This window comes from Nicotiana tabacum, chromosome 13 (assembly GCF_000715075.1).
Source record: "Nicotiana tabacum cultivar K326 chromosome 13, ASM71507v2, whole genome shotgun sequence".
Classification (NCBI taxonomy): domain Eukaryota; kingdom Viridiplantae; phylum Streptophyta; class Magnoliopsida; order Solanales; family Solanaceae; genus Nicotiana; species Nicotiana tabacum.
This window is the reverse complement of record NC_134092.1, coordinates 19,307,512-19,379,600: the sequence shown is the minus strand read 5'-3', so window position 1 is coordinate 19,379,600 and position 72,089 is coordinate 19,307,512. Positions and strand designations below refer to the sequence as shown.

The window sequence follows — 72,089 nt, the reverse complement described above, 5'->3', positions numbered from 1 at the left end:
CTAGATATATACCTAATCCAATATAAGTTCTATGTGGAATCGACCCCGACTCACGTTAGGTATTATAATTGAATCTATCGCTTCACAATCCCAATCAGTATTGTGAATTTGGGCGACATCAATTTTTGGCGTCGTTGCCGGGGAGCTAAGAGAAACAAATTTAGCTATATATTTGGTTTTGTGTGTGACTTGTCTTCTTTTCCTTCCGAGTTACTAACCTTTTTATGAATCGATTGTAGGTACAAAAATGGCTCTCAACAATGATCCTCTCGGAAACTTGCCTTTGTGGGAGGGTGTGGATGATGACCAAGGTGTTGAGGTTGCTCTTGAACCTCAAGCAAATAGGCGAGGTCGGCCACCTCTTGACAATATTCTCCACCTCCACCAAGAGAGGCTCCACATCGGGTGTTTCCAGACGAAGGATACACAAGTGCCATAGTCCCACCCCGCATTAGGGCGGGCAACATCCAAATCACCAATGTTATGCTTACATTGCTAGGGCAATGGGGATTCTTCACCGGGGCTCCGAGTCAAAATACATACAAGCACCTAAAAGGGTTTGTGGATACTTGTTGGGGGAGTAAACATACCAACGTCTCCGAGGATGCTCTAAGGTTAAGGCCATTTCCCTTTTCTCCACAGGGAAAGGCCTTGGATTGGTTAGAAATATTTCCAAACTATTTCATCCATACATAGGATGAATTGGCGGAAAAATTCATTGCCGAGTTCTTTTCTCCCTGTGCAATATAGCATATAGCTATTCAAGCAAGAACCCAATGAGCCTTTGCACGAGATTTGGGAGAGGAACCGTACCATGGTAAAAGAGTGCCCGAATAATGATATGACTGAGGCTATGATTCAACAAACCTTCTACCGGGGGATCAACCAATCAATGCGTGGTCAACTAACTTACCGGTGGGAATTTCATGACAACGCCATATGCCGAAGCTTGTGAAATCTTGGATGAAATGGCAGATACTTCATCGGCATGGCAAAGTAGAGCTAATGCTCCTCAAGGTGATCCAAATGTGATTCACCTACACAAGGAATTGCATGATCATAGGCAAGCAATTGCCGAGTTGACGACCACAATGAATCAATTAGCCAAAGCTCAATTTCAACAAGTTCAAGGTCCTAAGAAAGTGAATGCAATGGAAGGTGTGAGTATGATGGTGAACAAAAGAAGGAAAAAGGGTCAACAAGTACAAAACCATGTGGAACACTTTGTGCAAGATGATAGTGGGCTTAACCAAGATGAATTATACAATGAGAAAGAGGAAGAAGTGTAATATGTGAACAACTATCAAGGGCAAAGAAACAATTCTCAAGTCCCGAGTCAACAACAATGACGTTCTAAAGGAAACCAAGGAAATTGGAACAAGCAAAACCACCAAGGCAATTGGAGTGGTGGTAGCAATAATAAAGGTAATTGTAACAATACCAATTATCAAGGCAATTGGAATAATCAAGGCAACCAAGGCAATTGGGGTGGCAACAATCCAGGATACTTTGGAGGCAACAACCAAGGGGGTTGGAATAATAACCAAAGGAGTCGGGGTTGGGCTTTCAAATGCCCCTGATGTATCAACAACCAAGCAACCCGCCTTCTTATCCATCCCATGGTTCTAACTCTTCCAATAATGAGATGGGACAAATTAAAAATATGTTCAAATAGATGATGGATAAAAATGCCGACTCCGATGCTCAACTAGCCTCTCACAACAGTTCAATCCGAAATTCGAAGGTTCAATTAGGGCAAATCTCGCAAGCTTTAAACACTCGCCCTAAGGGAGAACTACCTAGTGACACGATGGTGAACTCAAATGGTGGGAACAACATGGGACATACCATGTTCGTAATCACACAGAGTGGAAAAGGTGGGGAGGCAACAACCTCAAATCAAAGAAGAGTTGTGGATGATGATGTAGTGATTCAATAAGATGAAATTACAAGAAATGTGATTCAAGCTAACGAAGAAGTGAGAATTGAGATTGATGAAAATGTGGAGGAGACCCAAGAAGAAGTAAACTCGTCTAGGGAACACGTGATTGACATACCGGAACTGATAGTGCCAAAGGCCAAGGCACCAATGCCAAGGCCTCCTCCTCCATACCCTCAAAAGCTCACCAAGAAAAATAGCGAGAACCAATTCAAGAAGTTTATTGACATGATGAAGAGCTTATCCATTAATGTTCCATTGGTTGAGGAATTGGAAAAAATGCCCGGCTATGAAAAGTTCATGAAGGATTTTGTGACAAAGAAGAGATCAATGAATTGCGAGACTATCAAGATGACGCATCAAGTGAGTGCTATTGTGCACTCAATGGCTCCAAAATTGGAAGATCATAGCGCTTTCACAATCCCTTGCACTATTGGTAGCGCAGACTTTGCCAAAGCTCTATGTGATCTAGGGGTGAGTATCAACTTGATGCCCTACTCGGTGTTTAAAACTTTGGGAATTAGGCAACCAAGACCCACATCTATGAGGCTACAAATGGAGGATCGTACTATAAAGAGACCATTGGTATTATTGATGATGTGTTGGTTCGTGTTGATAAGTTCATCCTTCCGGCGGGCTTTGTGATTCTTGATTGCGAAGTGGACTATGAGGTGCCAATTATCTTAGGTAGACCTTTTTTTGCTATGGGGAAGGCTCTTGTTGATGTGGAATCCGGTGAGCTCACCTTCCGGGTGGGAAATGAAAAGGTGGTTTTCCATGTGTGCAAATCTATGAGGCAACCAAATAGCAATGAAGTTTGTTCGTTTGTGAACTTAGTGACGGAAATGATTATTGATGATACTAGTGCCGTGATGAATGTTGATGATACTTTGCAAGCCGTATTGCTTAATCATGATGATGATAAGAAGGAAGGCTATGTGGAATATGTAAATGCATTGCAAGGAATGGGGTCGTACACTTATGAACCCCGAAAATTGTCCTTAGATCTTGAGAACCGGAAGACTCCTCCAACAAAGCCCTCAATCGAGGAGCCTCCCACTTTGGAGTTAAAGCCATTGCCTCCACATCTCAAGTATGAGTTTCTTGGCCCATGTTCTACTTTACCGGTTATTCTTTCCTCTTGCTTGACTAACGTGTAGGTAGATTCTACTTTGGCGGTGCTCCAAAATAGGAAGAAAGCTATAGGATGGACATTGGCAGATATTCGGGGTATAAGCCCCACATTTTGCATCCACAAGATTATTTTGGAGGAGGATGTCAAACCCTCTGTTGAACATAAAAGAAGATTAAATGAAGCAATGCTCTGGTGAAGAAGGAGATCATAAAATGGTTGGATGCCGGGGTTGTTTACCCCATTTTCGATAGCTAGTGGATCTCTTCGGTGCAATGTGTCCCAAAGAAAGGAGGTATGGTTGTGGTAACAAATGACAAGAACGAATTGATCCCAACAAGAACGGTCACCGGGTGGCGAGTGTGTATGGACTATCGGAAGCTCAACAAAGTCACTCGGAAAGATCATTTCCCACTTCCATTCCTTGATCAAATGATTGATAGGTTGGTCGGTCAAGCTTTGTATTGTTTCCTGGATGGATATTTTGGCTACAATCAAATTCTTATTGCTCCGAAGGACCAAGAGAAGACTACTTTCACTTGTCGCTATGGTACTTTCACATTCTCACGGATGCTATTTGGGTTATGCAATGCACCGACAACTTTTCAACAGTGTATGATGGAAATCCTCACCGACATGGTGGATGACTTTCTTGAGGTCTCCATGGATGACTTTTCCGTGGTCGGGAACTCTTTTGATGATTGCTTGAACAACTTGGATAAGGTCTTGGCAAGATGTGAGGAAACAAACTTGTTTTTGAATTGGGAGAAGTGTCACTTCATGATCGAGGAAGGCATTGTCCTCAGCCACAAAATTTCAAAGCATGGTATTGAGGTCGACAAGGACAAAATAGAGGTGATCTCTAAACTCCCACCCCTACATCCGTGAAGGGAGTGAGGAGTTTCTTGGGTCATGCGGGGTTCTATCGTCGGTTCATCAAGGAATTTTCTAAGGTAGTAAATCCCTTGTGTAAAATTTTGGAGAAGGATGCCAAGTTCCATTTCAACGAGGATTGTATGAAGGCATTCGAATTGCTCAAGTTCAAATTGACTACTACTCCTATTATCATCACACTGGATTGGAGCTTTCCTTTTGAGCTCATGTGTGATACAAGTGATGTGGCAGTGGAGCAGTGTTGGGGCAACGTATCAAAAAAATCTTCCATCAGGTCTACTATGCTAGTAAGACCATGAATGATGCCCAAGTAAACTACACAGTGACCCAAAAAGAGCTCCTTGCTATGGAGAAGTTCCGCCTGTACTTGATGGGTACAAAGGTGATTGTCCACATTGATCATGCGGCGCTTCGATATTTGATGAGAAAGAAATATTCAAAGGCAAGGTTAATGTTGTGGGTGCTTCTATTGCAAGAGTTTGATCTAGAGATTCAACACCGCAAGGGTAGTGAAAACAAAGTGGTGGACCATTTGTCTCATTTGGAGGAGGAGGGGAGGCCACATGACGGCCTTGAGATAAATGATTCCTTCCCTGACGAGCAGCTTCTAGCCATTTCAATGACCGAGATGCCATGGTTCGCCGACTTAGCCAATTATCCTGTGAGTGGTATTGTACCGAATAAGTTCTCTTCAAACCAAAGGAAGAAGCTCAAACGGGATTACCTTGACTATTATTGGGATGAGCCGTATCTCTTCTGGATTTGTATCGATGGTGTGATTCGACGATGTGTACTGGAGGAGAAACAAGTGGAAATTCTTGAGGCTTGCCACTCTTCACCATATGGTGGTCACCATGGGGGAGCTAGAACGGTAACAAAAGTGTTGAGTTGTGGATTCTATTGGCCTACCCTTTATAAGGACGCTAGCGATCTCGTCAAGCGTTGTCATGAATGTCAAAGGGTCGGTGGGATTTCAAAGAAAAATGAGATGCCCCTCACCACCATCTTGGAGATTGACAATTTTGATGTGTGGGGCATTGATTTCATGGGGTACGTTCATGAGCTCTTGTGGGAACACTTACATTTTGGTAGCGGTGGATTATGTTTCAAAGTGGGTTGAAGTCATGGATTTACCTAACAATGAAGCACGAAGTGTGGTGGCATTTTTGTAAAAGAACATCTTTACGAGATTCGGTACTCCAAGGGACATTATTTGTGATGGGGATCGCACTTTTGCAACAAAGATTTTGGTACCTTACTCACAAAGTATGGTATCACTCACAAAGTGTCGACCCCCTATCATCCTCAAGCAAGCGGGCAAGTGGAAGTCTCCAACCGGGAGATCAAGAGTATTTTGTCAAAGACAGTGAATGCCAACCAGACAGATTGGTCAAAGAAACTTGATGATGCTCTTTGGGCTTATAGTACGGCTTACAAAACACCGATTGGTATGTCTCTGTACCGGTTAGTGTTCGGGAAAGCTTGTCACCTTCCGGTGGAACATGAGCACAAAGCTATGTGGGCATTGAAGAAGCTTAATCTTGAATGGGATGTCGCCGCCAACTTGAGGGTGGCACAATTGAATGAGCTTGATGAATTCTGGTACCATGCATATTCAAGTTCGTCCTTATATAAGGACAAGATGAAGTACCTCCGTGACAAGTACATCCGGAACAAGGAGTTCAAAGAAGGCGATCTTGTGTTATTGTTCAATTCTCGGTTACGAATGTTTCCAGGAAAGTTGAAGTCTAAGTGGAGTGGTCCATTTAAGGTTGTGCATGTGACACCCTTCGGTGCATTGGACTTGAAAAATAAAAATCATGAAGAGTTTAGATTCAATGGTCACCGAGTGAAGCATAATCTTGGCAAAGTTGATGATGGCCACGTCGTGGCATTAATTCATTTCACGTGATTGATGGTAATCTGCGTTGTGTCGTGACGTTAAATCAGGCGCTTCTTGGGAGTTAATCCATGTTTCATTTCATTTTTCATTTTCCTCTTTGTTATATAGGTTTTGTTTTGAGCTAACTGGTTTCGGAAGTGAATTGCAGGAATGGGTGTGCATTGCAGGGATCGTATTCGAAAAATTTGGCCAAGTGTTGAACAAAGTGCGGACCGCACAATAATGAATGCAACCGCAGAAAGGAGTCTGCGGCCGCACAATTCTTTGTGTGGCCGCACAACTGGATACCCAAAAATATGAACTCTCTGAAGTTTTGAGTTGCAGATAATAGGCCATTCTGCGGCTGCACACAAAAATATGCGGACCGCACAAATTTCTATGGCCGCATTCACTTTTGTGCGGACCGCAGAATCTCAGCAAATGTCCAGGTAAAGAGTGCGGACCGCACTCAAAATTGTGCGGCCGCACTCAGCTCAACTTTTGACCGACTTGGTCAACCTATAAATAGGTCCTCTGTGCACTATTCACAACTTTACACACTTTGAGTTCTTGAGACGTAATAAAACACAGTGCACCACAAAATAGCTCACACTCCATACTCATTTCATCAAGTTTAGATTCTCACTTGCATCCTTCATCAGTTGTATGTTCAGTCCATGTTAGAGGGTTCATTGGGGACTGGTTAGATTTTTATATTTTTCGTAATTTTTGTTCTTGATTAGTATAGTTATTTGTAGGCCTAAAATGTCAAATGTTATTCATGTGTGCTTAAAATCATGTGGGTTATATCATGTGTGTTCATTGGGGACTGGGTAGATCATTAATCATGTTTATTTGCAAATATCATCTCTAAATTATGCAAAAATAGCAAAACCTAAAGTTAGTGCCGCTTAATTTCAAATTGTGCGGACGCACACAAAATGGTGCCGTCCGCAGATCTTAAATTAGGGAAAATGTGTTGCATGAAAAGTGCGGACCGCACTCAAAATTATGCGGTCCGCAGAAAAATGTGTGCAACCGTACTTTGGAACTTCAGAGAACCAGTGTTCTGAACTTGGGGAATGTGCAGACACACTCAAAATTATGTGGTCCGCATTTCAGGATGTGCGACCGCACTTTGAAATTGTGCGGTCCGCACATGGCAGTCTACAGTCGCACTCAAAATTGTGCAGTACGCACTGTCTCTTATGTAGACTGTTTTCCTGCAACTGTAATGCAACTGTTTACACTGTTTTGAACTTTAACTGACTTATATGCCTTGTATTGCAGACAACGGTTCAGTTACGAAGTAGAGGCGATACATCTAAAGGGAGAGGTGAACCCTCCCGAGGCCAAGGAAAGGGCACTCACCCACTAGGAGTGCAGTCAAAAGCCATCGCTAAAAAGCCGACTACTGGGAGAGGTAGGGCCACAAAGCACTCAGAATCTAGTTCATATGCCCCGTCTAGGGAAGCCTACGAAGGCCATTCAGTGAAGGTACAACCTGAGGCCCAGTCCCAACCACCACAAACCACTGGGAGATATCAATTGCGCAACGAACCCTCCACTACAGCAAGTTCTTCTAAGGGTTTCGATGCCGATATCCAGGGTTCACAACCCTCCTCTACACCTACTCCTCATACACCAGTTGTAGTAGATGATGATGACGATGTCTCGGATGATGGTAAAGGAGGTGACACTCGAGTGAGCGGCCTATAGAGGTCGAATAATAAGAATGCGTGGGAGGATAGATTTGTGAGTTTGACGGCCTTCACAAGGTTCAGAGAGTGGTGGCCCCAGAGACCACTCACACTTGAGCGATAGTTTTTAGTGAAGGATTTGGATAAATACAATCCAAATGTCCTTAGACAGTTCCGGGAATGTAAGGGGTGGAAGTGTTTCATCAAAAGTGTCATAGATGCAAATGAGCACTTGGTACGGGAGTTCTATGCCAATGTGGCTCACAACAAGAAGGGTACCAAAATAACCAAAGTGAGAAATTTGAAAGTCAGATTCGACCCCAACACTCTAAAGACTTACCTGGGCTTTGAGGAGGTAGAGGCAATCCAGTACCTAGAAAATCTTGCTATGGGTGATGTAGCTCGCCCCTGGTTAGCAGAGATTTTGGGTGCTCTAGGACCACCACCACCGTGGATCACAGCAGGGATTCCTATCACATGGGCCACCCTATATTTTGAAGCAAAAGGGTGGCCAACATTTGTATACAGTCGTATTAATCCAAGCTTGAATGAGAACAATCTTCCAATTCCCCGCACAGTTCTGGTGGCATCTATTATGGCCGGGTACCCAATCAATGTGGGTGCCATCATGTCGGCCAACATGACAGTGGCTGTCCGAAAAGGTGAAAGCTCCTACCCATATCCCAACACCCTCACAGAATATTTCAACGATGCAAAGGTGGAGACAAGGACTTTTGATACAAAAGTGAGGGCCAAAAAGCCCTTCTCATGGTACTCCCTGCAAGGTGCGGACAACCCAAAGTTCAAGGGTAAGGCCACTACCACCGTTAGTCAGTCTGATGAGCCATTGGTGGCGGTTACAGAGTCTGCTGCTGAGCCATCTACAGCTCCCATGCCTTCCACAGCAGTCGGGCCTCCCACCGGGACAACTGACATGCCACCACCTTCATCTTCTAGACCATCAGCATCAATACCAGTGCCGACCTCATCCACTTATCCACTCACTACGCTGCGAGTCTCTCATACACTGGCGAGTCTCAATAACTAGATGCAGGCAGCCACTTCTAAGCTATCTGATATATTCAGTGCTATTATAGCACAGTCTTCTACCCCAGTAGTACCACAGGTCCCTCCGTTAGTGGAGGAAACATTAAAGAAGATTCTGGAGAACCAGAAGACCATTATGGATACACTGGTGGCTCATGGGGGAGCTATTGAGGAGTTAGGCAAGCAGGTAAAGAAGATGAGGAAATCCCAGGCTTCAAAGAAATCAGTGGAGAGATTGAGAAAGTAGGTGACAAAGATTGCAGCAGCGGGTGATTTTCCATTTGACCTACTGATGGAGACAGATCCATCAGTACTAGCAGACCCAGCAGCACCATCAGCAGAGGCACCAGCTGGCCAGTCTGACGAGCCAGACCCTTCTGCCCATACTACCGATGAGATGCTTCAGATGTTAGCTAACCCCGTTGTTCCCCAGCCAGATGATGATGAGATCCAGTTGGAGGAGCCCGAGGGTGGTGATGCTGCCAGTCACCCTGAGACCACGTAGGGAGTTTTCTTTACTCTCTACCCTCCCTTATTCTGTTTTTGCTAAGCATTGAGGACAATGCTTATTTTTATTCAGGGGGTGGTCTATTTTGGTTTGATTTGATGACATTTGATGGCATTGGCCTGTAATAACTTTAATACTCTTTTTCTTTTATCTTTATCTTCTCTTTCATTATGTATATATTCCTTCCTCTCTTTTGATGTATATATTTTATTCCCCTAGGTTTGTATATTCATTTGCCTTACTTTCAGTAGTTTATTTTATAGCTTCTTCATTTTGTTTTCTTAATAGTATAGCTTTTTATTTACTTTAATAGCTTCTTTTTTATTTGTTAGCTTCTTTTTATGTTTAAGTGAGCAATAATCCTTTGGTTTTCTTAAGGCCACGGTTCTTTCCAAAGGTGGATTTTGTGTGAAACTGGGTGGCTCTTCCCAACGATGGATGGCGTTACAAACTTCTTAAGTGATGGAGTCCGTTTTCTATGTTTAGGTAGAAATAATAGTATTAATGAATAAATTAGTGCACCCACTCAATCTTATGTGTGGAATATGTGTGATATGTGTGGTGTTCAAGATGGTCAGTTTCATGGTTGTGCTTATATTTCTTATCTTCCCCCAACCCCTTACTTTGACGGTTCTTCTTTTTCTTATAAAGTTAATAGGAACAAAGAAACCAGGGATGATGACCTGAAAGAGATCAAGGATATGCTAAGGTGCCTTGTGGAATAAGATAATGAGAAACAACTGCACATACAAAGGCAAGATGCTGCTATTCGCAACCTGGAGGCACAAGTGAGTTAACTAGTTGAAGCATTTAATGCTCAACAAGCCAATATTATGGATAGTAGCTAAGAAGAGCATGAATTAGATACTGAAATTGAGGTGCAAATGGAGGAGGTTAGAGTAGAAAACCAACAATATAACCAACTAGAATTTGAAGATGTCGATGTTGAAGAAGTATTACTAGAGTCAACCAGGGACATTGAAGATACAAATTTAGTTGACTCTAGTGTGATTGGTGATGAGGAGGTTAAAAATCTTGAAGTTCATATATTTGAGTGCGTTGGACCTCATTCCAAATACTTCTCTACATTATGTTCAGATGGTGAAATGGAAATTGATCTGTATGAGCCAATGCAAGAGTCAAAGGAAGAGGTAGATGAGCTTTATATTCTGAAATTTTTAAGGCCGTCTAGGCAAAGTGACACCCCTCGGTTGAAAGTCAAAAAGTTCATAAAGAATCATTTAATTTTTGGATCACAACAATTTGTATCGCCCCAAGAGCATGATCATAGAGCAGAATCAAAACTTGGGGTCCAATTCATAAGTTCAAGGTGGAGGCAAAAAGTGATTCAAGTCGTGCCGCGACGTTAAATCAGGCACTTGCTGGGAGGCAACCCATCTTTACTGCTTTCTCTTATTTTTATTTTTTATCTTATTATTGTTGTAGTGTTTATTTTTGTTTTGTAGGATTATAAGCATAGGAGGCAAAGCCATTGGAAGAGTGCAAGAGCGAGTTAAATAGTGAGAACTAAGTGTGGGGTGCCCACACAAAGGATCATGCTTGGGGGAAGTCTGAGTACCCGTGAGTCGTTATTGCATCGGCATTTGGCCTTTCAGGGAGTTTCTTATCCACCCTCATTATTGTTTTACTTTATTTGTGCATTGGGGACGCTGCACTCTTTTAAGTATGGGGCGGGAGAATTCTCTAGATAATTAATAGTAGGATATAGAAAGATGCTAACTTCTTATTTTTATTTTCGTAGTTGTGTAGTATTTTAGTAACTATGAAAATTTGAAAAAAAAAGTAGAAAAAAATTAGACCTTTCCCGACGATGGATCTCCTAGACAGTTTTCTTGAGGGATTTAAGTCTAAAGAAAAGGACAAAAAGATTTTCTTTGTAGGTTGTGTAGTAATTCCCCTTTGATTTTTCTTTGTGCCGCGGTTCTTTTCCAATGGTTTCGTTTGAACCAGGTGTAGTTAGTTTTTTGTTTTTTAGAAGTAGGAACCCGTAGGCTATGGGCTAAAATGAAAACATGGTCTCTCAACTTCGTTATGCCTTGAGAATAGCGAGTGATGTAGTGTGATGCTTAGGCTCAGTTGTTGACTCTTGTATATGTGCCTTAAATTATATGTTCTTAACTTGGCTTAAGTGCTTTGACTAGAGTGTTTTGATGATCCAATCTTGAGTGAGTCATGTGCCATGTGTGTGTGAGGTGCTTCACTTGGTACCAACACACTTAACTACACGCTTATGGTTAAAACTAAGTTTTTGGAAAGAAATGGCTCTAGTTAGTGACCTTGTGACTCTTGTGTTGACTTAGGCAATCATCGGGTGGTTTAGTTGAACCATTAGCGATTTTCAATCTTGAATGCGGTTGTTGTGGGCCCTTGACTCTATTCTCTTTAACAAACCGGTTATCTGAGAGTTGAGGTATTTTGTTACAAGTCCAAGTACCCGTGCGAATGGTCTAGAACTTGCCCCGATTATGTTTCTAGGCGAAATTCTAAGTTAGCTTGGCTTGAGAAGTGATTGTAGGCTCTCCTTGACCCATTTTGAAACCTTCCATGGCCCACCAATGATATTATTCCTAGTCAACCCTTTTGATCCTAAAGCCTTTTTCATTCGATAATCATGTTACAAGCCTTTACCCGTTTTATAGTGGCCCTCTCTTGGCACCCGAGCTTTCTTTAGCACTTATGAGAAACAAATGGCGAAAACATAAGTTTGGAGGAGAGACGAGGAGTTTGAAGATGGTATCAAGGAACAAAAAATATAAAAGAAATGAAGAATAGGAAAGGAAAATAAAAAAAAAGAAAAACACAAAAAGAAAGTGAATAATGTGAAAGGGTTGAAAAGATTCAAAAGAAAGCAAAAGTGCAAAGCATGGAGAAAACAAAGAAGAAGAATATGAATAGCATGAGCAAGAAAGAGTGATGTCAAGTCTCTCTAGTTCCCCTAAGGAAAAATAAAATGACTCAAAGAGTCGGCAAAGTATGAGCCAAAAAGAGAAAATGGAGTGCTAAAGGAAAGATGAACCAGTTCCATTCCAATATTCCCCTCCTTAGTCCAAAAGCCTTCATTACACGCCGAAAAAGCCCTACGTGATTTCAGGCCGAGTAAGCTTACATTAGTGGTGATCTACATGAGGGGCAAGCATATGGTACTTAGAGCCGGGCTTGTGACATTCTTTTGAGAGTGACGAGCGAACCTTTCTCGAATCATTGCATTGAGTGCTTTATTCTTGAGTGAGATGAGCTTACAGAGAGTATAGGAGCAAGAGTTTGAAATCCACAATGACCTACATGAAAGTGCAAACTTCCTTGATGAATAAAGTCAACTCTTGATGCTCAAGCATCACATTAGAGCTATTTGTGCTTTAACATTCAAAACATAGGCTTGTTGATGATTCATGAGTGTGTGGGTAATTGTTGGTCCCAATTGATGTGTGTTTGATTCAACTTAGGCCAGTTGAAATAGCTCTTTCCTTGTGGAGGTGGGAATTACCTTAATTGCTTGAGGACAAGCAAAAGTTTAAGTTTGGGGGAGTTGATAAGTAGGGATTTTGACCACTTATTTGCACTCTTTTACTTTCGTTTTAGCTCAAAATACTTAAAGGTATTCCCGAGAACTAATAAAATGTGCTTTCTTGCAGGAATATTGAAAAAGGAGCCAAAGAGATTAAAATCAACTCAAGAAGGAGTAAAATTGGACAAGGACCAAAACAAAGCAGAAAAGAGCAAAGTGCGGACCGCACAATACTGTGTGCGGCTGCAGACTATGAAGAACCACTAACAAATTCCCTTCGCAAAGTGCAGACCGCACAATAATAGTGCGGCTGCAAAAGACGAGGTTCAAAGAGATGGTGTTTTGGGTCCCTGAAGAAGTGCGGACCGCACTATTATTGTGCGGCCGCAGAATGCAAAAGTGCGGCCACACTCATAAATGTGCAGTCCGTAGAAATCTCTCATGTCCAGCTCAAGTACAGGAGTGCGGCAGCACTCAAAAATGTACGGTCCACAAAATCTGAAGAAGTGCGGCCACACCCCAGAATTGTGCGGCCGCAAAAAGTCCATCCTGTCAGGCCAGCTTCAAAGTGCAGACCGCACACAGAATTGTGCGGCTGCACAACCTCCGCAGGGGCAATTTTATCTGATAATTTTAGCTAGGTAGAAATAGATCTTTTTGTCAAATTTAGGTCAAGTTTGAACACATGAAAGTAGATAGCCATTTTTTACTTACTGTTTTGGGTAACTTTGTAATAGTTTATCATTTTAACATTATATTTTCTTCCCTTAATCATCTATTATGAGTTTAATCTTAGTTTGTTCTTTAATTTCTTCAATTTTGCCTATGAGTGGCTAAATTCTTAGCTAGGGTTGTGACCCAACCCTAGTGTGGGTGCCTAATGGGTGTTTAATTTGGGGCTTATTTGTGATTGGGTGTATGATATTTAGCCTAGTTCTTGCTTGAATTTAAGAATTAATGGTTGCAAACATTGATTCAGGCCTAATTGACCTAGTCTATACTTGAGAAAGAGAGACTAAGTCTAGGAAAACTTGGCTAACAAGGAATTGGGGTGAATTCAAGAAATTGATAGCCCAATTAAAGGGTCAAATCTAGAGATAGTAATACCCGACTTGAGCATCTATTATTAGTTTTGTGAACTACCCATTTGGACTTGAGAAAGCCAAATTGGGTAAAACCACTCAAACTACCGAGAGGTATAAAGTGGGTAATTGTATGTGATTTCTATATTATACCCCGATCAATCAAACATGCCCTAAAGCCCATAATCTGTTAGGTAACCACCTAGGTGGAAGTCACGACCCTAGATCTTATATCAACTTGAAAAACAACAATACCAAAATTATCGTTCCTTAGCTTTTCATTTACAAACAATAGTATACTTTTTAGAAATAGGAAGAAATAACCAATTATGTGGAAGTGCAATTTGGGCACGTCATATATCTATTATAGATATATACCTAATACAATATAAGCTGTCTATGGAATCGACCCCGATTCACGTTGGGTAGTTATAATTGCATCGACCGCTTCACAATCCCAATTAGTGGTGTGAATTTGGGCGACATCAGCATCACCCTTCGTGCTTTACACTCACAAATGGCACGACATCACCTTCCGTGCTTTACACTATTCCTTACCAAGCACATGTATATCATTAACAAGTAAGATAGGAAGCATAAATAACATCAAGGAGAGTGTTTAAACGACAACACAATACAACATTTCATATCCTAATTTGCCCACCTGCCACAACTAACTCCAAAGATACAACAAAATTAATTAATTTCAAAGCAAATAGCTGAAGGCGCTACACAATGTATATAAAATCTCAAAAGCAACAACAAAGATGGAAAAATAACTCAGCAAGAACAACCTCTTCTTTAATCCAAAATTTTGATAAATAAATATTAATGCCTCATTTTAAACTTATTTAATAATTATTCACACATTAGGAATCCATAATGAAATTATTTTCAAGAAATGCCAACCCAACTAACCACGGTATTTCACATAAAAATCAAAGTGGCAATCAAACCAAATTATCATATAAAAACAACCTCGGCAAACAAGGAATGAGGGATTACAAATAAAAGATTTAATAAGTGCCAACAATTTCTAATTTAATACATAAAGGCGTTTAAGAATTTTAACCGATATAATTTGCACATATAAACTAAGTACGTACTCGTCACCTCGCGTATATGGTTTACATTTACACAATTTCCACATAAGACTCAATGCCTAAGGGATAATTTTCCCCACTCAAGGTTAGCCATGATACTTACCTTTTTGAAGGTATGCCGATATTTCAAAATAGGCTTCTTGCTTGAATTGACCTCCAGATAGCTCAAATCTATCCAAATTGATTGTATAACTTCATTAAAATTCATCGGAAACAATTCTGAATAGTTAATTATCAACTTAAAATTTTACATTAAAAAGTTAACCCAAAAGTCAACGCGGGGCTCACCCCTCGGAACTCAACCGAATTTTTATGAAGTCCGAACACCCATTCCGATACGAGTTCAAGCATACCAAATTTACCAAATTTCGATAATGAATCGATCTCCAAATCTTAAATTTTCGTTTTTGAAATATTTTGCAAAAATCCAATGTTTTACCAATTGATTCACTAATAAAAGATGAAAATAATCATGGAATCATAAAATATAATGAAAACCGAGTGGGAAACACTTACCCTAATCCACTTGGTGAAAATCTTCTCAAAATTCGCCCAAATCCGAGTTCCCTAGCTCCAAAAATGTTGAAATGAGCTAAAAACGGAACTACTCAATAAATACTGATTTCCCGTCACTAAAAGTCAATTTTCATCACTAAAAGTCCATTTCCCGTTACTAAAGGTCCGCACCAAAACCTTCTTGTACCACAATTTAATTTTTCACTAAAAAGGCTCTAACTCCATCATACGAACTCGGAATTTGACGATTCTTATTCTTATGAGTCACAAATAATAATATTAACCTAGTCTTTCTATCGAAACTCAATTCGGAGCTAATTTGCTCGATGCGACAAAGATTTTACTCGTTAAATAATTAACTCATGTTTCGCGCTAAAAACCCAATCGCGACTTGATGAAATTAAACAAAATTTTTTAGATCATTCCTATAATTCATTATCAAACTCTCGGAAGTCTCGGAATCGAATTTCGATCTCTAGAACTAAAAATGGACCTTTGGATTATTACGTGCTTATGCTCAAAACACCAAACTCTTCAAAAAACTCTTCCCAGACAACCTGTAGTGTATCAACCATAACCTTTCGTACCAAACTCCAACTGCCAAACGGTTTACATTTATGAAAACTAGATACAAAGGGCTACAACTTTTATTTTTGGATGATTGCCAAATTCCTTATAGATTACGAGATATAAGCTTCCAAAGTAAGTCATGTGCAGCAGAAATTTCTGTGATGCACACTGCCAGGCAAAATAACTGTAGTACCAGGCTTCAGTTAATCGATCATAACTTTCTATACAAATGTCCAAATGATGAATGATTTGCATTTCTAGAAACTAGACTCAAAGATCTACAACTTTAATTTTTGGATCATCTCCAAATTCATTACAAATTACGAGACATAAGCTTTCAAAGTTAGCTCTGTGCAGCCGAAATATCTGCGATGCACACTGGCCTAGAAATGGTCCGAAACCACTCTGAAACTCTCCTGAGCCCCTCGGGACCCTGTCCGAACATACCAACAAGTCCCAAAACATATTACGGACTTAGTCAAGGCCTCAAATTATATCAAACAATGCTAAAAAAATGAATCATACCCCAATTCAAGCCTTATGAAACTAACAAAGTCCAACTTCTACATTCGATGCCGAAACCTATCAAATCGAGTCCGATTATCCTCAAATTTTGCACACAAGTTATAAATAATATAACAGACCTATGAAAATTTTTACAACTAGATTCCGATCCCAATATCGAAAAGTCAACTCCTCAGTGAAACTTTCTAAAACTCTTTTGTTTTTCAACTTTCGCCAAAATGCGTCGAATTGTCCTACATACGCTTAAGTCTGAAATCACCATACGAAGCTATTGACATCATCAAATTTCTATTCCGGAGTCGTTTGCTCAAACGTCAAACTTCGGTCAACTCTTTTCATTTAAATTTCAAAAATAAGAATTGTTCTTTCAATTAAATTTCGAATCTTCCGAAAACCAAACTTGACCGCACACATACATTATTCATAATTATGTATGCTCATAACCATGTCTATGGTCATAATAGTTGTTCATAATTAATTCCAGCATCATCAATTAATCTCATATTAACCACCACCTCGTTTCAAATTTTCACAACATTGACAACAGAATGTGAGGCTTGAAGATTTCATAATTATTTACTCGAATTAACGTGTCATATTTAATGCCACCTCAGCACTCACGTTGTAGGCTAAAAATCAATAATTACTGCATGAATATGGCTAAATATGCACAAAAACACATAGAATAATTATAAAATAAGCCTAACAGGCATGACTCCCTATCAGGAGTGGACACTTAAACAGGTATTCCCAAGGATTCACGAGAAACACCCAGGAAATGAGCAAACAGAGATGAAACATAGGAATAAGTAGACCCTGGGTCAAATAATACTGAGGCCTCTCTACCGTAGACATAAATAGTACATGTGATCATGGCATCTGAGGCCACTGCATTTGGTCTGGCCGGGAAAGAATAGAACCTGGATGGAGTGCCACTTGGCTGGCCTCTACCTCTAGGACGACCCCTACCCACCTGCCCTCCACCTCTGGGTGGCCGGACGGCTGGCGGAGCAACTGGTGCGGTAATCATAGGCTGCTGACCCTGGTGCACTGGTCTACTCTGAAGCTTGGGGCAGAACCTCTGAACCTGACTGAGATCCCCGCACGCGAAACAACCCCTTGGTATGATGGACTGCTGACCTGAAGGCTGGCCCTGATGACCTAAATACCCAACGGAGGAGCCCCGAATAGCTGGTGGGCGATAAGAACTATCTGGCATAGCACTAAAATAAGGTCGCACTAGAGCACCCCAAGGAGGTGGCTGTTACACCCCATGTTTTCGTACGTGAAAGTACGCCATAAGTAATTTGATGAAAGATAGGAAATGAGATATTATATCCCGCATTTTCGTACGTTAAAGTTTTGTCGTAAGTTAATCTACGTAAGTTCGGGAATTGGATTATTTTGAGATTATTAGCATTATGCTATTTCAAATAAGTGACGAATAAATTCGTGAAGGTGAGAGGGTAAGAAAATCAAAGAAAAGGAATTTCGTCGAAGTTTGACATTTTGGATAAAATACGACTCGAGCTAAAATACCCGGTATTTATGGACTAGTACCATACAAGGTACCACATGTCCATGATAGTAAGGTGTATAAAGTGTATTAAAAGTGAGTAGTATTTTAAGTAAATTGAGATAATTCTTAATTATGTGAATAATTGGGTAATTAATAATTTTTAATGGGAGATTAATTAAAATCTTTGGATAATATTAGACCCTCCCCCACGTGGCAGCAAGCCACCCCAAGAATTGTGACTCTTAGTCATTATATTATGTGGCAAGTCTTAAAGGACATGAGTCATATCCATTTAATAAAGAAGAGACATATATTCATTCCTAAAGAACCCGAGTCATATCCCTTTAATAAAGAAAGTCACATATTCATTATGAAGAATCGTAAGTCAGAAACTCATTCTTATACGCATGGGATAAGAATTCAGACGTAAATGTTTGTGTGTTGCAAACGTAAGTCACATAAGCAAGATAAGATCTTCAACAATTCAGAGCAACGTGAGATTTTGCAATTATAAGGGAGTACGGTGCAATCTTTCTCAAGAATATCATACGGATTTTTTCCTACTCTGATCTTGCCATCACGTGTTTCATCGCAATTAACGTATGTTCGAGGATTGTCAAGAGAATTGCTTCAAGTATGTTAAGGCTAAGCCCTTCCTTCATATTGGCTTGATCTCATAATTACATGTGTTTGATAACGAGGCATAAAGAGAAGTTCTTACTCCCGAATTTATATACATTATCCTAGTCTCATAAATTACAGTATTCTCTTTATCGGGACTTCATATTCAATTGAGTATTGTCTTCTTCCAGTCAAGAGAGTGGAGAGCCTATATATACAGTATTTTCAATACCATCGAGCTATAATCGATGGGCAGGCCCCTATTGGGCAACCTCTGATCAGATGGTAAGTTATATACCGAGCCTACTGTGGTCGAGCGCCTATGAGTGAACCTAGAATGGTCGAGATACAGAGCCTAGTATGGCCGAGCACCTATGAGCGAGCCTACTATGGCAGAGCAGTTATAGATATATACCAAGCCTAATAAGGCCGGACAACTATTTTGCTTACAATAATGAGAGAGTTGAGTCAGTATCAGCAGGTGAGTATATCTTCAGATTATCTTTGACTCCAAGTTACTTTCAGTTATTATATTATCAGTTCAGTTTCAGCTTTCAATATATTGCCTTACATACTCGATACATTATTTTGTACTGACGTCCCTTTTCTGGGGGCTCTGCATTTCATGCGTGCAGGTTCATATAGACAGACAGACAGGTAGACCTCCTTATTAGGTGTTGCCCGAGTTCAGCTTGATCGGTAAGCTCCATGCCCTTCCGAGTTGCCGGATCTAGAGCTTTATGTACATCTTGTGTATATATGTATATATGCTATGAGTAGGTCGGGAACCTTTTCCGATCACAGTATATCCTTCAGTAGAGGCTTGTAGACGTATCCTGTCAATTGGTGCAGTATGTTGGGCTTGTAGGCCTTTTATGTATATTTTGTTGGTTTGCCAGTTGTATTAGTTAAGACGGCCTTGTCGGCCCAGCTTTATATTGATGTCAGCATTCACAATTATCTTGCAATGTGGCCCATGGCCAAAGTATGACATTATATGTTCAGAGTCCCTTAGTCGCAAGTTGGTTTGCGAGGATAGGTGAGGCACCGGGTGCCGGTATCTCCCCCAGGTTCGGGGCGTGACAGTGGCGGTGCTGGATAAGGGGGCCTGCTGGACTAACCCCTCACGAACTGACATATGCCCCGAGCCGAGGCACCATTTAACTCTCCTGAATATTAAAACCGCTTGACCCTCACGGCTTGCTCCCAACTTCGCTGACGGACACCCTCAATCCTTCGTGCTATCTCTACAACTAGCCCGTAAGAAGTCCCCATCTCCACCTCTCGGCCTGTCACGATCCAAAATCCCACCACAGGCGTCGTGATGACACTTAGTCTCTAAGACTAGGTAAGTCGATTACAACTACATTTCGAACCATTATTTTTCCATATAATTTAATACAAGTGTCGAAATCAACAGCGGAAATAATCATAACAACCTCCCAAGACTGGTAAAATTGAGTCACGAACTCTAACTGACTACATGCAATGACCCCAAGGATCGAATATACAATATTGTTCGAATAAGAGTTGACAGTACAATAAAATGGAAAGACTCTAAGGGACTGCGACGACCAAGCAACTCTACCTTAAATCCTTGCGATCACACTCTAACCTCTGTCCGAATCCGATATCTCCAATACCTGGCTCTGCTAAAAATGTGCAGAAGTGTAGTATGAGTACACCACAGTCGGTACCCAGTAAGTATCAAGACTAACCTCGGTGGAGTAGTGACGAAGTACAGTTAAGACACTCACTAGTCAAATAACTTGTGCTATATAGCATACAAAAATAATTGAAAGACAAATAGCAGTGATAACAACAATAATCAATTAGTGATATAAACAGCCAGGCAACAGGAATACCATAAATATTGCTTAAACAAATAATAAACACAAGTACAACCAATTAATCAAGTCCTTCAAAACATACATCTTTTATCTATAAGTTTTTCAAATTAAAATCTTTAGAATGAAATCCGTACAATTAAATATATCCCGAATATACTTCCTTCAAAAACATATTTTACAAATATAATTCTTTCAAATAAATATCTTTCAAATAGTTGGTCATAATAGTTGTTCATAATTAATTCCAGCATCGTCAATTAACCTCATATTAACCAAAACCTCGTTTTAAATTTTCACAACACTAACAGCAATTCGCGAGGCATGAAGACCTCATAATTATTTACTCGAATTAATGAGTCATATTTAACGCTACCTCGGCACTCACCTTGTAGGCTAAAACTCAATAATTACAGCACGAATATGGCTAAATATGCACAAAAACACATAGAAGAATTATCAAATAAGCCTAATAGGCATGACTCCCTATCAGTACTATAGTACAAATTAAATTTCACAAAGGGAGAATTTAAAACACATGAATTTAGCCACAAGGATCTCATCCTGATATAACTTCCACTGCGCCATGTAGCCCAGGTTAAACATATCAAATCACATTAAACTGCGAGGATCCCATCCCCAATTCTGAATCACAAGTACTTTGCACAATGTGCCAACTGAAAATTTCTATTTTTTTTAAAATCCATGAAACAATTTCACAACACATAGTGAACCCCCATACCGGTAGGGCATATAATTCACAAATTGTAATCAAACTATCCCGAATTTATATCAAAACCCATTGTAGTGAGTAATAGAAAGTCACTTTTGGACTCATAGCCCTCAATAGTGTACAAAATAAAATGATAGACACGGGCTAACACCATCAAATCTCCCAACAGGGATAAACAAGAGAGTGCAGTACTAATTCACTAGCTCACCATATAAGGAGCACGAAAGGAGTTTTCACCTCGATAATCGGAATCGAATCAAAATAAGAATAGTGATCCTCTATTATAATTTAAGTCATACTTGTAACAACACCATCTGGAGTATTGGCCTCGGCCAATTCATAGCAATTATATCAACGGGTAGGGCCTCCCCCCTTGGGCACCCTCTACCCGCCTGTCCTGCACCCCTAATTGGCTGTACACATGGAGTATTAACTGGAATAAAGCCTGTAGCCTGAGTATTTTGATGAAATTTGCCTCTCCCAATTCTGGGACAATCTCTCATGATGTGCCTGGTATCACCACACTCATAACAACCCTTCTGAGGTCGCGGCTGCTCATACTGAGTCTGTGCCGGATAACAGGAATAACCACTACAAGAAACTTATGTCGGTGGTGCACTAGAAGTATTAACTGGAGCACTACGAGTAATCTGAATTGCGGACTACGCTGACCGACTGTCCAAGCCTCCTCCATGATGAGTCATAGCTGCAGAGTAGAATCCACTAAATCCTCCAGAGTTCCGAGACCTTTTGGCATCCTTAGACTCATTTTCCTCACTTCGAACACGTTCTAACATCTTGACAATCTCTACTAGCTAAAATGGAATGTAAGTCTACAACTCTCGAGCCTTACATATTTTAAAATCATAATCGAGCCCTTCGATGAATCTGCGGACTCTCTCTCTAACTGTAGGAACCAAAATAGGTGCATGACGAGCTAACTCACTGAACCTGATAGCATATTCTGACACCGTCATAGTGCCCTAATACAACCATTCAAACTCTGTGCGCCACTCATCGCGGAGAGTCTGGGGAACAAACTCTTTCAAAAACATCTCCGAAAATTGAACCCAAGTTGGTGGTGTTGCGTCGGCTGGTTTATCCCCTTCATATGCTTACCTCCATTGATACGTTGCTCCTGACCGGTGCTCTAGCTGTGGCATGTGCCCTTCCTCGGCCTCTACCTAGGCCTCTTCCTCGGCCCTGGCCTCTTGCGGCCCTAGCAGAATGCGCGTGTGTCTGCTCAGCTGACTCGGTAGCATGTGTCCTCACCATCTGTGAGACAATAGAGATACAAAGGCTCAAACTCCAAAATAAAAAAATTCCACACGACAAGAATGAAAGAAGTGGAAATTTTCTAACAGTTCTGTAGCACCTCGAAGATAAATACAGACATCTCTGTACCGATCCGCAAGACTCTACTAGACTCGTTCGTGACTAGTAGAACCTATGAACCTAGAGATCTGATACCAACTTGGCACGACCCAAAATCCCACCACAGGCGTCGTGATTGCACTTAGTCTCTAAGACTAGGTAAGTCGATTACAATTACATTTCGGGCCATTTTTTTCCATATAATTTAATACAAGTATCGAAACCAACAACGGAAATAATTATAACAACCTCCAAAGACTAGTAATACTGAGTCACGAACTTTAACTGATTACACATAATGATCTCAAGGATCAAATATACAATACTGTTCGAATAAGAGTTGACAGTACAATAAAATGGAAAGCCTCCAAGGGACTGCGATGACCAAACAGCTCTACCTTAAATCCTTACGATCGCATTCTAACCTCTGTCCGAATATGATATCTCCAATACCTGGCTCAGCACAAAAATGTGCCGAAGTATAGTATGAGTACACCACAGTCGGTACCCAGTAAGTATCAAGACTAACCTCGGTGGAGTAGTGACGAGTTACAGTCAAGACACTCACTAGTTAAATAACATATGCAATATAACATACAAAAATAATAGAAAGAAAAATAGCAGTGATAGCAACAATAATTAACTAGTGATATAAACAGCCAGGTAACATGGACACCATTAATATTACTTAAACGAATAATAAACACAAGTACAACCAATTAATCAAGTCCTTTAAAACATCATCTTTTATCTATAAGTTTTTCAAAAGAAAATCTTTAGAATGTAATCCATACAATTAAATACATCTCGAATATACTTCCTTCAAATAAATATCTTATGAATATATTTTTTTCAAATAAATATCTTTCAAATATAATTCTTCTAAATAAATATCTTTCTAATATAATTCTTTCGAGTAAATATCTTTCAAATATAATTCTTTAAAGTAAAAGTCACCATGTGACACCTCATTTAACTTTCCTGGTGTGAGAAATATATTCAACATATCACATCGAATGGCACGGTAATACCTTCGTGCTCTCTCTCTCTCTCTCTCTCTCTCTCTCTCTCTCTCTCTCTCTCTCTCTCTCTCACACACACACACACACACACACACACACACACACACACACACACACACACACACACACACACACACACACACACACACATATATATATATATATATATATATATATATATATATATATATATATATATATATATATATATATATATATATCAAGCACATGTATATCATTAACAAGCAAGGTAGAAAGCATAAATAACATCAAGGAGGGTGTTTAAACGACAACACAATACAACATTTCATATCCTAATTTGCCCACCTGCCACAACTAACTCCAAAGATACAACAAAATTAATTAATTTCAAAGCAAATAGCCCAAGACTCCACACAATGTATATAAAATCTCAAAAGCAACAACGGAGATGGAAAAATAACTCAGCAAGAACAACCTCTTCTTTAATCCAAAATTTTGATAAATAAATATTAATGCCTCATTTTAAACTTATTTAACAATTATTTACACATAAGGAATCCATAATGAAATTATTTTCCAGAAATGTCAACCCAACTAACCACAGTATTTCATATAAAAATCAAAGTGGCAGTCAAACAAAATTATCATATAAAAACAACCGCAACAAACAAGGAATGCGGGATGACAAATAAAGGATTTAATAAGTGCCAACAATTTCCAATTTAATACATAAAGGCATTTACGAATTTTAACCGATATAATTTGCACATATAAACTAAGGACATACTCGTCACCTCGCGTACATGGTTTACAATTACACAATTTCTACATAAGACTCAATGCCTAAGGGGTAATTTTCTCCACTCAAGGTTAGCCAAGATACTTACCTTTTTTAAAGTTATGCCGATATTCCCAAATAGCATTCTTGCTTGAATTGACCTCCGGATTGCTCAAATCTATCCAAATTGATTGTATAACTTCATTAAAATTTATCGAAAATAATTCTGGATAATAAAACGTCAACTTAAAAATTTACATTAAAAAGTCAACGCGGGGCTCGCCTCTCGGAACCCAACCGAATTTTCAGGTAATCCAACACCCATTTCGATACGAGTTCAACCATACCAAATTTACCAAATTCCGATAACGAATCGACCTCCAAATCTTAAATTTTTGTTTTTGAAAGATTTTGCAAAAATTCAATTGATTCACTAATAAAAGATGAAAATAATCATGGAATCATGAAATATAATGAAAACCGAGTAGGAAACACTTACCCCAATCCATTTTGTGAAAATCCTCTCAATCATCGCCCAAATCCGAGTTCCCTAGCTCCAAAAGTGTTGAAATGAGCTAAAAATGAAACTGCTCAATAAAAACCTATTTTCCGTTACTAAAAGTCCATTTCCCGTCACTAAAGGTTCGCACCAGAACCTGCTTGCACCAACAATTTAATATTTCACTAAAAAGGCTCTAACTCCATCATACGAACTCGGAATTCGACGATTCTTGTTCCTATGAGTCACAAATAATAATAATATGAATGTAGTCATTCAATCGAAACTTAATTCGGAGCTCATTTGCTCGATGCAACAAAACTTTCACTCGTTAAATAATTAATTCATGTTTCGCGCTAAAACCCCGATCGCGACTTGATGAAATTAGACAAACAATTCCAGATCATTCCTATAATTCATTATCAAACTCTCGAAAGTCTCCAAATCGAATTTCATTCTCTAGAACTAAAAATAAATCTTTGAATCATTACATGCTTATGCTCAAAACACCAAACTCTTCCAAAATCACTTCCCAGACATCCTATAGTGTATCAACCATATCTTTTTGTACAAAACTCAAACTACCAAACGGTTTAAATTACAAAGGGCTACAACTATCATTTTTGGATCATCGCCAAATTCTCTATAGATTACGAGATATAAGATTCCAAAGTTAGTCTTGTGCAGCAGAAATTTCTGCGATGCACACTGCCAGGCAAAATAACTGCAGTGCCAGGCTTCAGTTAATCGATCATAATATTTTGTACAAATATCTAAATGATAAATGGTTTATATTTCTATAAACTATACTCAAAGGGCTACAACTTTTATTTTTGTATTATCTCCAAATTCCATACATATTACGAGATATAAGCTTCCAAAGTTAGCTTTGTGCAGCAGAAATTTCTGCGATGCACACTGTTGTAGCCAAAAAACAGCAATTAAAAATGACATATAAATGGTCTGAAACCACTCCGAAACTCACCCGAGCCCCTCGGGACCCTGTCCGAACATACCAACAAGTCCCAAAATATATTACGAACTTAGTCGATGCCTCAAATCATATCAAACAACAATTAAAACACAAATCATACCCTAATTCAAGCCTAATAAAACTAACAAATTTTAACTTCTACATTTGATGCCGAAACCTATCAAATCGAGTCCGATTGAATTTAATTTTTGCACACAAGTCATAAATGACATAACAGAGCTATGAAAATTTTCAGAACTAGATTCTGACCACGATATCAAAAGGTCAACTCCTCGGTCAAACTTTCTAAAAATCTTCCATTTTTCAACTTTCGCCAAAATGCGTCGAATTGTCCTACGGACTTCCAAATCTAAATCAGGACATATGTCTAAGTCCGAAATCACCATACGAAGCTATTGACATCATCAAATATTTATTTCGGAGTCGTTTGCTCAAAAGTCAAACTCCGGTCAACTCTTTTCATTTAAGCTTCAAAAATAAGAATTGTTCTTTCAATTAAATTTCGAATCTTCCAAAAATCAAACTCGACCACACACATACGTTATAATACATATTACGAAGCTTCTCAGTTCCTTAAATATTTTAACGGGACACCAATTCACAAAATAATAAGTCGGGTCGTTACACGGGCCATGGTGGCCTGAATACCAGAGTGCAATCCGGCGACAAACCTCCGCACTCTCTCTGCATCGGAAGGTAGTATCATAAGTGCATGGAGAGACAACTCAGAGAACCTTGCCTCATAGTCAATCACTGACATCTTACCCTACTGGAGTTGTTCAAACTGGAACCGCAACTCTTCCCTCTGAGAGGGTGGTATGCATCTGTCCAAGAAGAGGCGTGTGAACTGATCCCAGGTCATGGGAGGTGAACCTGTTGGTCTGCCGAGAAGATGTGACTGCGATCACCTACGGGCCTTGCCCTCCAGCTGAAAAGTAGTGAAGTTCACCCCATGGGACTCTAGTATCCTCATGTTGTGCAATCTGTCTCTACACCAATCAATAAAATCCTGGGATCCTCATGTCGCTCACCTCCGAAAAGCAGGAGGATGAAGCCTAGTCCATCTATCCAATAGCCTGTGCGGATCACCTGCCATAGCTGGTATGGGCTCCAGTGTAGCTGCAGTAACCGACTGAGCTCCGCCCACGGGTAGTGCACCCTGGGTCTGGTATACTATAGTTTCCTGCCCATGAGCTTGAGCGGTAGGGGTATGTGCTCCCCCTCCCGCCTGAGATGTGGTTGGGTCTGCCAGAAATAAACCGGCCTGAGTCATAGTATCCATGAACCGCAGCATACGGCCCATGACCTCCTGGAATCTTGGTGCGGACATGAAATCCACCGGAGCTGGCTCTGCTGCGGGCTCCTCGCCCTGTTCCTCGTTGATATAATCCTCTACTGGATCCACTGGTGGCATAACTGGAACAACTCTAGGATGTCCTCGTCCCCTACCATAGGCTGGAGCCATCCCTCGGCCTCTAACAACAGGGGGAGTAGCTCTTCCCTGGCCTGGAACGTCCGTAGAGCGCGTTCTCACCATCTGTGAGAGAGTAAGGGGAAGATACTTAGTATTAAATCAATTGCTAGATATAAGATGAAAAAAGGTAGTTTCCTAACACCCTATAGTCTCTTGAAGATAAGTACAGATGTCTCTGTACCGATCCACAAGACTCTATTAGGCCATGATCATAACTTGTGAGACCTACGTGAACCTAACGCTCTGATACCATGTTGTCACGACTCAATTTTACCTATAGGTAATGATGACGTCCAATATCACTGTTAGGCAAGCCAACTAGTGGATTAAACATCTATTTTCTCTTTTAATAAATTCCCGAGTAATAAAGCTTTCCTTAATTGCAAGATTTAAGAAAAACAAAAAGTCTAAATAAACCCAAAATAATAATTTTCCACCCGCAATTCTACTAACGTATGTGCCAAGATCTGGTGTCACAAGTGTAAGAGCATCTAGTAGATTATACAAAATCCAAAATATTATCTGAACATAAAATAGACAGAATACAAATACAAGAGAGACATTAGGTTTTGCGGAACGGCTCAGGGAAGAAAGCTCACCACTAGGCCTCGGGATAACGGGGATGCACACCGGTGGGACCGCCTGATGTACCTGTCTCAGATCCTGAACAAACAGTGCAGCAAGTATAGCATGAATACGTAAACAACGTGTACCTAATAAGTATCAAGTATAATCTCGAAGAAGTAGTGACGAGAGGTCGACTTTGACACTCACTATGGGTCAATAATATTAATATAGAAATATTTAAATAAACACAATTTATGTGATCAATAATACATTCTCCTTAGCAAGCAGAAATAAATAATTCTTCACAATTTGGCAAATTTCCAAATAATCATTTACCTTCACAAGTTGCATTAAAATAAATATCAAAGCACCGAATAATTTTTATTATTAAGCACGATTTCTGCCGAGGTCGTACGACCCGATCCGGAATATTGTGTACACTGCCCAGGTCGAGCGGCACGAACCATAGATGCATCTATCTGCTGTCGAGACGTTCCGCCCGCTCCATAAGAAGAGGAGAATGTTTTATAAGCAATTGGCTTGGATATTATAGAGGTTTTATACAACCATAATACTAATTTCATAGGCGAAATTCCACCATTTTTCCAACAATTATTAATATGATTTAGACATTTTTTTTAAATTAACAAGTATGATGCAATAATTCCAAATAACTCATGAATTGGGTCCTAAACACTACCCGGACAATAGCATAATAGTAGCTACGCACGGACTTTCGTCACCTCGTACGTACGTAGCCCCCACAATTAGAGACAATTATTTATTTGAAACACATATGGGGCAAATTTCCTCTTACAAGGTTAGGCAAGAGACTTACCTCGTCTCAAAGTTCACTTCCGGATCACAACTTCGCGTTAAAGCCTCAATTTGGTGCCAAAAAATCCGAAACTAGCCAAATGTCATATTAGTTAATTAATACATGCTCAACAATTATTTGATTATTAGAGTAATTTCCCAACCCAAATTGGTAAAATTCCTAAAATTCACCCCGGGCCCACATGCCTGGATTCCAGAAAATTTTGGAAGAAATTGTTTCTCATAATCTCAAGAACTCAAATATACAATTTTTATCTCACTCCATAACCATTTTCGTGGTTAAAATCTCATTTGTCAAAATCTAGATTTTTCATCTAAACCCTTGATTTTCACAATTTACATGTGATAATCTACTCATAATCTATGTTATTAACTCACAATGGGTAGAATTAACTTACCTTCAAGTTTTTAGTTGAATACCCCTCTCAAGAAGCTCCAAAAATCTCCCAAGAATGGAAGAAATGGGATAAAAATGGCTGACCCTCGTTTTTAAGGCATTCTGCCCAGCATAGTAATGTCCTTCTTCGCGAACACGGTAAAGGCCTCGTGTTCGCGAAGGCAAAATTCTCAGGCCCTTAAAATGTTCTTCGTGAACGCTACAGGGGTATCGCGAACGCGAAGGCTTACCTGGCCTACCCTTCGCGAACGCGAAGGGTAAAATACATTGATCCCTCCCAGGCCCCGTTCTTCTATGCGAATGCGAGAAGGCCTTCGCGAACGCATAGGCCTGGGATCCCCAAGATTCACGAACGCGACCCCCTCTTCATGAACGCGAAGGTTAATGGCCCAGCTCCTCAAATTCCTTCATCGCGAATGCTAGAGCTCTTCTACGTTCGCGAAGAAGGAAACCAGAACTGGAAAATGTGATTTTTCCAACTTAGCTCCGGGTGGTTCAAAACTAACTCGAGCCACTCGGGACCCCGTCTAAATTTACCAACAAGTATGTAACCATAATACGGACTCGCTTGAACTCTCGAAACATGTAAATCAACAACAAAACCAAGAATCGTACCCCAAAACCGAATTGAATCAGAATATGAACTTCAAGTTTCCAAATTGCCCCGAACGCGCCGAATTATACTTAGACTACTCGGAATGACACCAAATTTTGCGTGCAAGTCTTAAATCACCATACGGAACTATTCCTAGACTCGGAATTCCAAATAGACCTAGATTAATCCAAAACCTCTCCAAACCAAATTTGAAGAACTTTAAACCTTCAAAATAGTCAACTTTTACTATTAAGCGCTGAAACGCTCCCGGGTCATCCAAACCCCGATCCGAACATAATACCAAGTCTAGAATCATCATACGAACCTACGGGAACCGTCAAATCTTGATTCCGAGATCGTTTACTCAAAATGTTGACTGAAGTCAAACTTGGCCTTTTATAGCTAAACTAAGGAACCAAGTGTTCTGATTTCAACCCGAACCCTTCCAAATCTCGAATTAACCATCCTCGCGAGTCATAAAACAGTAAAAGAACATAAGGGGGAGTCTTATATAGAAGATAAAATGACCGGTTGGGTCATTATATTTGCAAGAATGGCACTGTTACGCCGGTCCTGCCAGGCATACTTAGTCTACAAATGAAGTGTGTAACGTTAGATCAAATTATTATTAATATAATGCATAAATAGATAAGAATTGTATTAAACCCTTAAATAGGTTAAAACTTTGCTCCACGAGCTCCGGTGGAAATTCACTCCAAGTCCCATATAGTGTGCATCATACAACCGGTCAAGAGCTTCTGTGATTATCTTTGTAGTCTGATGACTAGATATGAACCTGCAACATAGCAATTACATTAAATAAACAAGACTAACTATTATAATTCAGCAAAAACAAAGAAGTAATAAATAAATCTTACCCATTGCCCTCATGCCTAATGATCATCATATGATAACGATCATACTGCATTTCCTCTAGATCATTATCCTCCGTTGAATTTGAAGCGTACGTAGAAGGGGGAGGCATCTGGCACGGCGCTACTATCTCAAAGGCGAAGTCTAGAAATTCTAGGAGACGAACTCGGTGGGAAGGGAGACGGTGTCGCTGATGAAGATGGATGCGATTTAGACCTTTGTTGCGATCTAGACCCTTGCTGCGATCCAGACCACTGCTGCGATCCGGGTGGCTAAAATCTAGATGGATGTGATCCAGCTGGTGGTGAAGCAAATGGAGCAGATGACGGGAGTATCACCACATGGCCCTGTGACTGCTGACTCGATGGACCCATGTAACTATATTCAGGATCATGTGGAGGAAGCGAGGTATAGCCCTGTGGTGGAGAATGGTAAGAATACTACTGGGAGGGCGAATGATAGGTAGTCTGATGAGTAGATGGATGTGGTGGAAAAGATGTGTGCCTAGAAGATTGATATCAGCCATCAGCAACAGAGGGATGCAAGTGTGGAATAGAAGGAAGCGAGGGTGTAGCACCATCTCCATGATAAATGTGCCTCTTATCCTTCCTAAACCTACCTCGACCCCTACTGGTCATCTGCATAAATTACAAAAAATGTTAAAATTGAGAATATAAATCTATATAAGTTGAGAGAGCTTGAAAAAACTAACATTCTAGTCGTCTTCAAAGTATCCTTCCTCGTTCGAAAATTCTTCCTCTTCACTTATTTCATTTTCATCGGCTCATTCTTCGTCCTTATTTTCTATGATTGTTATTTCCTCCATATCAACTTCTTCTAATCTGCGTTGAGGATGCTCCAAGTCATTTTCTAACTGATCATCCACCATTTTGGTTAACACTTGAGGTATCATTTTGGTAAGGAACATCTAGCACATTCTCAACTTAAGTTTATGTTGTTGTTGCTACAACTTAAGTTTTAATATAGCATTACATCTTATAGCACTATACATTTTATTTATAATTATGTTATAGCGTGTTTGATGCCGATACTTAGACTCGATCGCTCCAAATTAAAACTCAATATATATTTAATTTAGGTCGTCAGTACACCCGAAGTCGGTCAGTTTTAGCCAAGATCCAAATTATAAGTACTATTTAATATTTAATTAATTTTGTATACACACACACACAAAAAAATACACACACACACACACACACACACACACACACACACATATATATATATATATATATATATATATATATATATATATATATATATATATATATATATATATATATATATAAATATCGATTATATGTTGTTGTTGCTACAACTTAAGTTTTGATATAGCACTATACATTTTATTTTTAAATGTGTTATAGCGTGTTGGATGCAGATATTGTGTCAATTGATCTACTGATGAAGTATCCGAGCAAAGTACTAATAAGGTGATCGAGAATAAAATATTCAAGTTTGTATTGATTGTACACATCTTGGAGCATCTAGTCACTCATTATACCGGAGCATCTAGTCACTTAAACTCCAAGATTTGTTTTCTTATTTAGTCACCGATCAATCATTCGAGTATGAACAGTTGATAATAAATCATCAACGCTAGTCATATGTAGGTAAGTGTAAATTATCATAAATGAAATAAAATCATAAACTCTATTAGAATCTATTACACGTATACGGATATGAAGTGTAATTTATATGAAAGCACACAGATGATAAACATTATATATATAATTGATCGAGTTTAATTGATATAGTCGTTGTATCCAACATGCTTATGATATATATATATATATATATATATATATATATATATATATATATATATATATATATATATATATATATATATAGAGAGAGAGAGAGAGAGAGAGAGAGAGAGAGAGATTGTAAATAACAATAATTTAGAAGTGGTTGACTATTTTTGCCAACTAATACCGAATTTTGGTCTGTATATTCATAATAATTTTAAACACTTACTTTTATTATGGGAAAAAAATAATTGAGCCTGGGTGGGAAATTAAATCAAAATTTCCGACCGAATTCGGTCGGTATACTTAAATATTTTTAATTAAACTTTTTTTGGTAGATAATATGCAAGTGTAACCAGGTCTTGGTCAAATATTGACTAATTTTCGATCAACATCGGTCGAAAGTTTTATGTGTCAGACAAAGCACGATTTCTTTATTGTGGGATCACTTTTTCCGACCGAAAATGATCGTGTTTTTTTAATAAAAGATTTTATTTGACTTTTGCGACCAATCTAGTTATTTTCCGACCGATTTCGGTCGGTATGGTTTGGACGGATTTTGGCAGATTTCTAGTAGTGAAAGGGTCAAAGGATTCTCAAATTTTGCTCTAGGAGTATTCTTTTCTCCTATTTTTTTTTTCTTCCTTTAATTTGTTTATATATTAAGTTTTTTGGGGTTGGACTTGCGGAATTTGTGTATTTCCATGAAACAAATGAAACAGTGCTAGGTTGATTATACATAACTGTATGGCAATGAGAGTGTAACAGCATCAAGTAAAAAAAAAGGCGAAACAGAAAACAAGTTGATCCTTATTGGCAACATATTGTTGCAAGTCAGCCGGTAGATTTGGTTTTGTAGTCCATTACAACTGTGATTTTAATCATATGACCCTTTTCACAGGAGATAAATAAAACATGGGAGATCTTTATAGAGTCATTTTCTTGTATTCAAGTCGTAAGTGGACATAGGAGATCATTTATAGATACAAGCATCTGGATGAAAATTGATTAGATTTCTTGTATTGCTGTTGACTATTAATTCCATTTGGCTCATTCTGAGAGAATCTCCAATAGTTGTGCTTGCTATTGCATTTTTGGTATTTTGAGATTGTCTGGTAGTTTTCCGAGAAGGTATAAGACAACGCCTCCAGATGGAGGTCGTTATATCCTCTTTACTCATACTGCTCGAATTCCATTTCCATTTGGAAGTTCAAACAAGCTTAAGGATTTGTTATTGTCCGTTGAAGCTTCTTTAGACTTGAACTTGAATTAGTGCAGAAGTGAATGTGGAGAGTCTGCAGACAGTGGCGCAATTAATTTGAGAGTTTTCGCTGTTTGTCATTTGCCGTGCTGTCGTAGAATGAATGAGCTTCGTATGCACCTGGAAAAATTTGAAGAATATGTTTGCAAATGTGTTATGAACTATGGAAATTAAGACTTTAGATAGGCTAAAGGATTATATTGCATGGACTCTCCAAAATGCTGCCGCACTCGTGTGGGATTCTCCAAAAATACACTACTATTTTTGAAGGATCCGACACGCACCTGATATTTTCGGAGTGTCCAAGCATCATAGATAAAGGACGAAGGAAATATTGGAACTGCAGTCTGCACAATGAAGAAGGGTAGATTTTGACCGAGAGTTTTGACTATCCTAACAATTTTCTTATATTTAAAATGGTTGGGGTTGGAGGAGCCGATTTAGCTTCCAACAGTTCAAATCTTAAAAGATCTGGAATTTTTTTTGTGAAAGTTTTCTGGCCTCTTGGAAGGGAAGTTTCTCAACACTTAAAAAGGAATAGGAAATTGGAAACTGAGTTTCAAAAGAGACTCATTATTGAAATCTTAAAAATGGAGAATGACCAGGTTCTAGTTGCAGTGGTTTACTCTTCAAAATTCTTAAAAGAAAATAATTACAGTTAGTTAAATCCAGAGTAAATGATTTCTATTATCAGCACTTTTGACTATCCATCTCGCTATGTTTAAGCCCGTGTCAATCCAATATTTAAGAAAAATTAGGCTCTCTATATTTTTTATTGGAACATAAATTACTAACAAGACCAATAGACTCTTATTGACCAATGGAATTTTTTTTTTTTTTTTTGGGTAAATATCAATGGAAAAATTAGGTTGATGATTTCCCATTTTGCCTTTTAAGTATAGTCTTATTTCACGGTATGTTTCTCTATGCTTTCAATATTATGTTTTTTGGATTAAAAAAAAAGTACAGAAAACATGAATAGATCGTAGCAGACGAAGAAAACAATTGATTAGAGCAAGAAAAAGAGAGAATAGAACAGGAAAATTACATGTAATACTAACATTCTACGTTAAACCTGAATTGTAGCACAACCAAGAAAACAAGGAAAACTTTCTTCCACCAATATTTTGGAATCATTTCATATCCTCAAATTCTCGAACAGAAAACTATCAATAATGTCATTCATTTCACTATAAATAGGTGCTTTCACTTTGCAAAATCTCAAGCCAAAGGGGATCAACAACCTCTTAAATAATTAACCCCAAAAAATCTTTAATTTCAAATAAAAGAGATAAAATAATGGGGGTGAAGAAACTAGCCATTGCTAGTGTTGCTTCAATTCTTCTAGTGGCTTGTGTGGTGGCAGCAGCCATCTCATTCACAAAGAGGAATGAAGATCATTCATCCAATTCTACTGATTCTCACCTTTCAACTTCTACCAAGTCTGTCCAAGCTATTTGTCAACCCACTGATTACAAAGAAACTTGTGAAAAAAGTCTTGCCAATGCTAAGAACATCAACGATCCAAAAGAACTCATTAAAGTGGCGTTTAACGCCACAATCAACGATCTCTCTAACGTTATAAAAAATTCTGCTTCGTTAATTGATGAAGCTAAGAAAGATCCTAGGACAAAAGACGCGTTACAAACGTGCCAAGGTCTTCTTGATGTTGCAATTGATGATCTTACGAGGTCTTTTGACAAATTTGACAAATTTGAGGTCAGTAAAATCAAGGATTACACCGATGACTTAAAAACGTGGCTCAGTAGTGCCATTACTTATCAAGAAACATGTTTGGACGCTTTTGAGAACACGACTGGTGATACTGGTGAGAAAATGAAAAAACTTTTGAAAAATGCAGGGGAACTCACGAGCAATGGTTTAGCTATGGTTTCGAGTTTTGGTGAAGTTGTAGCCAACTTGAATATCCCTGGTGTAAACCGACGATTATTAGACGCCCACGAAAGGATGCTCTCTGATTCCCTTAAGCCAAATGTTATAGTTGCAATTGATGGAAGTGGACAATATAAGTCTATAAATGAGGCACTTAATGCTGTGCCTAAAAAGAATACTCAAAAATATGTCATTTTTATTAAGGCTGGTGTTTACAATGAGCATGTTGAAATTCCAAGGAAAATGAACAACATAATATTTATTGGTGAAGGCCCAACCAAGACTAAAATTACTGGTAGCTTGAACTATGCTGATGGCACTGGCACTTTTAAAACCGCCACATTTGGTAAGTCATTTCGTTCATCCTACTCCCTTTCTTTCAATTTATGTGAAACTTTTTCCTTTTAAAATACTCTAAAAAGTTGAACATTGTTCCTACATCCGGCCACAAAGTTTCACATTTTCTTCAAATGTTAGTAAACATGATGCATGAGTCAAACTAATGCATTGAATTTTTTATTCGGTCAAATAACATAAAAAGTTTAACATCGTTCCTACACCCGGCCATAAAATTTCACATTTTCTTAAAATGTTAGTAAATATGATGCATGAGTCAAACAAACGCATTGAATTCTTTATTCAGTCAAATACCATCACATAAGACGGGATGAAAATAGTACACATATTTGTTCATTCTTGACATTTTCTATTTCATGCAGCTGTCAATGGAGATTATTTCATGGCTAAAGATATCGGATTCGAGAACACAGCAGGACCAGTGAAGCACCAAGCCGTTGCACTTCGTGTCTCGGGAGACATGGCCATTTTCCACAACTGTCAAATCGATGGTTATCAAGACACACTATACGTCCACTCCTATCGCCAATTCTTCCGCGATTGCACCATTACAGGAACCATAGATTTCATCTTTGGTGACGCTGCAGCCGTGTTCCAAAACTGCCAAATGATAGTAAGAAAACCAATGGATAATCAAGCTTGTATGGTAACAGCACAAGGTAGAAAAGATCATCGCGGAGTTGGTGGAATAGTCATGCAAAATTGTCAAATTAAGGCCGAACACGATTTTCTTGCTGCTCAACCACCAATTAAAGCGTATTTAGGACGGCCATGGAAAGAATTTTCAAGAACAATAATTATGCAATCTGAAATTGATGGGTTTATTGCACCAGAGGGATGGTCACCTTGGGTTGGTAATTTTGCACTTGACACTTTGTTTTATGCTGAGTATCAAAATAGAGGTCCAGGATCAATTACATATAGTAGGGTTAATTGGAAAGGTTACCAAAAGACAATTGCACCTCAGGTTGCTGCACAATTTACTCCTGGTGTGTTTATTATGGGTGATGAATGGGTTAAGTTGAGTGGTGTACCATATGAACCTGTCATGATTAGGGTTTAATTTTAATTCTATCTTGGATATGACTTGTAATATTTAAGTAAAAATTTCTTCTCCAATAAAACATTCATTTTAGTGCGGGTAATAGTCTATACATTGCGAAATTAGTAATCGAAAAGCCTTTACACTATTCGTGTATATGAGTTAAATTATATTTAGAAACCATCACCTTAATTACAAAGGTTCCGGGGAACTTAATCCCTGAATTTTCCAGCATAATAGTTCGTAAAAGTTTTCACTCCGTCGCTCTAAAAAAACAACGTAACATGCTCGATTAGCAAAGTTAATTTTGGTATGAATTGAGACATCGAATTCATTATTTTATATTAAAAATATGACAAATGACAATTTTGATAGATAAATTGACAAACTTCCGAAAAGAAAAGGTAAAAAAGATATGTGTTGGCTATGAATTCACGTGAATTTAGTTTCTTTTGCCCACCTTATATATATATATATATATATTAAGAAATTTAATACTATAAATATTTGATTATGAATCAATTAAAGTTATTATTGTAGTTTTAACTTGAGGTCACTATAAAAACCATAAATTCAAAATTTGGATCCATGTCTGCTTGCCCTAATTCTAAATCCAATTATTGTTTAAAGATAGAAGTTCTTAGATTTGGATGGCAAAAACTTCAAAATCTAGGGAAACTGAGTCATGAAAATGAATAAGTTTAGCTCCAGTAATGGATAGTGCTATTAATTCTCCCAATAAATGAGCAACAAAAGAGACTGAAACAAGCAACATCATAGATGATAAATGGAGGTTAATTTCATATGGGAACTAGTTGTATCAATAAAATCACAAAATTCATTAAGTCTCTTAAAAAAGGACAAAGACTAATGAATATCGTATTTACACCGATCGAATTTTAAAAAGTCCTTCGCCACTTATCTTCTCATCTACCTTCTTTATCTTCTGATCAGATCACCTGGCTTCTTTTAAGCCCTACTTGAAAGGCTTACTTTTTAAAAAATACTGTCTTTATTAAGAGTCCCTTAAGAAACCAAGCTCTTTCAGATAGTAAGATTCGCTTAACTTCATACCTCTAAATGCTCGTGACTATCATCGGATAGTCACTTTGCTTTCGTTTAATTTTAGACTAAAAATAAAAGGTAGCTCGGTGCACAAAATATCTCAGGTTTATGCAGGATTGGGGAAAGGACCGCATCGGAGGAGTGTGATGTATATTTAGACTGAAAAAATAAGACAAAAAGATTAATCAAATTTCCGGCAACATGTCATCACCTGAGTTCTGGCTTTTACATCATTTTCTCTTTAGCTCAATCACGTGAATGGTCTATATATGAATAACAGTGAAGCTTTTGTAAGTTAACTACAAAAAGCTCTGCAATTTTCTCTCGCGGAAGGCCTCGTCAGAAATGATCCCAAAAACATTCAACGATCCAATCTTCCAACCACTTCCCCTCTATTTTTATTTTTGTTTTTGCCTCTCTAATCATTTATAAGGACCATATATTTATTTTGTTCATTATTACAAATCATGTGCACCTCCGGCCAGTAGCGGAGCTAGGATTTACTACTCCTATTGTTTAATGAAAATGTTAAAATGGATGTATAGTTAAATAAGATTAAATAAGACCAGAAAATGTAAATTAAAGTAGCACACATAGAGGCGGATAAAATAACATAATGTCATGTCGTTTGAAATAGTATGATCATTTCTTGCTTCAACCTCCAGATTCACTAGTTTATAGCTGAAATTAGGGGTGTACAAACCGAACCGAAAAATCGCACCAAATCGAAAAGTCAAACCAAACCGATTAAAAAATCCGACTTGGTTTGGTTTGGTATTGAGTAAAAAAATCTGAACCAACCCGACTTATAAATATATAATTTTTATATATACTTTTAAGATTTTATATAGAATTTACTTTAAAAAATATCTAGAAATATTTGGAATTCTCTTACGGGATATAATATTTAATAAAATATGAAGTGCTCCATATTTATTAACCGTAAATAATGAGTTGTATGATCACTTTCTTATCAAGTATTACTGAACGTCAATCTCTTTGTTCTTCCATATTCATATCATATGTTAAGATCTATTAAATTCTTATATCTTTTTCGAATTTGAAGTGATTATTAATATTTAGGTATCATATTAATTTTTATGTTTAATTACTAAATTTCGTTAACCTGAAAGTGTACATCAACGAAAAATTATTGTCAGACGACTAAAAAAATAACTATTATATGTTACTAATAGAATTCTCCCATAAGAATATTTTAATCGATAATAATATGTTTGTCAATTTTTTATATTTTTACTAAATATATATTTACTTATCAAATACTTAACAAAGTAAGATTGAAATAATATTCAAGTAACAAAAAACTCAAAAACCCAAAAAACCCGACAAAACCGAATCAATCCAAACCGATATAGTTGGTTTGGTTCGGTTTTGAAAATAACCGAACCAACCCGGTCCATGTACACCCCTAGCCGAAATTATAGTTGTTTGCATATGTTAAAAAGGACAATGTAGACCTAAGATCACGTGCAATGAAATTGCCCTGAAAGATTGCTATCTCATAGAAACCATCTGACTTTAACTAAAAATATGCAGGATGAAACAAAAAAGTCCATATAATTTAAAATAAATTAGTTGATGTTGAGTTTTAATCATGTTGAGTTTTAATCTTGTTAGTCTTTAATAATACTAATCTTATATTTTGAAAAACAAAAAGAAAGCCAAATAGACAAGAGCATTTATTACTAGAGTTGCCAAATACCAACGGCCACTAAAGCCCCCAAAGGCGCGCTTAATTCATTTATATTTCACTTTTGACTTCCCATTTTTATTCAGCTTCCTTTCTAGTCTTCACTTCCCCCTTCCCTTCTACAAACTTTAAAAACCTTTTGCTTCTTAAAAAGGAAAACAATGTCAAACAAGTCTTCCATTTTCCCCGTTGCAGTACCTCAACATTTCAGTGACAATCGCTTCGATCCTCGAATTGATTATTTTCAGGTAAATTTCCTATCTTTCCTTGTAATAATATCATACCTAGCGTAATCCCGTAGGGAATATCGTCCCTATAACTTTTAACGTAAATTCTGAGTTCAAGATCAATAGTACGAATCTAAAAAATATCAAGATCAATCAGAAGAATATTATATAGATTGTAACTTATTATATCTTGAAATCAAATCCTTCAATTTGTTATGTTATTTTCTGTCTTGATTATTTAATTTGTCCTGACGCAAAAATTTGTTGTTATAGTACACCGATATTGCTTCATTTCTTTTCTAGTCTCTTTGACAAAATTCTTACTAATGATATTTATTTGAACCGTTTTATTCCAATATTCGATATTTTGGGATATTAATACCATTTATGAATGTGACAAAAAAAAACAGATCAAGAAAAACAACCACCGGAAAAGATGGTGGAGAAATGCTCTGTTCTTCTTCAAGTGGAATAAAAGGAAGCCTTTAAATGAAAGTCCTAAATACAGCAATTTTCACCATCGGAATGTTGTATTAAGTGGATCAATTTCTGGGCCGGTGTATATTACTGAGAGTAGAACTGGGTCAAACATGCCTCGCCGGAAAACCCGCCGGCCGTTTTCCGCTTCACTGGCCGGAAGTTTGATTCCGAGCAAGAAAGGTGATTTGGAGATATCATACGTTAATCTTTAGGAGTTTAACATGGACAGGCAGCAGACAACTTCATCTACTCCCATCTACTTAGGGCCCGTTTGCACATAAGAAATTTTTTCATTTTTTCCAAAAAAAAAAAAATTACTTTTTTTCGAAATCAGCGTTTTGTTCATAAAATTTTCAATTTTCACTTAAAAAAGCATTTTGGAATTTTTCAAAAATTCGAAAAACTCCAAAAAATTATTTTTCAAAATTTTCACTCACAAAACTTAAAAAACAACCCAAAATTATATTCATGTCCAAACACAACTCTAAATTTCAAATACCATTTTCACTTGAAAAAATATTTTCCCCTATTTTAAAATTTTACAATTCTTATGTCCAAACGCCCACTTAGTCACATGATGAAAGTACTTCAAATTTGAAATACTAGCTACTGTTAGTTACTCCTGTAGTTTCATTAAGTATTGCAACTTGTAATATATTCTTTTATGTTATTTTTAAGTATATAACTTTTATTTATTTTTTTGGAAGAATTCGTATCCAAATTCACATATAAATTTCAAGCTAGCCTCGTACTTCAAATTTGCCACATAAAATGAGATTCTTTTTAATAATGATAATGTTCGATCAATATGTGGATATTTTTAATTATTTCACCGGACATCTGTTACTTTATACCAACATATATGCCGGCTAAAAATGTTGGACAAAGTTTAAGCAAATTAAAGAAATTTTGAAGTGTTAGTTACATTATCTTTATCTTAGTTTTAGGTTCTTTTAAGTATGGAGATTAGAAAGTAGATGGTTCCCTTAAATATTTGGATTAATGGGTCGTTTTTAATTACTCCCTCAATTTTATTTTATTTGACATTATTTTGTTATTAGTCTATTTAAAAATAATGACTTATTTTTTTATAAGAAGAAATTTTAACTTTAATTTTCTATTTTTCTCAATTAAATTTTTTTTATGGTTACAAATTTTTATTTTATTCTTAATGATATATTTTTATAGTAAAAAATAATTTAATTTTATGCTTAAAATTATAAATTTTAAAAAACATTATTAAACCAATTACCTAATCAAATTAAGTCCTATAAACTGAAACGAAAAGAGTAACTTTAATAGTTGGAAAAATGTTTTTTGCTCCTCTTTGTGCAAAAAGAGCTTCAATGATTCATGGAGAAGCTTAAAAGAGTTCTCCTTTTTCCTTGTGAATTGTATGTGTTCTGATCTTTTGGAGTATGTAAGGGGTCGTTTGGTAGAATGTAATAATACACATATTAGTTTTGGTAGTATTAATCTCTTATTTGGTAATGTTTTTCAATCTATATATAACTAATACTTGTATTAATCATAAATCATATTCAGTACTATTTTAATACATAGCAAACTATGGCATTAGCAATACTATGACTTTTAATATATTGATAAGCATGTATAAAGATAGAACTGCCTAGCATGTAAAATAATGCACCAAACCAAACAGTCGATAAAAAATAATCTCAACTTAACTAATCTCAGCATTACTAATTTCAACATTACTAATATACCACATCCAATACTATTTCTTATACACTATACCAAACCATACCTAACTATTGTAATGAACTGGTACCGCTGCTACAGCTTGCGTTTGATTTGACAGAAGCCTGCTTATCTTCTCATTTGTTTTTGGTTTTTCACCTTTGCCTGAAGCTAAATTGAGCAAACAAATAGAATTTATTATTGTAATTTTAGTCAAAGGTCGATATCAAAAACACAAAAAGTATAGAGTATTACTCGTGTAACTCTTTTTTCTTTAAATAAGCATTTAGTATTCGACATTAATTGACCCAACTAATTCAGTTTGCATTGTATATTATCTATATCTATCTATATCTATACTTATATCTATATCTATCTATCTATCTATATCTATCTATCTATATTATTATAAAAATACGAATAATTTATGTTAAATGTTGAACGAATAAAATATCTTTGAAACATTGATGACTTTTATACCTTTAAATATTTGTATAATTTAAGAATCTAATGATAAATTATATAATAATAGAAATTCTTTTTCGATTTAAACTACACATATGCCCAACCTTACAACATTGATCTTGCTTGAGCTAGAAAAGTACGTCCATAATTTTCATTCAAAAAGAATTGTTGTTCCTAATTACAATTCCTTATAACAAGGCACTTACTAAAAGAAAAATTTAGTACTACGCTCTAAAAACATTTATAACATTTTGAACAAAGTGGAAAATTCTTTGTATTAGTTCATATAAAGTTAAAACTAAATTAAGTTAGTATCTTTTATGATATATTTTGTGTTCCTAAATATTAGGAGTTACTACATAATTCAAATAATTTGAGTTAATTTTTAAAATATAAAATAAAAAGAAAATAATTATATAATAACTTTTTCAAATATCAAATCTAATTTTAAAGGATAAAAAAATATAGGGGCAAGTTTATATGAATATTTTTCTTTTACACGATCATAAAGTGGTTCTAATAATACATATGAGATTGTGCTCTTTAACTTATTATTTATTTTTACTTCAATATGAGTAATTGATTCCTTTACAAATTTCTCAACAAAAAAAAATCGACGGATGTTAGATTAGGTTTCCTAGAACAAGTACGTCCAAGTCTTCTATATATTGAAGTTTAACAAATTTTTCTGTTGAACGGTTTATTTTCATTATATGCTCATGTGCCATGAATTGTCTCTAATTCAAGATTTACATCAATTTATATATATTCAACTAAAAGGCAAATACTTTAGAATATTAATTTTAATGTAGTATGCGTGATGACTAGTTTAAAAATAATTTAAATTAACTGGAACACTGTCATGATCCAAAATCCACTAAAGGTCGTGATGGCGCCTAACACCGCCGTCAGGCAAGCCAACAGTGATTGATCAACTTAATTACTCATTTTTATTATTTTAAAATCAAAATTTTCATTAATTAAACAGTATAAAATAGAATTTACAGGGTAAAATGATAATATTTATATGAACTACAATAATGAACAACCAGTATGAACCCCCAAAATCCGGTGTCACAAGTGCATGAGCATCAACTAGGAAATATAATAAAATGCAACGTCTATCTAGAATACAAATTAGACAAGAGAATATAAATAACTCTGATGGAGACTCTGCAGGCTACGGATCGTGACATGGAATGCAGGTCACGGTAAAGTCCCCGCATTAGCTACGCCTTTGCGCCCAAAAGACCACCAGACATATATATACCTGCACAATACGTGCATCAAGTGCAGCATGAGTATGTAAATCAATGCAACCCAGTAAATATCTAGCCTAACCCCGGAGAAGTAGTGACGAGGGGTCGACATTGACACTTACTAGTGGTCCAATAAATCATGTACAATAAGAAGTAAACATATGCGAGACAGAGAAAGTAAACAAAATAAACAAATATAAGTACGTTGTACAATCCTCATCTCGACAATAAACTCAAGCTCTCAATTAGCAGTTACCTCCTCAACCGGAGCATATATATATCCAGATAGCTCGTCACAATCCAAATCAGAAAAACTCTCAGATACACTGGTTTCTTGTCAAATATTACGCACGATTCTGTAAGAGTATTTTATATAAATGCTGAGGCGTACGGCCCGATCCCATCATATTGTGTGCACTGTCGAGGGTCGAACGACACGAACCATAGATGCATCTATTATACTGCCGAGGAAAATGGCCCGCTCCCATGAGAGTGTGGTACAAAATCCTACCGAGGCGAACGACCCGATCCCATTAGATTAAGAAGCTTTGACGAGTCTCTGACCTCACTCACAAATAAACGTCTAAGTTATAAATTTTAAGAAAAATATTTCGATAAAAACGCATAGCGCGGGAGAAATTCGTAATAGGAGTACAATTATTCTGCAGCTAATTATGAAGCCCGTCAAATCTCTACAATAGCAAGTCTATTACTCTACGCAAATCTAGTCTCAAGCCGTAAAGTAAAATGAAGGAATTTAATAGACAAGGAACAACTCAAATAGTACAGTTATAGCATGACAGAAACCTAAGTCTACCCGAACATAACATGAATCTAGCTACATATGGACTCTCGCCACCTCGTGCGTACGTAACCCCCCGCAACAAGTAACACAAATCAAATACATCACCTAGAGGTAGTTTCCCCCTCACAGAGTTAGACAAGAGACTTACCTCGCTCCGAAGTTCCATAGCCGGCTCCAACACCACTATAACACATCAAACTGATACCCGTCTCTCCAAAACTAGTCAAACAATATGTAAATCCATAAATATATACCCTATTACCCATAATTTAATAATTTATAATGATTCCCAACTCCGCTCAAAAAGCCAAAAAAGTCAACCCTCGGGCCCACGTGCCCGAATTTTGAAAATTTTTAAAGATAAACTCTACCCATAGCATTACGAACTTAAATATATAATTTATTCCTAATTCTATTTTCAAAATCGTGGTCAAAATCCAAAATTATTAATTCTAGGTCTTCCTCTTAAAATACCAAAATTATTCATAAATTTCCATGTAAAAAGCCGTATATAATCCAAGTATTTCACTAAAATTATGTGGGGATTACTTACCTTGCAATGGTTAATGAAAATCTCCACTTGAAACTCTTTAAAAATTGCCCAAACCAAGAGAGAATGAAAGAAAATGGGCCAAATCCCGTATAAAAATCCAATTTTGTCCAGCGGTTCCTCGCACCTGCGGAACAGTAGCTGCTTCTGCAGCTCCGCACCTGCGGAAAATCCATCGCAGGTGCGACTCCAGCACAAACCAACAGCCCTTGCTTCTGCGCCCCTAGTATTGCCATTGTTCTTCCGCTTCTGCGGGCATCAAGCGCTTCTGCGCTCGCGCACCTGCGCTTCCATGTCCGCTTCTGCGCCCCAAGCCTTCTCGGCCAACCTCCGCTTCTGTGCTCCAATGGTCGCATCTGCGATCAAGAACGTGCGGGAATTCCTTCGCACCTGCGGTGTCTGCCCAGTTCACTTCCAGCCGCTTTTTGCGGTTCACTGCCTCGCTTCTGCGATGACGCTTCCGCAGAAGCGGTTGCACCAACAACCAGAATTCTTCAGCTTTTCCTTAAGTCTAAAATCCGATCCGTTAATCATCCAGAATCCACCCGAGGCCCCCTGGACCTTGACTAAACATACCAACGCATCCGAAAACACATTACGAACTTAGTCGAGCCCTCAAATCACGCCAAACAACATCGAAACTACGAATTGTCGATCAAAATCCTTTTTCAAACTTTCAAACTTCGACGAACTCGTACGAACTATACCAAAATATTCTGGAATGACGCCAAATATTGCGTACAAGTCATAATTCATGATACAAGCCGATTCCAAGGCCCGGAACCTCAAATGGACATCGATAACACCAAAATCCACTTCAAATCAAACTTAAGAAATTCTTAAACTTTTCATAATAAGCGCTGAAATGCTCCCAGACCACCCGATACTTAACCCGAACATACGCCCAAGTCCGAAATCATCATACAAATCTATTGAAACCTTCAAATTCTGATTCCGAGGTTGTTTACTTAAAAGTCAAACCTTAGTCAATTCTTCCAACTTAAAGCTTCCGAATTTAGAATTTTCTTTTCAAATCACCTCCGAACTTTCCGAAATCTAATTTTGACCACACATACAAGTTATAGAACATGAAGTGAAGCTACTCAAGGCCTCAAACCGCTGAACGATGTGCTAGAGCTCAAACTGACCGATCAGATCGTTACAAACACAATGATTGGATCGGCTTTGTGACAGAAGGAAAATATATTCATATAGAATGTGAAAATCAACTGGAACTTTCCAAACAAATAGGATGTTTGCATAATATAAGGTATTGATTTTACCTTTGTGTATCGTTTGAAGATATTGGGTTTATGAATTTAAGTTTTTTTTCAAACTATCTATCTTTTTCATATTTACCTTATTCTAGATAATAAATATTTATTTTTTAACAAAATAAATATTTGTATTGTTTAAGGTACTGATTTGTTGAGGAGTACGAATGTTATATTTAGAGCATTGGAGTAATATAATTCTTTTAAATGTATTTATTCTTCATGTCCACGTAATTCTTGATTATTCTCGATAGTACATATTTAAATAGTAGAGATTTATCCAAAAAATTTAAAATTATTTTAACTCAAACGACATGGAATAAATTTCAAAATTATCCTATACTTCTTCGTAATTCTGGATAATATTTTCAAGTAAAAGGTGTGAACTCGACGCAATTATGTAATTCGTGTGATTACCATATATTTTATTACTCTTACATATACTGAAAAAATTATGAAAAAACTTCTCAACAATGTTATGTTATATGTTAAAAATAAATCATCTTAATAGGTGCCACATGTAATTATTTTTCTTGCATGGTTGTGACTATTATTTTTTTTATATTTCAAAAGCCTTTAATTTGCTCTTGGGAAGAGTATATTCTAAGACAGATAAAAGTATTGATTTATAATTGAACGCCTTACATTCTATTATTTTTTAAAGATAAGGTACGTTCAACTATTTCTATTCCAATTGTAGTACGCATTGTATACGGGTTAAACCGAGCCCGTTGGACACCTCGGTTCTCGATGGAGTAAACGGAGCAGAGACATGATCGTAAAAAATCGGAATCGGGGTAAGGAGCTCCTCGAGTTGGAGTCTGGGCAAAACATCTGCCATCGGAAGAATCGGGGCCACATCCCCCAGGTTCGATTCGAACCCCAAAACTTCGAAGAGCATTACCAGATAATCGAGCACGACTAGCAAAGCGCCATGATATCCACGCCCAGCCGGATGTCACGGCGTGAATCTCGGCAGAAAATCTATGATTAGAAAAATGAAAGATTTTTATCTTTTATGGAATTGTACTTAGGGTAAAACTCCCCTACTATTTAAAGAGGAGTCTAACTATTCATTAGACACATTGTAACATGCATATCAAGGCAATATATTCTTATTTTCTCTGTTAATTCTTCATTGTTGTGAGCCTCGGGATCGAAGGCAAGCATTGTATTAAGCCGTTACTGAGTCCGAGATCACTCCCCTGAATTGGTTGATAATTTATTACATCATTTATCTGTTTAATCTAATGTTATTTATCATTTGTATTGAATTAATCAGCATATCCTTCAATCACATATAAATTCAATTATTATCTATTTTTTTTAGGGTAAACAGTTTGGCGCCCACCGTGGGGATAAGGATAATAGTGGCAATTTAATATAAATTTCCATAATACACTCTATTTTACACTTGTTCTTTGAGCTTTTAATTTCAGGTCAAATTAAAATGTCAGACTCCCAATCTGCCCATTTGAAAGTTGATGCTGAGTCCGGCCACCACGGCAAGAACAACAATGTGGTGCCCAGCAACGAGGTGCCTCCTATTGACCCCAACATATTCCCAGTCGCGGATCCAATTGATGCTAACTCACACGTGGCTATCGAAACAAACTTTCCTACTAACCTCGAAAACAACATTCGCGGGGGAGCCCGGTCGATAGCCCGAAGTACACACGACGGCAAAAGTGATGGGATTAACTTGCGGGTGATTTGCGAAATGTTACTGACTCAACAGGCAATGATAGCCCAGTTGCAGAACCAAAGTCGCGCCCCCAGCAGAGTCGAGCCCGAACCATCCCGGGAAAATACTCACAGAAATGGATCGACAATAGAAAGGTCGTGGGAAACAGAATCCGAAACCAACCCCAAGAGAATAAAGATGCTTGAGGAACTGACAAAATGGGTAAAATCGGGAGAAAAGAAAATCGAAGCCAACGACAAAAAAATGGAGACCTATAACTCCAGGGTCGATTAAATCCTAAGAGCACCACCGATACTGAAGGTCCTGGATTCCAACAAATTTGTCCAAACGCCTTTCCCTCCGAGCGCAACTCCGAAGCCGATACCAAATGTAAGGCCACGTAAATTTTGCCTAAAAACTTGGGGTTTCATGGTGCCAAACTAGGCTTATATGTTGACGAATGTAGAGATCGGTAAGAACTTTTTGATTTGAACAGTGCGCTGGGGAGTAAAGAAAAGTTTTTGGCAGAAGAAGACATTTCTGCGGCCTACTATGAGGACGCAAAATCACTCTGCGGGCCGTAGAGTGAAGCAAGAAACTGGGCAAGTTTGGATGGTATTGTGCGGTCCATTATTTGATCGCAAAACCGTTTCGCGGGCCGCAGATCGACCGCGAAACCAACATGAAAAATTTTCGGAGGGAGGTTCTGCGGCGCTTTATGTGACCGCAAAACTGGTCTACAGACCGCAGAATGACCGTAGAGTGGGGCAGAGTTTCCCAGTTCCGGAGGACCATTTCGCGGCCCATTTTGCGGACCGCAGATCTGTGACGGGGCTCCTTTTCTTCTAATTTTTTTTACCCGGCCCTATTTCAATATATTAGAGTAATGGACCACTTATTAAGGAAAAACAAAATATGTTCTAGAATGAGAGAGTGCCAAAGAGTGAGAGGGGGAGTTCCTAAGCCCATCATGGATCAATTCTTGCTCAAAGTTGAAGAAATTGTAAGAAGTTGAATTCCCACGATGTTCTTGTAGTCCCGAATTGTCCATTATGAATTGACTTTTATGAATAAGTTTGGTGTCGAAAGATGTATTTATATGAATATGTTCAAAATATATTTCGAAATATTCTTATCATGTTATGTTGTTCTTCGGGAGCGTGTTCAAAGTATGATATTCTTCGGGAGATTATTTGAAGTATGAGTATGTATTAAAATATTGTGACTTCAAGTCAAGTCCAAATAAAAGTGATCACATCAAATTGTATAAGAGATCATATGTGCCTAAGACCCTAATTTGCTCAAGTATGTGTTTAAAGTCTTAATTTGAAAGGCCTTGTTGTTGATTATCCATGATAATGATTGAAAATGGAATAGTGAGCTTTAATTATAAAGTACGACCAATGTACCAAGAATGATATTGCGTTATGGCCAATGATGCCAATAAAATAAATGACAAATAAAAGAATATGAATTGAGTGGTAAAATTTTTTTAAATAAATGCTTTGGGAGTATCGATTATCCACCGAGGAAGGGTGGGTTGAAATAACCTAACCCCGAAACTACACATGCCGGTGTAAGAGTGATTGAGGGGTAAATCTCCGTGATATTGTGATGAGAACTGTTTCCCCTTTATGGGATGAGATTGATGTGTTGAGTTGTTTCCCCTTATATGGGATGAGATTATTTCTAGTAAGATGTGATGTGATGTCGACCCACACGGTATTGTGGTGAGATGGCTTAGCTGATCGGGCTGAGATCGGACACCATGCCATACACATGGTGGTATTGTGAGTGTATGTCTCGGGGTGAGACGGCTTAGCTGATCGGACTGAGATCGAACTCCGTGCTAAAACACGGTGGCATATCGGTGCTAAAGACCTCTCAACTTAAAATGCTGAAATTTACTTTTCCCTAATTTGTCACTTTGTTACCATTTCATCCTCTTATTGATTTCCTATTTCCTTCTCTGTTTACTGATATTCGTTCTATTGAGAGGGTGCTTAGTTTAGGTGCTAGTACTATTCCATATGTACTAACGTCCCTTTTGCCGAGGGCGCTGCATCTTTAATGGATGCAGGTGGTTCCATAGTAGGCGGTATTGATCAGTGATAGCAACACACCCCTCTCCTTAGCTGATTTGGTGAGCCCCACTTCATTTCAGGGTTCTGTATCTTCTATCCTTTGTACATAGCATTTTAAGGTATAATCGGGCCTTGTTGCTTGCACTATCATAGCACTCTTTTGTTCCTGTTAGAGGCTCCGTAGACATAGTGTGGGTTTTATCTATTATGAGAAGGTGAAAATAAAAATATTATAATTATATCATCTGTTCCACTTTAACTATGACTATATAATGTACATCTTTGAAGACTTGTTAATGGCGTAACTAATGAAAATGAACTGTTGTCGTTCACATGACTTCTTACTGGCTAATTAGTGAAATGCATTTTCCTCTTTATTTGTGGGTGAGTTGGGTAGACGGCTGTGTAGGCTTGCTCGACCGGGGTAAATCTGTTGAGCGCCGGTCGCGCTCCCCGAAGTCAGAGCGTGACAAACTTGGTATCAGAGCCTAAAGTTTTAAAGTGTCCTAGGATGTCTCGGAGCCATGTCTAGTAGAGTCCTTCTTATCGGTGTGTTGTAGACCACCCTCTATAATTAGGAGGCTACTTGGGCATTTAGGAATAATCCCTTTCTTTGATTTTCTAGATCATGTGATAAAGCTGATTGTAAGATTGTTCCTCCTTTAACTCGTGCTTTGCTCTAACTTTCAGTACATGGCACCTAGGAAGTAGGCAAGAACTGCCAAGGAGCCAATGTCACCCCAGGAGTGGCAGTTGATCCTTTACTTGATGATGCGGGTGAGCACCCGAGGGGTGAGAATATTTCCCCGACTACTACGCTACCTGATTCCACTACACCTGGTCAGACCGCACCAGTTCCTGCACCTATCGAGGGTTCAATGATCCCTCCAACTGATATTCCAGTTCTACCTCTAGCCCCAGCTTTCAGTCCCGGTGTATCCCATGGGGATCTTAGGGGAGCCATACAGATGTTGGCTCAAATAGTGTCTTCCCAGGCCCAGAGATCAGATGCTGCACCCACTTCTTCTAGTCAGCCAGGGGATTCCACTAGTTCCGGGTGAACAGATTTCTCCGGACTCTCCAGTGTGCACATGTACTGATCCTGAGAAGGACCCCCAGTATTTTATTGACGAGATGCATAAGACCCTCCGAGTCCGCCTTAGCCCATTAGTTATTAATGAGGCCACTATAGCTTTTTTGAATTCTGATATGAACTATGGTATGATGGTGGCATTTGCTCAAGCCACAAAGACCCGCAAGCTGAAGAATAGAATGGAGCGAGAGAGTAGCAACAAAGTCCGGTCAGCGGGCAACATCAGTAGTACTACCGGTGGTGGTGGTGGTAGGACAACTTTCAGGGGAGGGTCATCAGGGCCTTCCCAGTCTTTTTTTGTGCAGTCTTTAGTTAGTGCACCGCCATCGGGGCCCAGTCAGCAGCAGGGGAACCGTTTTAGGCCCAGCCAGGGCAATAAGGGATCCTACCAGTAGAGTCGGTCTGGTGGGAGATTTCAGCAGCAACGGAGGCCCCCATGCCCTAGGTGCGGGAAGATGCACTTTGGGACATGCTACATAGACCAGCCCATTTGCTACGGGTGTGGAATGAGGGGTTACATTCAGAGGGATTGCAGTTCGTCTCACCAGAGCATGGGAAGAGGTACAGCACAGCCAGCCAGCTAGTTCTGCAACTACTACATCTTCAGTACCTCCTCCAGCTCGATGCACCCCAACACCTGTAGAGCGTGGGGCAATTAGGGGTGGCGCACAAAGTTCGGGAGGACCCAGCCGTTTCTATACTATAAGGGGTAACCAGAGTTCAGAGGCTTCTCTAGATGTTGTCATAGGTATATTGACTCTTCAATCTCATGATGTGTATGCTCTCATTGATCCCGATTCCACAATGTCCTATATCACTCCCTATGTTGCTATGGAATTTGGGATAGAACCGGAATAGCTCTATGAGCCGTTCTCTGTATCTACTCCAGTTGGTGAGTCTATTGTGGCCGGCCGCACGGGTTTATAGGGATTGTATTGTCACGGTGTGTAGTAAGGACACCATGGTCGATCTCATTGAATTGGGGATGGTTGATTTTGATGTAATAATGGGGATGGATTGGCTTTATTCATGTTTCGCTAAGCTTGACTGTCGAACCATAACCGTTAGGTTTGAATTTCCAACTGAGTCAGTGATTGAATGGAAGGAGGGTAATGTGATGCCGAAGGGTAGGTTTATTTCTTACCTTAAAGCCACAAAGATGATTAACAAGGGGTGTATCTATTATTTGGTCCGGGTTACAGACACCGATACTAAGGCACCTACACTTGAGTCTATGCTTGTTGTGAATAAATTTTCGAAGGTCTTTCCGGATAAGCTCACTGGGTTCCCGCCAGACAGGGAGATTGATTTCGAGATTGATGTGATGCCAGGCATGCAGCCTATATATCACTACAAAAAAAGGTCAAATAGCGGCAGTTAATTAGTGGCGGTCACCGGTAACTCCCGCAAATTGTATCAAATTGTGGGACTTTCTCTAGCCGACGTAATTAATTATAATTTGGGGGGGGGGGGGCTAGTATATTAAAAGCAAAAGAGCGCCAAGCTTCTAATTTTTCCCACTATATTTTTGTTTTTCCTCATTTTTTCTCTCCCAAAAACTTTAGACCTTATTACCTAAAACCTTTAGACCTCATTTTGCTTTCCCACTTTCCCGTTTCTCTCACTCTCTCTCTCTCTGTCTCTAGTCTCCAAGCGGCGGCTTCTCTCTTGCAGTACTGAAATAGCATAGCAGTCAAGTTTTCCCAATCAGAGTAATTTCTTCTTCAGTTTATTTGAAATTTGTCTTTCATCTTCTCCAATTCTGATTTTGTGTAACCAGGTATTTTTGTATTTTATAAATTGCATGTGGATTTTTACTTTATTTTTGTGTTATTTTGGGTATTCTCTGTTGGATTTGAGGTTTTTTCTATTTATTTGGAGTTTTTTGGTTGATTTGGGGTTTCTATGTTGATTTTATGCAATTTATTAGCTTAGCTTCTCAATAAAGCTCTAATTTTCTGGCATGCAATCTGCTTTATTGCCTCAATATCCTAATGTATTTTTGTTTTCTATTTTTTTTCTTCATGTTCTGTAATATAAAAAAAATTTAGTAATAAATTGATTAGTCTCTGTGTTTTTCAGTTTTGGTAAGCTTTTTCTCCATTATCTCTTTAATTACTACACTGATATGCCTAATTTTTAACCTTCATTTTACTTGATTCTTACATTGCATGCATGTTTATGGTAGATACCTAGGCACATGTATGTATAATTTTGGTTTTGTGATGATACTTTTTTTTTTTTTCAGTTTGTTAATTAGTCAAGTGGCATATTTTTGTATAAACTGATAATGAAGTTTTACTCTTTCTCCTTGGTTTTAGCTAGATGATTTTTTAGCATTACTATTTTATTACTTGTTAGGATTGAAATTCTTACTCGTCGAGAAATCTGTCTAATTATTCTATTGATATTAAAGTTTTCTTTCAGGAAAAAAACGAATATCTATCTAAGCTATGTAATTGATTAGAATATGCTAACATCTATTTTAACTCTACTAATCTCATCGTGCTTGATTTCTTTTCTTTTCACCGCTTCCAGAAAATAATTCATTGTTTGTTTGTAAACTTTTGTGTTTCTATTACTGTTTACATTTGTCATTTAATTTACTAATTGCGTCAACGAGCTTGCTGTTTAATGCAAAAGGCTTGTTGTAATGTAGTCAATTTAGGAAAAATTAAGTAGCATGTTGTATCATTCTCAGTTGGTCTTATCATGCTAGATAATTAGTAGAACATTACCTTTATTTTTTGTTGTCTTATAAAGTGTTAAAATATGTCTCTAATCTTATAGCTTTGAAAATCTTGTAGGTACTATTGTTTCGCACTAATCTATTTTTTCAATGGATAAGTCTTGGATTAGAATGTCGAGGAACACACCAGAATATTTGCTTGGTTTGAATCAATTTATAGAATTTGCATTTAAGAATGGATCTATACGAGATAGAATAAAATGTCCATATCCTAAATGTGGCTTTAGAAAGTGGTAGACTAATGATATAGTATTTGACCATTTGGTCTGCAAACCATTCACTCAAAATTATGTCACTTGGGTTATGCATGGGGAAATGAATGTGGTGCACAATTCTAACAAGATAGAGGTTACCCATGATACAATACCTCCTGAAAATCCTATAAAATTATTAATTAATGAAGCATTTGAGGGATTAAGATATGAGAGCGTTAATGTAGGTCCGTCACAAGTAGTGGGAGAAGAAGAAATATTAAACGAAATGCCAACTTCATATAACAAAGACTTTTATAATTTGCTTAGAGATGAAAATCAAGAACTGTATGAAGGGTCCAGGTACTCAAAGTTAGAGTTTTTGTTAAAATTATATCACATAAAGTGTTTGTCTGGGTGAAGTGACAAGGGAATGACTATGATACTAGATCTACTTAGGGATGCATTTAAATTTGCAAAAATACTTAATTCTTTTTATGAGGCCAAGAATACCATCAATAAATTTTGTCTTGATTATGTTAAGATCAATGCTTATCCGAATGACTGCATGTTGTACTGGGAAGATGATATTGATGAGGAAATATGCAAGTATTGTCGCACTTCTAGGTGGAAGCCTGATAAGAAAAGCAGCAAAATTTTGGTGTCTGCTACAGGTAAGAAGAAGCAGTCTACTACAACTAAGTAGCAAAAGAAGAAGCCTGCAAAAGTTTTGCGTTACTTTCCATTAAAATCAAGGTTACAAAGATTGTTCATGTGTTCTAAGACGGCAGAGCATATGAGATGGCATGCGGAGAATGGTAACAAAGATGGAATCATAAGGCATCCTAGAGACGGTGAGGCATGGAAGAGGTTTGATACAATATTTCCTGAATTTTCTTCTGATCCTCAAAATATTCGATTAAGCCTAGCTAGTGATGGTTTTAACCCTTTTGGGATGATGAGTACTAATTATAGCATTTGGCCAGTGATTTTGGTTCCATATAATCATCCACCTTGGTTGTGTATGAATCAACCAAATTTTATCCTCTCAACAATCATTCCAGGTCCACGTACGACGGGGAATAATATAGATATATACATGCAACCCCTTATTAAGGAGTTGAATAAGTTGTGGAGTGAAGGTGTGAAAACTTTTGATTCATCAAAGGATGAAATGTTTAGAATGCGAGCAACTCATATGTGGACAATCAGTGATTTTCCTGCACTTAATATTTTATCTGGTTAGAACACACATACCGGTTTTGCATGCCCTTATTGTAATTTTGATACAGAACCTTATTGACTTCGGCATAGTAGAAAGTGGTGCTTTTTTGGCCATCGTCGATTTTTGGCAAGAAATCACAAATTTAGATTGATGAAGCTTCGCTTTGGTGGAAATGTGGAAGAGAGGACACCCCCCCCCCTCCCCCAAATAAGTTATCTGGGTCCGACATTTTACAACAAGTGAAAGATATTGATATTAAATTTGGAAAACCAGCAGAGTTGAATGATAAAAGAAAAAGAAATAGGCAAAAGAGTGTTGGGGAAGATGTAACTCAGCAATGAAGAAAAAAAAGCATATTTTCGGTCTTTCATATTGGGAATTCAACTCATTGCGCCATAATTTAGACCCTATGTATATTGAAAAGAATGTGTTTGATAATATTATATACTCTTTGCTAAATGATAAAGAAAAATCAAAGGATCATATTAAGGCTCGAAAAGATCTACGAGATATGAGTAATCGAAATAACGTTGAGATGTATTATTTAGCTATATTAGCTTCAATAATAATTTTGGTATGGTATGAGCATTCTAGATTGTGGTAAAATGCTTCCAATCTACTATACATTAGAAACTATTGGTCATTACAGAAAGCTCAATCTATTAAACTATAGGTTCTCTCTTCTGCATCTCTTTTATTACTCTAAGAGTATTGACTCCCTTTCCTATTGATTTGGCCAAGTTCAATATCTTGTATACGTCTTTGAAAGTTGATGGTGTCTGATTATTTTAGTCCATTCAGTCTATTATGTACTGAGAGGATAATATTAAAATCTCCTACAATGAGCAAGGATTCATTAATCATAGTACTTATCTGATGTGATAACACAACAAGAATAGCTCAGAAAAAAGGAAATCTGTTTCAGAAGAACAAAAGATAGCCAATTGATTTCTCTTGTCCCATATATATTAACTCACCATTACTCTGTTTTTGTGTATATTTCCTTCATTTCCATATACTTGTTTCACCCAGCTTCTTACATTGATGTAAAAAAAAACTCCTTTTCTTTTTTATTGATTCTCTGTATTGGTTTCTTATGAAAATAATGGTAGTAGTTACGCTGCATAGTATTAAGTGCTGATCTTGCTTATTCAAATGCAAAAGGAGTCAGTAAAATGAACCAGACCACCATATAGTTCTAAAAAATCATCATGTATCTTTTAAGTTCATTTTACTTACAATGAGACCTATAAGGATGAAGTTCTTTTTTGGTATTGCTTTTGTATTTAGGTGTATTTTATACTTTTAAAGTATCTGGCTTGATGCATTTAAGCAGCTATCTCTTTTTTGCTTGTCTTAGTGTGCATTTAGTTACTTATTAATGTTGTAACAAATAATATTTAGGAAACAATTGAGCTTTCTTTGAGCCAAAGCACGGTGGATGAGTCTGAAGTTTTGCCGAATGATGTTGTTGGTAAAATATTAGGAAAAGAGCACTCTGCAAGGGTAAGGTGCTTAGGATTAGGAGTTGTCCCCAGCAAAGTTTTTAAACATGCAATACCTCGTTTTGGTGGTATAAATGCTTCAAGTAGTGATGCTTCATGTTTGAACCATTGCCAAGAGAACTACAATAAATTGTTGAATGCTCACAACCAAAGCCAAGAGAACTACAAAGAAATGGTGAATTCTCACAAACGAATGATGAATCCTGTAACGACCCGGCCGGTCATTTTGAGTGTACTAGCCCCGATCCCCTATTTACTATTTTTTCTGTATCTGTTTCTACTTATTTGACTTGCCGGGAGATCTTGTTTTTGGTTTCGGAGTATTTTGGGACACTTAGTCCCTAAAACGGAAGCTTAAGTCTTAGGATTTTGACCGTAGTCTGAACTGTGTGAAAACGACTCCAAAATAGAGTTATCTCGGTTCTATTAGTTTCGTTGGGCGGTTTTGGACTTACGAGCGTGTCTGGGATGTGAATTTGACATCTGTACCTAATTTAGGTTTGAAATGGCGAAAGTTGAATTTTTGAGAAGTTTGACCGGGGAAATGACTTTTTGATATCGGGGTCGGATTCCAATTCCGGAAGTCGGATTAGGTCTGTAATGTTTGATATGACTTATGTGCAAAATTTGAGGTCAATCGGACGTGGTTTGGTATGATTCGACATCGTTTGTAGAATTTGAAAATTTCGCAGTTCATTAAGTTTGGATTGGAGGGCGATTCGTATTTTTGTTGTTGTTCGACGTGCTTTGAGGGCTCTACTAAGTTCGTATGGTATTTTAGGACTTGTTTTTATATTTGGTTGAAGTCCCGGGGGCCTCACGGGTGTTTCGGATGCTTAACGGTTTGATTTTGGACTTAGGCTAATGGCTGAAGGTTTCTATAATCTGGTGGTTTCGCACCTGTGGTGGGGAGACCGCAGGTGCGTACTCGCACGTGCGGGTGAAAGAGCGCAGAAATGGGAGTTGAGGAGATGTCCAGGGGTTGCAGGTGCGAGGACATTTCCGCATCTGCGAGCCCGCATATGCGCTCGAAGCTCCGCATATGCGGAGAGTGAGATGGAGGGGAAGGTCGCAGAAGTGGACCTTTGTCCGCAGGCACACACACGCAGGTGTGACCCCTTCATCACAGATGCGGACCCAGTCCTTTAAGTCATTTTCGCACCTGCGAGGGTAATTCCATAAGTGCGGCGTCGCAGGTGCGACAGTGGGTCCGCAGATGCGGAAGAAAATGGGATTTCGAGGGTTTGATTTTTATTTCAATTTTGGGAATTTAAGAGCTCGGTGTGAGGCGATATTTCGAGGTTTCTTCAAGAAGAATGTTAGGGTAAGTGATTCTAACTCGGGTTGGACTATATTTCATGAATCTATTGCTATCTTCATCATCTAATTAAGGATTTAAGTTGTAAATTTGGGAAAAATGGTAGAAACTTCATAGGCTACAATTTCAAGTTATGGAAGGTAATTTGAGGTTAGATTCGAAAACTTCTTGTATGATTGGACTCGTGAGTAGATGGGTGTTCTTATTTTGTGACTTTTGTCGTATTTCGAGACGCGGACCCGGGGCCGGTTTTTGACCAATTTCGGATTTTGGCTTGTAGTTTTATATTTTTCTTGTGGAATTGATTCCTTTAGCTTATATTAATTATCTCGTATTGCTTTTGACTTAGATTCAGGGCATTTGGGGACGGATTCGAGGGTCAAAGACATTGCGGAATAGGATTTTGCGTTGTTTGAGGTAAGTAACAGTTTTAAATCTAGTCCTGAGGGTATAAAACCCCAAATTATTGGATTATGTGAGTATTTCTGAGGTAACGCACATACTAGGTGACGGGCGTATAGGTGTGCACCGTAGGAATTGGGACTTGGTCTATTCCGTGAAACTGTAAAGTTGAATAACTTGTTGCTAGCTATATGCTCTCCCTGTGTTATAAAAATTTAACTGCAAATCATGTTAGAAATCATGCTTAGGCTATGTGATGGAACTCTTGGGACCCGTAGAGGTCGCGTACTTGTTGAATTACTTGTTAATTGCTGTCTTGTACTCAGTCATGGTTTTACTTGCATATCATATCTCAGCCTCTTCTGGATTTTGTTGATACACTATGTTATCTTTATTTGGGCCGATCTTTGTGATTTTTGAGAGCCCAAGAGATTAGAGAGGTTAATGACTGAGTAAGGCCGAGGGCCTGTCTGTGAGGTATTGATACTATGGCATGTGAGTTGTCCGTGCGGTTCCATAATATTAATACTATACCACGTGAGTTATCCATGCAGCACGTGAGTCGTCCGTGCGGATATAGAGCTTGGGCTGAAAGGAGCCCCTCCAGAGTCTACACACCCCTAGTGAGCGCATGTACCTATTGAGTGTGAGTACTGAGGGCTGAGAGCCGAGTGATTGAGCTGTAGTGACGAGTTGAGTGTCTGTTGCCCTGAGAGGCTGTACTTGTTTTCCATTTGTTGATGCACTTAGTTGCTATCTGTCATTGTTATGAAATTTCTGAAAGATTCTATATCCGGATTACCTGCACTGTAACTGTATAAACTGATTTGACTTGAACTGCCGGATTTGAAAGCATGTCTATTCTTTGCTGGAATTATTGAAAGTGAACTGTATTTGTATAGCTCGCCACAACCTTCTTAGTTCTTTATTTATTTCTGTTACTTGCTGAGTTGGTTGTACTCATGTTACACCATGCACTTCATATACAGACCCTGGTGTGTTTGATCACGGATGTCGTTGAGTTCGTGCGCGATCGAGTACCGGAGACTACGAGATAGCTGCCGACCTCCGCAGACCTTGTCTCTCCTTCTATGTTTTCTTTCTTTTTAGTATTGATACTCAGACACTGTTTGTATTAGACTGGATATCTAGATGCTCATGGTTCAGTGACACCCCGATATCGGGCTATTTTTCTGCACTTATAATTTATTTGGGTTTTACCCCCGTTTTTTATGAAAGACTCCGGTTATTTTAAATGTCTTAAATTCATTTATGTTAAATTTTAAAAATGTTTTGGAAAGGTCGGCTTGCCTAGTATCACAATAGGCGCCATCACTACGGGTTAGGTTGTGGGTCGTTACAAGTTGGTATCAGAGCCTAGTGTACCGACCCACATATTTTCCGCTCAAATTTGCTGCCTAAAGGACTGCCAAACGAGCCAAACTTGGCTGCCAAAGACCAGAAGGTCTTTGCACATGGAGGCAACAATCCAACAGGCTGTCCGGGCCCTCCTAGGGGCTACTTTTCATCAGCAAAGTCACATGCAGCACAACTGGGCAGGACCACAGTCTTCCAGGATAATCATGGAAGCAACATGCTGCCAGCAAAGGCATGTGCTGCACAGCTAGGTAGGGCCACATCCTGTCTGGATGAACATGGGAGAAACTGTCTGCCAGCAAGAAGTGGGCCACAACAGCTGGACAAGTCAATTGGCACATGTGCTACCAACACCTTCCAGGAAACCAGCACAAAGCAGTGCACCACAGGCTGGACGGGCCCACAACCAGCTTAGCTGCCTGTGAACATTTTTCTGTATAAATAGGATACATAAGCCTTGTTAGAAGGCAGATCTCTTTACTTGTATTTCATTCTTTTGTATATGAGATAAACCCCGAAAAGTGGCCTTGGCCTCCTATCTTTGTGTCTTTCATTTCGTTATCCCTCCAACCTTTGAGTTTGTGTGATTGCCTTGGTCCAAAGCACAATTTTGTGCTTGTTTCTTGTTAAGGGCTGAAGCAAGAGTAGTAGTCAGGCTATCTTGCTGCCCTCGCTGAGCCCCCAGAAAATGGGTCCGCGACAAGTGGTATCAGAGCAAAGGTTATCGACCATGGCAACTGATGGAGATAACGTCAACTTAGACAACATTCGTGGCAGAGACGAGTCACCAACAAAGTGGCAGAAACCAAAGAAGAGAGGAACAAGCAAAGTTCGAGATCCCGCCATAGCCGTAACAAGTGAGTCGCCAGCTTTACCGCTGCCCCCACAACAGGTTAGCCGTGGTGAAGATTATGAGGCTTCTGTCTCAAATCCTTTAAACGTGAGAATGGGTCTCACTGAAGCTAGTTTAGATGCTCTAAACCAGCACATGGGTGAAGTTCTGCACAACTTCCAAGCACTTGAGTCTACGACCCTAGATGGACTAGATGAGGTCAAAGAGTCGGTATATCAAGCGATTTTTGAGCACAAGGAAGGACTGACCAACCTTGAGCTTAAGCTGACCGAGGTTGTATCGGCATTGCACGCGGAGATTGAGCTCCTAAAGCAACAACTGAAGGCAGTAGAGTTAGCTGGTGGCACTGGTCATGTGACAGTGCGGGAGACCAAGATCGAGGGCCCAAAACCGAAGGAGTTTAGGGGCGAACGAGACACTCAAGAAGTAGAGAACTTCATATGGAAGATGGAAGACTACTTTGAGCACCTTTACATCGTTGATGAGGCTGCCAAGATCTAGGCAGCAACGATGTATCTTGCCGAGACCGCCATGCTTTGGTGGAGACAGAAGAAAGCAGTCATAGAGAAGGTAACTTGCTCCATCAAGAGCTGGGATCAGTTGAAGTTCGAACTGAAGCGCCAGTTCTACCCCCAAAACGTTGTCAACAAGGCACGTAGGAAGTTGAGAGAGCTCAGGCAAACAACTTCCATAAGCGAGTACGTGAGAAATTTCACGAAACTCATTATGCAAATTCCAAACTTAGCAAGCGATGACTTGTTATTCACTTTCATCGATGGCCTTTAAGATTGGGCAATATAGGAATTGCAGCGACGTCAAGTCAAAGACGTCGATGAAGCTATTGCGGTTGCAGAGTCCTTAAATGATTATAGGACAGAAGCCACAAAGGCGAGGGACACCAACTTCCAACCTGATGGAGACCATGGATATCGGGACAAGGGCAAACAAGTTGCTACCCCTGACTGCAATTCCAGAGAACAAGGCAACAAGGTGCACTGGCACGACCGGTACAACCAAAGGAGGAAGGATGCTGGTCCCCGCAATGGTTGTTATATCTGCAAGGACACTAGTCATGGCTACAAAGATTGTCCTTCTTTGAAGAAACTCGGTGCCATAATTTCGGCCGAGCGGAGGCTAACAGAGGAAAGAATCCAAGCGGATGAACAAGCCAAAGAACAACCACCGCACATAGCTCATCTTGGCAATATGGTAATGGGCGCAGTAGTCGCCGAAAGGCCTGCTTTGAAGCAGGCCGCCCAAGGGAAGCATGACATTGTCAAACTGATTCACGCTTTAGGCAACGATGTGATTGGCAAGGAATGCCAATCAGGAGAACCAGGATCACTATTCGTGGATGCACAATTAAACAGACAATCAGTCCGTATCATGGTAGACACCGGCGCGACACACAATTTTGTGTCCGAAGCAAAGGCTAAGTCACTTGGCCTTGAGTTTGGTCCTAGCAGTTCTGTACTGAAGACGGAAAATGCCAAACCCACCAACGTGAAAGGGATCGCCCGCAATGTGCAGCTCAACTTAGGAGCTTGGCAGGGAAACGTGAGTTTCTTTGTCGCTTCCCTAGACGTATTTGATCTGGTACTGGGGCTGGATTATTGGGATGCAGTGAAGGCATTCATATGCCCATTTCTCAACCAGATCTACATTTATGACCCAAGGGGTCCGTGTGTGGTGACGGTAGTTTGGGTACCACAAGTTGTTAGTTTGCTGTCCGCGATTCAAATCGTAAAAGGCTTCATGGAAGAGGGAGTACCGGTTTTGGCAGTCGGGACATGGACTAAGGAAGTCAAGAGGGACAAAGCCTTGACTCCTTCTGAACAACGAGTCCTTAAGTGTAAGGACTTCAGTTCGTGGGCGAAGCCACATGCCATGGGTCCGTACATGGAACCTCCAAAGTTGGAGGATTCAAGGAAGCAACGTGGAAAGCTACTTGGGTCGAGGCATGTCAGTCCGTTAAAGGCACCTTGTAGAGACAAGGGTTATATGGAGCGGAGGCAATCCAGGCGACCAAATGTTTTCACAAGTTCTTCGGTCATCGACAAAAAGGTCGAGACCATTATCAAGCATCGGGTGATACAAGAAGTAGGTTGGGGCAATTCAAGCGCCCAATTTCTTGTCCGATGGAAAGGGCAACCATCAGAAGGGGCAACGTGGGAAAAATATGAGGCATTGTGGCCATTCAAAGATCAAGTTCACGACTACTTGAACCGATGTGGCGCCGAGGTCATCGCCATTTCAAGTGGGGGAGAGTGTACCGACCCGCATATTTTCCGCCCAAATTTGCTACCTAAAGGGCTGCCAAACGAGCCAAACTTGGCTGCCAAAGACCAGAAGGTCTTTGCACATGGAGGCAATAATCCGACAGGCTGTCCGGGCCCTCCTAGGGGATACGTTTCGTCAGCAAAGTCACATGCAGCACAACTGGGCAGGACCACAGTCTGCCAGGACAATCATGGAAGCAACATGCTGCCAGCAAAGGCATGTGCTGCACAGCTAGGTAGGGCCATATCCTGTCTGGATGAACATGGGAGAAACTACCTGCCAGCAAGAAGTGGGCCACATCAGCTGGACAAGTCAATTGGCATATGTGCTACCAACACCTTCCAAGAAACCAGCACAAAGCAGTGCACCACAGGCTGGATGGGCCCACAGCCAGCTTAGCTGCCTGTGGACATTTTTCTGTATAAATAGGATACATAAGCCTTGTTAGAAGGCAGATCTCTTTACTTGTATTTCCTTCTTTTGTATATGAGATAAACCCCGAAAATTGGCCTTGGCCTCCCATCTTTGTGTCTTTCATTTCGTTATCCCTCCAACCTTTGAGTTTGTGTGATTGCCTTGGTCCAAAGCACGATTTTGTGCTTGTTTCTTGTTAAGGGCTGAAGCAAGAGTAGTAGTCAGGCTATCTCACTGCCCTCGCTGAGCCCCCAGAAAATGGGTCTGCGACACTAGGTTACATAGGTCTCACGATTCATGAGCAGGTTTAGAAGAGTTTTGTGAATCGGTACGGAGACGTCTGTACTTATCTTCGAGAGGCTGCCGAACCCTTAGGAAACTTTACATTCTTGAATTCTTGTCATGCGAATCTTTTGATTCTGGTAACTAAATTTATGTTGTTCAAATTCTCTCACAAATGGTGATGACGTGTACTACAGGGCTGGATAGACAACCACCAGTACCACCAATCAGGGCCGTAAGAGGTCGAGGTTGTGGTAGAGGTCATGGTAGGGCCAGAGGTGTAGCTCGTACCACAGCCAGGACAACACATGAAGATCCACCAGTTGCCCCAGTTCAGGAGCAGGCTCAAGTTGTGGATGAGCCGGTGGGACCAACTCAGGCACCACCAGTGCCCATGGTGATTCCAGTGCCCATGGTGATTCCAGGCACCACCAGTGCCCATGGGACCAACTCAGGCACCACCAGTGCCCATGGTGATTCCAGGCCTTTAGGAGGCCTTAACTCAGATTCTGACCGCATGTACCTGTCTTGCTCAGGCGGTCTCTGTATCGGCCGCATCAGCTACTTCTAAGGCTGGGGGAGGTGCTCAGACTCCCGCCGCCCGCACACCAGAGCAGGTGGTACAGGGATTCCAGACACCGGGGGCACCACCAGCCTACACGATTGCAGCTGCTTAGGACTATGTGGTACTTGTCATGCCTGATGATGAGCAACGTCGATTGGAGAGGTTTGGGAGACTTCATCCTCCATCTTTTAGTGGTACAGAGGGAGAGGATGCACTGGGTTTCTTAGACAAGTGTTAGAGGATACTCCGTACAGCAGGTATTCTGGAGACCAGTGGGGTCTCGTTCACTACCTTTCAGTTCTATGGGGCTGCCTTCAGTTGGTGGGAGGCTTATGAGAGGCGTAGGCTAGTCGGCGCAACAAACCTTACATGGCAGCAATTCTCTGGTCTATTCCTGGAGAAGTTCGTGCCTCAGTCCGGTAGAGAGGAGCTGCGCAGGCAGTTTGAGCAGCTTCGTTAGGGTGATATGTATGTGACGTAGTATGAGATGTGATTCTCGGAGTTGGCCCGTCATGCTATTTGGTTGGTTCCCATAGACAGGGAGAGGATCAAAAGGTTCATAGATGGCCTCACTTTTCAGCTACGATCGCTTATGACTAGAGAGAGAGAGTGTGTGTCTGGTACTACTTTCGATGAGGTTTTCGACATTGCTCGTCAGATTGAGATGGTTCGCAGTCGGGAGCAGGTTGAGAGGAAGGCCAAGAGGCCTCGTGGATAGGGTGGATTTAGCGGTGTCCCTTCTGGGGGGGGCAGTTTCACCATGGTAGGGGTCTTTCAGACATGCTCAAACGGCTCGCCCAGTCCACCGTGGTGCATCATCTGGCCATGGGTCACATAGTCATCAGCAGGGCCAGTAGTCATTCAGTGCACTACCAGGGCAGAGTTCCCACCATGCCTTGTCAGTTCAGGTTTCCACAGGTAGTTTTTCTGGGCACCAGGAGCAACAGTTCCGTCAGATTAGGGGTTGTTTCGAGCGAGGAGATTTTGGTCACATCAAGAGAGATTTCCCTAGGTTGTTGAGTGGGACTCCACAACAGAGTACTCGACCAATGGCACCAACACCAACAACTCCACCACCTGTCCATCCAACTCGAGGTGGGGCTCAGTCAGCTAGGGGTTGCCCGAAAGGGGGAGGCAAATCAGGGGGTGGCCAGGCCCATTTCTATGCCCTCCCTGCCAGACCAGATGCCATTGCTTCAGATGCTGTGATTACAGGTATTGTCTCAGTTTGCCACAGAGATGCCTCTGTATTATTTGACCCTGGTTCCACTTATTCATATGTTTCCTCGTATTTCGCTCATTTTCTGGATATGCCCCGTGAGTCTTTAGTTTCATCTGTTCATGTATCCACTCCAGTGGGCGATACTATCATTGTGGACCGTGTATATTGGTCATGTGAGGTGACTATTGGGAGTCTGGAGACCAGAGTAGATCTTTTGTTGCTTAGTAAAGTCGATTTTGACGTGATTTTGGGTATGGATTGGCTGTCTCCATTTCATGTTGTTCTAAATTGTCATGCTAAGACCGTGACATTGGCTATGCCGGGGTTGCCGAGGATCGAGTGGAGCGACTCCATAGACTATGTTCCCAGTAGAGTGATGTCATACTTGAAAGCTCAGTGGATGGTTGAGAAATGTTGCCTATCTTATCTGGCCTTTGTGAGATATGTTAGTGCAGAGGCCCTTGCTATTGATTCTGTTCCGGTGGTGTGAGATTTCCTGGATGTGTTTCCTGCAGACCTATCGGGCATGCCGCCAGATAGGGATATTGATTTCGGTATTGATTTGGTGCCGGGCACTCAACCCATTTCTATTCCACTGTACCGTATGGCACCGGCTGAGTTGAAGGAGTTGAAGGAGCAGCTTCAGGAACTCCTTGATAGGGGGTTTATTTGGCCTAGCATGTCACCTTGCGGTGCACCAGTTCTATTTGTGAAGAAAAAGGATGGTACTATGAGAATGTGCATTGATTACAGACAGTTGAACAAGGTCACAATCAAGAACAAGTATCCTTTACTGCGTATTGATGATTTGTTTGACCATCTTTAGTGAGCGATGATGTTCTCCAAGATTGATTTGAGGTCAGGGTATCACCAGCTGAAGATTAGAGACTCAGATATTCTTAAGACAGCTTTCAAGACCCGATATGGCCATTATGATTTCCTTGTGATGTCTTTTGGGCTGACCAATGCCCCAGTAGCGTTCATGCATCTGATGAACAGTATGTTTCAGCCTTATTTGGACTCGTTCTTTATTATATTCATTGATGATATCCTGGTGTACTCTCGTAGCCAGGAGGAGCATGCTCAAGATCCAAGGATTGTGTTACAGCGATTAAGGGAGGAGAAGCTTTATGCAAAGTTCTCCAAGTGTGAGTTTTGGCTTAGTTCAGTGGAATTCTTGGGACACGTGATGTCCAGTGAGGGTATTCAGGTAGACCCGAAGAAGATAGAGGTGGTGCAAAGTTGGCCCAGACCGTATTCAGCCACGAAGATTAGGAGCTTTCTTTGTTTAGCGGGCTATTACCATCATTTTATGGAGGGTTTCTCATCTGTTGCATCTCTCTTGACCAAACTGATCCAAAAGGGTGCTCCTTTCAGGTGATCGGATGAGTGCAAGGAGAGCTTCCAGAAGCTCAAGACTGCTTTGACCACGACTCCAGTTCTAGTTCTGCCATCAGCTTTTGGTTCCTACACAGTGTTTTGTGATGCCTCGCGGATCGGTATTGGGTGTGTTCTGATGTAGGAGGGTAGAGTGATTGCTTATGCTTCACGCCAGTTGAAGCCTAATGAGAAGAACTATCGTGTCCATGACCTTGGGTTAGCATCAATTGTTCACTCCTTGAAAATTTGGCGGCACTATTTATACGGGGTTCAAATGTGAGATTTACACTGATCATCGGAGTTTACAGCATCTGTTCAAGAAGAAGGATCTTAACTTGTGTCAGCGAAGGTGGTTGGAGCTTCTTAAGGACTATAATATCACCATTTTGTACCATCCCGGGAAGGCCAATATGATGGCCGATGCCTTGAGTTGTCGGGCGAAGAGTTTGGGGAGCTTAGCATATCTTCTAGCAGCAGAGAGACCATCAGCATTGGATGTTCAGGCCTTAGCCATCCAGTTTGTTAGATTGGATATTTCTGAGCCGAGTCGAGTGTTGGCTTGTCCTTAAGGACAAGGTCCAGCACGGTGATGCTAAGAAGGTCACTATTGGGGATGATGGTGCATTGAGGATGCAGTGCAGACTATGTTTGTCCAATGTAGATGGTTTGCGTGAGTTGATTCTCCAGGAAGCTCACAGTTTGCATTAGTCTGTTCATCCGGGTGCCGCAAAGATGTATCAGGACTTAAGGCAGCATTACTGGTGGAGGTGGATGAAGAAGGACATAATGGAGTATGTAGCTCGGTGCCTAAATTGCCAGCAGGTGAAGTATAAGCATTATGCGATCAGGTGGGTTGCTTTAGAAGTTAGAGATTCCGGAGTGGAAATGGGAGCGGATCACTATGGATTTCGTTGTTGGGCTTCCGCGGACTCAGCGGAAGTTTGATGCAGTTTGGGTGATTGTGGACCGGCTGACCAAGTCAGCTCATTTCATTCCTGTGATGACTACCTATTATTTCGAGCAGCTAGCTCGAGTGTATATCCGCGAGATCGTCAGGCTTCATGGCGTACTAGTATTTATCATCTCTGACCGGTGTACGCAGTTCATATCACGGTTCTGGAAGGCCGTGCAACATGAGTTGGGTACTCGAGTGGAGTTGAGCACAATATTTCACACTCAGACGGACGGACAATCCGAGCGCACTATTCAGATATTAGAGGATATTATCCATGCGTGTGTGATGGAGTTTGGGGGTTCGTGGGATTAGTTCTTGCCACAAGCGGAGTTTGCTTACAACAATAGTTATTAGTCGAGCATCCAAATGGCACCGTATGAGTCTCCGTATGGTAGGCGGTGTAGGTCTCCGGTGTGTTGGTTCGAGCCGGGCGAGGCTAGATTATTGGGTATAGACTTGGTTCAGGATGCTCTGGAGAAGGTTAGGGTGATTCAGGATAGACAACGCACAACCCAGTTCAAACAGAAGAGTTATACGGATAGGAAGGTCTGTGATGTTGCGTTCATGGTTGGAGAGCGTGTCTTGCTCCGGGTGTCACCCATGAAGGGTGTTATGAGGTTCGGGAAGAAGGGCAAGCTGAGCCCGAGGTTTATCGGTCCACTTGAGGTATTGCGACGTGTTAGGGAGGTTGCTTATGAGCTTGCCTTGCCTCCCAGTCTAGCAAGAGTTCATCCAGTATTCCATGTTTCTATGCTCCGGAAGTATCACGGCGATCCGTCTCATGTATTGGATTTCAGCTCAATCCAGTTAGACAAGGATTTATCTTATGTTGAGGACCCGGTGTCGATATTAGATAGGTAGGTTTGAAAGCTGAGGTCGAAGAATATTGCATCTGTGAAGGTTCAGTGGAGGGGTCGGCCGGTCGAGGAGGCGACTTTGGAGACCGAGCATGATATGCGCAGTCGTTATCCTCATCTTTTCACCACTTCAGGTATGTCTATATGCTCGTTCGAGGACGAATGATTGTTTTAAGAGGGGGAGGATGTAACAACCCGGCCGGTCATTTTGAGTGTACTAGCCTCGATCCCCTATTTACTGTTTTCCCCGTATCTATTTCTGCTTATTTGACTTATCAGGAGGTCTTGTTTTTGGTTTCGGAGTGTTTTGGGACACTTAGTCCCTAAAACGGAAGCTTAAGTCGTAGGATTTTGACCGTAGTCTGAACTGTGTGAAACCGACTCCGAAATAGAGTTATCTTGGTTCTATTAGCTTCGTTGGGCGGTTTTGGACTTACGAGCGTGTCTGGGCTGTGAATTTGACATCTGTAGCTAATTTAGGTTTGAAATGGCGAAAGTCGAATTTTTGGAAAGTTTGACTGGGGGAATGACTTTTTGATATCGGGGTCGGATTCCGATTCCGGAAGTTGGAGTAGGTCTGTAATGTTGGATATGACTTGTGTGCAAAATTTGAGGTCAGTGGGACGTGGTTTTGTATGATTCGACATCGTTTCTAGAATTTGAAAATTTCGAAGTTCATTAAGTTTGGATTGGAGGGCGATTCGTATTTTTGTTGTTGTTCGACGTGCTTTGAGGGCTCTACTAAGTTCGTATGGTGTTTTAGGACATGTTGTTATATTTGGTTGAAGTCCCGGGGGCCTCACGGGTGTTTCGGATGCTTAACGGTTTGATTTTGGACTTAGGCTAATGGCTGAAGGTTTCTGTAATCTGGTGGTTTCGCACCTGCGGTGGGGAGACCGCAGGTGCGTACTCGCACGTGCGGGTGAAGGAGCGTAGAAATGGGAGTTGAGGAGATGTCCAGGGGTTGCAGGTGCGAGGACATTTCCGCATCTGCGAGCCCGCATATGCGCTCGAAGCTCCGCATATGCGGAGAGTGAGATGGAGGGGAAGGTCGCAGAAGCGGACCTTTGTCCGTAGACGTGCACACGCAGGTGCGGCCCCTTTATCGCAGATGTGGACCCATCCCTTTAAGTCATTTCCCCACCTGCGAGGGTAATTCCGCAGGTGCGGCATCGCAGGTGCGACGGTGGGTCCGCAGATGCGGAAGAACTAGGCAGAAAATGGGATTTCGAGGGTTTGATTTGCATTTTGATTTTGGGACTTTGAGAGCTCGGTGTGAGGCGATTTTTGAGGTTTCTTCAGGAAGATTATTGGGGTAAGTGATTCTAACTCGGATTGGACTATATTTCATGAATCTATTGCTATTTTCATCATCTAATTAAGGATTTGAGTTGTAAATTTGGGGGAAAATGGTAAAAACTTCATAGGCTAAAATTTCAAATTTTGGAAGGTGATTTGAGGTTTGATTTGAGAAATTCTTGTATGGTTGGACTCATGAGTGGATGGGTGTTCGTATTTTGTGACTTTTGTCGAATTTTGAGATGTTGGCCCGGGGCTGGCTTTTGACCAATTTCGGATTTTGGCTTGTAATTTCATATTTTTCTTGTGAAATTGATTCCTTTAAACTATATTAATTATCTCGTACTACTTGTGGCTAGATTCGAGGCATTTGGAGACGGATTCGAGGGGCAAAGGCATTGCGGAATAGGATTTTGTGCGGTTTGAAGTAAGTAACAGTTTTAAATCTGGTCCTAAGGGTATGAAACCCCGGATTATTAGATTATGTGAGTATTTTGGAGGTGACGCACATGCTAGGTGACAGGCGTGTGGGCGTGCACCGTAGGAATTGGGACTTGGTCCTTTCCATGAAACTGTAAAGTTGAATAACTTTTTGCTAGCTATATGCTCTCCATGTGTTATAGAAATTTAACTGCAAATCATGTTAGAAATCATGCTTTGGCTATGTGATGGTACTGTTGGGACCCGCAGAGGTCGTGTACTTGTTGAATTACATCCTAATTGTTGTCTTGTACTCAGTCATGGTTTTACTTACATATTATATCTCAGCCTCTTATGGATTTTGTTGATACACTATGTTATCTTTTTTTGGGCCGATCTTTGTGATTTTTGAGAGCCCGAGAGACTAGAGAGGTTGATGACTGAGTAAGGCCGGGGGCCTGTATGTGAAGTATTGATACTATGGCACGTGAGTTGTCCATGCAGTTCCACATATTGATACTATAGCACGTGAGTTGTCCGTGCAGCACGTGAGTCGTCCGTGCATATATAGCGCTTGGGCTGAAAGGAGCCCCTCCGGAGTCTGCACACCCCCAGTGAGCACAGATACCTATTGAGTGTGAGTACTGAGGGTTGAGAGCCGAGTGATTGAGCTGTTGTGACGAGTTGAGTGTCTGTTGCCCTGAGAGGCTGTACTTGTTTTCCATTTGTTGATGCACTTAGTTGCTATCTGTCATTGTTGTGAAATTTCTGAAAGATTCTATATCCGGATTACCTGCACTGTAACTGTATAAACTGATTTGACTTAAACTGCCGGATTTGAAAGCATGTCTATTCTTTGCTGGAATTATTGAAAGTGAACTGTATTTGTATAGCTCGTCACTACCTTCTCAGTTCTTTATTTATTTCTGTCACTTGCTGAGTTGGTTGTACTCACGCTACACCCTGCACTTCATGTGGAGATCTAAGTGTGTTTGATCATGGAGGTCGTCGAGTTCGTGCGCGATCGAGTACCGGAGACTACAAGGTAGTTGCCAACGTCCGCAGACCTTGTCTCTCCTTCTATGTTTTCTTTCTTTTCAGTATTGATACTTAGGCACTCTTTGTATTAGACTGGATATCTAGATGCTCATGATTCAGTGACACCCCGATATCGGGCTATTTTTCTGCACTTATAATTTATTTGGGTTTTACCCCCATTTTTATGAAAGACTCCGGTTATTTTAAATGTCTTAATTTCATTTCTGTTAAATTTTAAAAGTGTTTTAGAAAGGTCGGCTTGCCTAGTATCACGATAAGCGCCATCACGACGGGTTAGGTTTTGGGTCATGACAAATGCTTTCAAGGCTTATATGATAACGAAAGAAGGGACAATACCAGAACAATTCGCGGGGTTCTTTTCTTCTCCTCCTACAACAGTAAATAAACTTCTAATTTTTTTCCAGCTGATATTATCTGCATTAGGAGCAACTCATATAAAAAAACTAAAGATCTTCTTTCTCCGTTCTTCTTTAGTGG

At 39.5% G+C, this 72,089-nt stretch overlaps 1 protein-coding gene and 1 pseudogene across 1 annotated transcript; both read left to right on the top strand.

The window, feature by feature from the left end:
• The first annotated feature begins 34,807 nt into the window (after positions 1 to 34,807).
• Positions 34,808 to 36,957, top strand: LOC107778874 (pectinesterase-like). The gene is made up of 2 exons (XM_016599199.2): positions 34,808 to 35,808; positions 36,182 to 36,957. The coding sequence occupies exons 1-2, from the start codon at positions 34,869 to 34,871 to the stop codon at positions 36,880 to 36,882; spliced, it is 1,641 nt and encodes a 546-aa protein (XP_016454685.2). The 5' UTR covers positions 34,808 to 34,868; the 3' UTR covers positions 36,883 to 36,957.
• Positions 36,958 to 39,664: 2,707 nt separating this feature from the next.
• On the top strand, positions 39,665 to 41,381 carry LOC107778875 (uncharacterized; annotated as a pseudogene).
• The last annotated feature ends 30,708 nt before the right edge of the window (positions 41,382 to 72,089 follow it).

Coding starts and splice junctions, on each gene's coding strand:
- LOC107778874 (XM_016599199.2), top strand. CDS start 34,869: ATGGGGGTGAAGAAACTAGCCATTGCTAGTGTTGCTTCAATTCTTCTA. Junction 35,809..36,181: donor TTTTAAAACCGCCACATTTG/GTAAGTCATTTC, acceptor TATTTCATGCAG/CTGTCAATGGAGATTATTTC.